At 38.5% G+C, this 72,089-nt stretch overlaps 2 protein-coding genes, 1 non-coding gene and 1 pseudogene across 3 annotated transcripts; 2 read left to right on the top strand and 2 right to left on the bottom strand.

Moving 5' to 3' along the window:
* Positions 1 to 5,758: 5,758 nt before the first annotated feature.
* Positions 5,759 to 9,570, top strand: PPIA (peptidylprolyl isomerase A). Its single transcript, XM_074210056.1, has 5 exons — positions 5,759 to 5,920; positions 7,916 to 7,946; positions 8,036 to 8,124; positions 8,291 to 8,463; positions 9,226 to 9,570. Exons 1-5 carry the CDS (start codon positions 5,852 to 5,854, stop codon positions 9,359 to 9,361), a joined length of 498 nt encoding a protein of 165 aa, XP_074066157.1. The 5' UTR covers positions 5,759 to 5,851; the 3' UTR covers positions 9,362 to 9,570.
* Positions 9,571 to 23,526: 13,956 nt separating this feature from the next.
* Positions 23,527 to 23,623, bottom strand: LOC141510627 (U6 spliceosomal RNA; annotated as a pseudogene).
* Positions 23,624 to 39,701: 16,078 nt separating this feature from the next.
* On the bottom strand, positions 39,702 to 65,036 carry H2AZ2 (H2A.Z variant histone 2). Its single transcript, XM_074210055.1, has 5 exons — positions 64,855 to 65,036; positions 60,842 to 60,919; positions 50,790 to 50,903; positions 42,950 to 43,079; positions 39,702 to 40,030 (listed from the first exon to the last, which is right to left on the bottom strand). Exons 1-5 carry the CDS (start codon positions 64,855 to 64,857, stop codon positions 39,969 to 39,971), a joined length of 387 nt encoding a protein of 128 aa, XP_074066156.1. The 5' UTR covers positions 64,858 to 65,036; the 3' UTR covers positions 39,702 to 39,968.
* On the top strand, positions 44,919 to 45,020 carry LOC141510551 (U6 spliceosomal RNA). The gene has a single exon (XR_012475019.1). It is a non-coding gene; the product is annotated as a U6 spliceosomal RNA (small nuclear RNA).
* Positions 65,037 to 72,089: the final 7,053 nt, after the last annotated feature.

Raw genomic sequence — 72,089 nt, 5'->3', positions numbered from 1 at the left:
TCTTAAGTATTTAAATAAGCTTCTTTTTATTGTCCTTGGCCCTTTTTCTTAAAAGTCTTAGTTTACTCTGGGTTTATTTGACCTCCCGCAGTACAGGTCATTATTTTTTTTTATTAAAGATATTATTTGAGTTTTACAATTTCCCCCCATCTTACTTCCCTCCCCCCCTTTGTTTCCATGTTGTACACTGATTCAAATTGAGTGTGATGAGAGAGAAATCATATCCTTAAGGAAGAGACAAGAAGTCTAAGAGGTAACAAGATCAGACAATAAAGTATCTGGTTTTTTTTCCCCTAAATTAAAGGGAATAGTCCTTGAAATTTGTTCAAACTCCAAGACTCTTTATCTGGATACAGATGGCACTCTCCTTTGCAGACAGCCCAAAATTGTTCCCAATTGTTGCACTGATGGAATGAGCAAGTCCTTCAAGGTTGATCATCACTCCCATGTTGCTGTTAGGGTACACAGTGTTTTTCTGGTTCTGCTCATCTCACTCAGCATCAATTCATGCAAATCCCTCTAGACTTCCCTGAAATCCCATCCCTCCTGGTTTCTAATAGAACAATAGTGTTCCATGACATACACATACCACAGTTTGCTAAACCATTCCCCAACTGAAGGACATTTACTTGATTTCCAATTCTTTGCCACCACAAACAGGGCTGCTATAAATATTTTTGTACAAGTGATGTTTTTACCCTTTTTCATCATCTCTTCAGGGTATAGACCCAGTAGTGGTATTGCTGGGTGAAAGGGTATGCACATTTTTGTTGCCCTTTAGGCGTAGTTCCAAACAGGTCATTATTTTAATGACCAAATTTATTTTCTGTTGTATGTTTCCCATTCCTTCTTTTATATATGTACCTTTAAAATCTGAGTGGAGAATGCACTGTGTCTTCATGTTGGTTTTTCTTTGGACATGGTTTCTTATTGTAATCAGTCATAAATATTAAATTCTATTTATAAAAATTTGCTATCGACTTTGTTTCATATTAGAAGATATGGAAGGGACTTTAGAGGCAGCTAGCTGGCACAGTGGCACAGATAGTATGGTAACCACCTTTCCTATTCCAATACATTTTACAGAGGAGGAAACTAAGGCAAACAGGATCAAGTGTCCAGGGTCACCCAGCTAAGAAGTGTCAAAAGATGGAATTTGAGCTTGGGTCTTCCTGACTGCAGGCCCTGGGCTCTAACCATTATGCCACCTACTTGCCCCAAGGAGATAGAACTATGTGACCTTTAAAGTCCCTTCCAGCTTTCCTATGAGACAAAATGTTCTCTCAGTACCTACTGCTTTTTTTCACAGTGTGTTCTCCCTGACTCATTCATTCTAAGCTAATTTTCTCTGCTTTGGACTTTTTATTATACACTTCTTTCCCTCCTTGGATTTGGTTACTCCATAACCCCTGGCTCAACCCCATATCCTGTTTACTCTCTAAGATAATAATAGTTGACATGTATATAGCACTTTGAAGTTTACAAAACTTTTGTTGTCTTTTTTTTTAGGTTTTTTTGCGAGGCAAATGGGGTTAAGTGGCTTGCTTGGGCCACACAGCTAGGTAATTATTAAGTGTCTGAGACCAGATTTGAACCCAGGTACTCCTGACTCCAGGGCCGGTGCTTTATCCACTGCGCCACCTAGCCGTCCCCAAAACTTTTAATAGATGTTTCATTTGATCTTTTCAACAGTTCTAGGAGACAGGGACTATAGGCATTATCATTTTACAGATATGAAAGAGGAACAGACTCATTAAGCTACTTGCTCAGGTGATGTCACAGAGCTATAAACAAGCATCATTAAGCACTTATTGTTACAAATATGAATTCTTTTGATATAATATGTCTGGGAGGTAGGTGCTGTTATTAATTTTCATTTTATAGCTAAGGAAATTGAAGCAGATAGAGGTTAAGGGACTTACAGAGCTAAGTTGAGTTTTACTGCTCTATCTACTGTACCATTTTGCTGTTTCCTGAATCTGTCTCTGATTTCCACTTCTAGTATTCTTTCCACCAGATAACAGCCTCTGGTGTCACACCCTCTTTCCTTAATCTCTCTAATTACCCTTTAGCAAATCACCGATTTCATTGGGCACTTATTCCATAAGATTGTGGATCTAGCAAAAGGTTCATGGATGATTATTCCCAGGATCTTTCAAGATCAGTTTCTCTTAAGGTTCCTTATCATTCTCACTTCATCCAATGGCATTGTTGTGGTCAAAATTAAGTTCAAAGTAATTATTCCTATTCTGTTGTTTCCTCTGACTTTTGGAAGATGAAATTGCCAACAAGTGAGGAATTAGTGTAATGAGACTTCCAGCATAAAATCCAAGGGCCCTATCCCTACAATGAACACTATTCACAGGATCGCAGATACACAATTGGAACAAACTAGGCTGGGAAGTGGATAAAGCATCACCTTGGAGTCAAGAGAACTGAGTAATAATCCAGCTTCAGACAGTTGACATGTAATAGTTGTGTGACCTTGGGCCAGTCACTTAACTCTGCTTCAAATACAGGGCCATTTCCAGTCATCCTAGTTCATAGCTGGCCAATGGACCCAAATGGCTTGTGACATAGTACAGCACCTCCTCATTCAAATCCAATTGATGTGCTTGTCATGGCATCACCTCTTCTTCAAGAACAAAGGAAGGACAAATAAACAAACAAAAACCAAAGAGATACACAGCACTGGAAGGAGTATTAGAGGTCATCTAATCCATTAAAAAAGAAAAAATTCAGACCTGTAATTTCCTTGGAACCAGGTGAAGGAACTCTAGTTGATCAATGCTGATCAGTACATGTTCTATAACTTATAGCCTTACCCTGGGTACTAAGAGATTAAGTGTCTTCCAGTGGAATCACACAATCAGTGTATGCCAGAGGCATCCTAAGTCTGATATCAGGCTCCTCTGGACCATTATGACAGAGTTTTTTTGTGTGTGTCTACTTTAGAAGTTCAAATCCAGCCTCATAAACTTACTAGTCAAAATCACTTGTCTGCTTCAGCTTCCTCAACAATAAAATGGGGATACTAATGTCACCTATCCTTCAGAGTTCTGAGAACTAAAGAGGATAATATTTGGAAAGCATAGTATAGGGCATGCCACACAATATGTACTTAATGGATGATTGTTTCTCTTCTTCCAAGGTGATTCAAAATATATTATTCTTTTTTTTCCGCAAGGCAAATGGGGTTAAGTGGCTTGCCCAATGCCACACAGCTAGGTAATCATTAAGTATCTGAGACCGGATTTGAACCCAGGTATTCCTGACTCCAGGGCCAGTGCTTTATCCACTGCACCACCTAGCTGCCCCAAAAATATATTATTCTAATACTTTTAAAATGATCTGATGACTGGGTTTAAAAAAAAAAAATTTCATTCCTCACCCAAATGGTCAAAATGGATATATGTGTGGATATATGTGTGTCCATGTGTGGAAGAGTAGGGTATGGGGGGATATTTATTTTTAAGGTTTGTTATGATGAATTAATGATCAAGTACTTTGAACATTTATTTTCTTATGGAGTTCAAATATTTATTCTAATTTTTTTACAAGAAGGGTTTGGCCTCAGACACTGTGTGACCTTGGACAAGTCACTTAACCCCATTGCCCCACCAAAAAAAAAGGGAGGGAAGGGTTTAACTAAATTCTTTAGATTAGGCACTTAACAGATGATTGTAGAATGCTTGTGATAATCTTTCTGAAGTTTGGAGGTTAAATTAAATATTTTCATTTGTCACTTAATCCCTGAGAAATCAATGGTACTATCCTCATTTGAAGTAGAAATTACAGAGGTCAAGTAATTTTCTCAAAGTCAGAAAGAGCCCATATTAAACACCTATTGTGATTTGGCCCCATTCCCATCCAGGTTTTTTTTGTTTTGTTTTGTTTGTTTTGTTTTTTAGGTTTTTGCAAGGCAATGGGGTTAAGTGACTTGCCCAAGGTCACAAGGCTAGGTAGTTTTTAAGTGTCTGAGACCCGATTTGAACCCAGGTACTCCTGACTCCAGGGCTGGTGCTTTATCCATTTTATCCCCCATCCAGATTTGATTTTACTTTACTAACAGTGAAGATAAAAACAAAGGGTTAATATTTTAAAAATGTAACACTATTAGCTGCAGCCTAAGAGGTATTATTGGTCAATTTGTCCATTCACCTTACTTTTCACCCAGAATCTCAGAGAAAACTGTTCTGCAGAATGGTGAGCTGAGATGGCTAATAAGAAGTACAAAATATCATTACAGGTTAAGAGTTTGATTCAGGAACTACTGTCATACTCCATGGTAAAAGCTTGCAAACTGTGCATGTAGGATATTTTCAGAAAATAGGTCATTTAACAAAGGTTCTGTCATCTCATAGGCCAGAGACTGCTTATGGAAGATATCCAGATTTGAGAAAACTGTATTGATGAGAGAAATCCTTGATGTCCAAAAAAAGATTAATTAGTAAGAGTTTAGAAGGTAGCATTGTTTTGTCCCATGTGGAATTTCACTGAATTCTTCACTGAATTTCCTATTCTCCAGACCAGACTATTGTAAAGAAGGTTCAGTCCTCATTCCATTCTTCTGCTCCCACTATTCATACTTTCATTCCAAACTAATTTCCCATTAGTAACCTTTTATTCCTATCTATGCTTAAAAAATAAACAAACCCACAAAGCTCTTTCTGCCTTCCTTTCTGGGGGGGATTTTAAATACTTTGCAGAGTTGGGAGGGTTAGATAGCATCTAGCCCAAATCCTTTATAGGCAGATGGGAAAACTGAGGCCTAGAGAGATGAAGAGACACCCAAAATAGCAGAGGCAAGATTTGGATACAGGATCTCTGTCTTCATATCCAGTTTTCTTACTTCCTAAGCCAGAGATTTTTTTTGGAAAGGACTTTTTAATTTGGAGTCAAAATGACTAGTTCATTTTCCACATGAGTTTGGGTTCCTTCTCTTCCCTTTTTCAAAATATTTGATGCAGCAGAAAAAAACTGTACATAAAAGTAACCAGGGATCCTTAGGAAAGGGAAAAAAATCCCAAATCAGTCTCCTCAACATTCCTCTCAAATTGTAGTCATTTGGAGTTGTGTATTTTCAAAGAATTTGATGTAGCAGAGAAAAATCATACATAAAAGCAACCAGGGTCCTTAAAGACTCGCCAAAACCAGTCTCCTTAGTCCTTAGTCTCCATTGCAGTCATTTGCATTTGCGTCCCCATATTTTTTAGTTCCTTAACTGGGTAACCCTGGAGAACCCACTCTCACAGGCCGAGGCTGGATGGGCAGGCTGACTTTTAGGGTGATCCTTCCCTTTCTCATCTGTCTGCTTCGACCTTGACAAACTGACCTTGGGCCTACTGCCTCAGTTACCGGCTCTGCGAAATGGGGAGACGAATCGCCATGGCTTCCCCGCTGAATTTTAGCAATCCCTCCATCCGCAACCCTCGCGGCCTGTCCTTCCTGCCTTTCTCCACCACCTCAATCCATCCTCCATCTCCCCAGCTCCCGGCCCGCCCAGTGCAGCAGCCGCCGCAGCAGGGCAGCGCGAGGGCCCGCGGGCGGGAACATTCTTTCCGTCCATCAGCGACTATTCGCCCCGCCCCCGAGGGAACGCCCTCCCTCCGTAGACTTCGCGCCCATTGGTGCAGGGCGCTGTCGCTCAAGCCCAACAGCAGCCTTTATTGGTGAAGGCGGCCGTGGCGCGTCAGGCGGGGAGGGGCGGGGCCGAGCCCCCCTATAAAAAGGGCGGGGCGGCGGGGCTCGCGCCGCTTTGCAGACGCCGCTGCCGGGAGTCCTCGTGCCTGCTCCGCCCGCCGGACGCCGACCCCCGCCGCCGCCGCCCGCAGCCCAGGCATCCGTGGCCATGGCCAACCCCAGCGTGTACTTCGACATCGCCGTCGACAACGAGCCCCTGGGCCGGATTACCTTCGAGGTGAAGGGCGGTGGGGCTGCTGGATGCGCCGGGCTGCAGACCCCGGCCGGCTGATGGAGGGAGGGCCCCGGCCGGCCCGCGGGCCCCGAGCGGGCGCGGAGGAACGGGGCCGCCGGGGGGCGGGGGGCGGGGGAGGCGGCCGCCGCAGCGGCGCCATTTCCTTTGCACCCTGCGAAGGGGCCATTTTGGAAGGCGGGCGGGCTCCGAGGGGGAGGACGGAGAAGGGGGGCCGGGGGCGGCGGGGCAGACAAAGGCGGGGAGTGGGGGCGGGGGCGCGAGGCGCCGCAGTGCGCGCGCCGCCCAACCCCCTCCCGCACGTGGCGCGGCCCAACGGGGCTGGGGGAGGGGCGCGGGCGGCCCGGGCCGCGCCTTCCGGAGCAGGAGCGCCCACCTGGCCCGCCGGCCGCGCCCGGCCCGCGCCCCTCCACGTGGCGGGCCGCAACCGCCCCGCGGGCCGGGCCCAGCGCACGTGCTCCGCCGGCCGCGCCCCGCCGCAGAGCCTGGCCTTTAAATGCGTGCCCCCGGCGGTGGGCACAGGCAGGCCGGCGCCGGGCGGCTCCGCAGCCTCCGCTTTTCCCGTGGGGTTCGCCCCACCAATGGCTTCGGCAGGGTGGGAGATGACCCCAGACTGGCGCGTGGCCAAGAGCTTTACAGTAAATGCGAGAGGCCTGAATGGAGAAATTGCAAGCCCCGCTGGTCCGCGGCAGCGGCCTCCAAAGCAGAAGTCCTTTAGAAACAAAGAGATTTTATGTGGGAAACCTTGTTTCAGCAAACAATGTTTGCTTATTCACATCGAGTGCTTTTCCTCTGCAGAAAAAAAGCAGCGGTGACTGTTAATTTGTGGGAGGAGCTCTTGCCCAAGCACTGCCTTCCCGCAGTGGGCTGGTTCTGGGCAGGTTTAGCCCGAGGTTACCAATGAAAATGAAACATGGTAGAATGTAGCTGTGGAGTATCAGCCATTTCAGGAAGCTTAAAAAGCAAAGGTTTTGTTTGAGCAAATGTTTTGGAACTTGATATTTTGTAATTGGGTTTTTTTTCTATGAGCTATTAGAAATTTTAAGGTTTTGATTTTTCATTCCATTAAAATTAGTAGACATTTAATTTTTATAGTTTTAAATCATTTTCTTAAATTGCTGTTTTTAAGAACCTATAGAGAAATACTAATCGGAATTTTAAACCAGTTCATTCTCTACATCAATAAGACTCTTTAAAGTTGAAAATAGATTATATTTTTGATGCACCGGAGATTTGGATCTTAAAAGATTTAGTGAAGTGGAGGCAAAGAAACAATATACATGTCTAAAATAGGATAAAATGGGTTGTTCAATAGCTTCAGTCTGGCTAAAAATGAATTTTATGTTCTTTTTTTTCTGTATCTTCATTTTTCTTAATCAGGCATTTAGCACTTAACTAGATAGGAACTGATACCTTTTATAATCCTAGACTACTTAAGGCCGCTAATCTTAGTTAAACCATGAAAGAAGATCTTTTTTAAGAGACAACTGAGGTAGTAACAATTTTATTAGCAGTGAATGAGAGCCATGACCCTGGGCATGGAACTCTAGGCATACACCACTGCACATGCCATTCTTGAGGATTAGTGTTCTGGTATTTAGCTTGAAGTTGAAGAAGATGGCAGCATAAAAGGAAGTTGTATTTGATACATGATACCATGGGTGTGGTATTACTTTACCAAAAAAAAACTGCTCTAAAAGAATTTCCAGAAAGCATCCTGTTTCTATTTCAAATATACTGATTTTGGATTCTTTGCAAATTATTTGGATCTGATATTGCTGAAGTCTAATATCAGAAGAATCTTAAAGCTCTCTTTAAATAGGGAACAAATCTGTTTTAGAATCCTGCTTATTAGGGTGCTTGGTAATAAAAATTGTTAATATAAAAATATTTCAGTGGTTCCTTACTATAACCTGACACAATTGAACTTGGGATATTAATGTCTATAGAACTAATCAGGTGTTATTTTTTTTCTTGCAGCTCTTTGCAGACAAGGTTCCAAAGACAGCAGGTTGGTAATTTTCTTTAAGTTTAGGCTAATTGTGTGCTTAATTTAGCTTTTATTTTTTTAATAAATTTCCCCATTTTGTTCCTTTGTAGAAAATTTCCGTGCACTGAGCACTGGAGAGAAGGGATTTGGTTACAAGGGATCCTGCTTCCACAGAATCATTCCTGGGTTCATGTGCCAGGTATGGAGCATAGTGATTTCTACCAGGATATATCTTTCAACCTTGTGCCCACACTTAGGGAAGGACTCAGCCAGAATGTCAGTGACCAGTGAATGAACCACTGCTGTCTAGGTTACCAGTAAATATGCCAGCCTCATTGTGTATTTGATGGGATTCTTACTTTTAGGGTGGTGACTTCACACGCCATAATGGCACTGGTGGCAAGTCCATCTATGGGGAGAAATTTGCTGATGAGAACTTCATCCTGAAGCATACTGGTCCTGGTATCTTGTCCATGGCAAATGCTGGACCCAACACAAATGGCTCCCAGTTTTTCATCTGTACTGCTAAGACTGATTGGTAAGTACTGAACAAATAAAGTTGAAGTTAGGAAGTGGAAGAGATAAGCCCTAGCAGTTTAAGGCATCAGAGGTACAGTTTCCATGGCCATGATACGATGTACAAAAAGACAACGGAGACTTTATATTTGCTAACTGTTAGAAGTCATTTTAGTTTGAATGAAAAGAAAAAACACTGGACTTGAGTCAGAAGAACTTGGTTTCTACTCTTGGCTCTGGACATGGCTACCTTTTTAGGGCAAGTCTCAATACAAATCTTCTTAGGGGCCTTAGTTTCCTAATTTTAACCAGAGGGTTAGATTAGTTAATTTGGATACCTTCCAGCACTTAACTTTATAAAATCCTGTTAGCTCAGCCTGGTAAATTTTAGTACTTGGCTCCAAATCATAGTGACCTTTCTGATCTAATTGGCATTTGATTTGTTGGTCCTTTTTAGGTTTCCATTTAAAATTTATGACTCCTGAACTAACAGCAGTTGGAGAAATCTTTACAATTGCAGTATGCAACCTTTTGACTGGCTCATAGTAAACTTTATGGTGTTTCCATTGCTTTTAGATAGAAGGTACGTTGTCCAGTGTTTGCAGTAGTCAGTTGGTTAGCATCAAAAGTTGGTGGCTTCTCTACAGTACCCAATTTGTAAGTCCTGTTCAGCCACCTATTGGGCACTGTAGCTTGGCTTATAGTGGTACAGCTGTTCTGATCCTAGGCAACAAAAGCAAAACCAGTCATTGTCTTATCTTCATGATGAATCCTACTTCCCTAGGTTGGATGGCAAGCATGTTGTCTTCGGCCAAGTGAAAGAAGGCATGAACATTGTGGAAGCCATGGAGCGTTTCGGTTCTCGGGATGGCAAGACCAGCAAGAAGATCACCATTGCTGACTGTGGACAACTCTCATAAGTTTTTTTGTTTTGTTTTCTGTCTTAACCACCAAACCATTCCTCTGTAGCTGGAGAGAGCACCGCAATTCAATCTGCTCTTATACCCTGTAATCCTTGTGCTCTCACTTGCTGCAATTCTCTTGGGATTTCATTTCCTTTTTCCTTCCACAAGTCTGGCTAGAAACAACAGAGTTAAGTTTATGATTATGAAATAAAAGCTAAACTACACTTTGGAGTCTCCATTTTCTGAGTTTGGGGGACAGGTGGGCAATAAATAAGCTTTATAGATTGTCTACCAAGTTTTTCCTCTGGTGGGGGAAGGTGAGCTGAGAATTCAATTTGGCATGTCATTAAGATTCTAATGAAGCAGCCACTAGGTGTCAACGGTGGATAAAGCACTGGCCCTGGAGTCAGGAGTACCTGGGTTCAAATCCGGTCTCAGACACTTAATAGTTACCTAGCTGTGTGGCCCTGGGCAAGCCACTTAACCCCATTTTCCTTGCAAAAACCTAAAATAAAAAAATTCTAATGAAAAAGGTAACTGACCAACAAATGTGAAGAAATCTGAAGAAAATCCAATTGTTTTTGAAAGTCACTAGCTCCCTAATAGTTTAAAAGGTACTTTTCCATAAAAAACTGTTGAGGCAGAGGGGTATTAAATTTTTAAGGGAAAGTAAATGTATTTCATTAAACATCTTGAGTGATCTTATCTCTGAAAATATAGTCATGCAGGGGTTCCTAGGTGGTGCAGTTATTGAGTGTCTGAGACAGAATTTGAACTCTGGCACTCTTGACTCCAGGGCCGGTGTTATCCACCATGCCACCTAGCCATCCTAGAATGTCTTTATCTGATCTTAAACTTGTGTGATCTCATCCCATTCTACCTCTTCCCCATGGCTGGTCAGTCCCCTTGTAGTCCAGTAGTGGTCAGTTCTAGTGTTGGGTGTGGTTTCCCCTTTAAGAAGTCAAATCCCAGGTATGCCCCTGCTCCTTCCTCAACCTGTTTCAGTCATGAACATTCCCAATTACTGGGGATTGTAGTTGGAGCTGAATTGGACTGAAGTGATGGAAGTAGTCCGGGAAGCTACAATATTCCCAGATTCCCATGTCCTTCAATTTCTACAGATTTTCAGATGGTGCAGTGTCTTCCCAAAAATAGAAAAGGGTTTTTAATCACTTGATAGATAATACTGATGAATCATCAGTGTGAAGTTTCAATTCATGCATAACCTTGACTTAAAAACTAGGGCTCCTGGTTGTGTTCTCAAGGTATATAATGATTGTTTTCACTTAACAATCCTGACATATCTTGCTTCCTACCTTAAAACCTCAGCATGAAAAGAACATAAATATATTTCTCTTATACAATCCTAACCTGTCCAAAATCTCAGCATCTAGTTCCTGTTATCTTCAGTACCCAAGATGCTGGGGCATTGGGGGAGACTTCAAGGAACTACTGAACCACTTAACTGGGAAAGCTATATATAGGAGCAGCATAGGAAACCTTACTCTGGATGGAAAAGAGGCAAAAATACTTGCATGTCCTAATTTGTTTGGCCATGTCCAACTTCAAGAAGCCATTTGGAGTTTTCTTTGCAGATATCCTGGAGTGGTTTGTCATTTCCTTTTCCAGCTCATTTGATGGATGAGGAAATTGAAATAGGTTTAAGTGATTTGTGCAATGTCACACAACTAGTGTCAGAGGCTGAATTTGAACTCCAATCTGAATCCAGGCTGTGTAGTCTATCCTATACCACCTAGCTGCTCATGTATTATATTAACAGTCATAGATTATTAGAACCTGAGTATACCCTAGAAAGGATCCTCAGTGGCCTTAAATTCAAATTTTATCATTTAAATTTATTTCTGACTATTAGCTCAGTCTTTGATTCTCTGTAAAAGGTTATCTGATTACATAGCTTCTGAATAAAAGGCTGCATTATATGACTTCAAGAGAGGGTAGTATTCAGCAAGTGAGAGCAATTAAGATCTCTGATCAAGTATAACTCCTTTATGCTTAGATGGATAGAATGAATGAAAGAGTTTGTCTTTAAATTCAGATTTGAATTCTCTTCACTCTTCCCCTCCACCTCCCACATACTAAGAAGCCGAGAAAAATAAATCCCCTTACAAATATGTATAGTCATAAAACAAAATTTTTACATTAGTTGTATCTGAAGAAGGAAAGTTTCAATCTGCTCTGAGCAATTTTCTAACGAGATGATTTGCATGTTTTCTGAGACTTTTGGAATTGTGGTTGAACTGTTGTGTTGATCAGTTATTTTTTTTCTTATGGTTTTTTTTAAAGATTTTGAGGGGCAGCTAGGTGGTGCAGTGAATAGAGCACTGGCCCTGGAGTCAGGAGTACCTGAGTTCAAATCCAGCCTCAGACATCTAATAATTGCCTAGCTGTGTGGCCTTGGGCAAGTCAACCCATTGCCTAAAATAAAAAAAAGATTTCATTTGTTTCACAATTTTTCCCCTGATCTTACCTCCCTCCTCCCACCCCCCACAGAAGTCAGTCTCTACACCATTTCTACAAGTATACATTGATCCAAATTGAATGTGATGAGAGAGAAATCCCATCCCCAAGGAAGAATCATAAAGCATAAGAGGTAGCAAGTTGATCCGTTTCTAAGTGAAAAAGCATTAATTAAGAGCCTACTGTATCCCAAGCACTGTTCTTTTTACTTATGAGGAAGCTAAAAGCCCAAAGATTTATTATCCAAGTAACTCTTGTCTTAAACTAGACATCACAGCTAGTGAGAGCTGAATGATAACTAGGATAGTATCACCTAGCTCCCTTTCTCACACTAGAATACTATATAACATAAATATCACTGAGTGCAGAACATAGCTACCTGGTGGGTTATAATAAAATAGAATGTGTTACAAGTAAGTTACATTCACTTAGTGTTTCAATGTTTGCAAAGTGCTTTAGTCACTAGTCAATTAGCACTTCAAGTGTCTCAGCTACTTCTGTGCACTAGAAAGGCAAAACAGTCCTTGCTCACAATCTAATGGAGCAAAACTAAATTATAAACAATAAGTTTGTTATAAGCAATATATCACAAATATGTAGTTATATGCTGTGATATAATTATATAATACTTAACTCATTTGAACCTCAGAACAGCTTTGTGAGATAGTTCCATTTTGCAGATGAGCCTGAGACCTACTGAGATTTCCACTCCCCCCAACTGATTTTTTCCAATCCAAAAAATAGTTTACAACAATCATTTTTTTGGTAAGGTTTTGTGTTCCACATTTTTCCCCTTTCTCTTCCCTTCTCCTTCCCCTTGACAGAGTAATCTAGTAGAGATTATATATGTATAACTACGTTAAACATTTCCATTTTAATCTTGTGAATCAGAACAAAAAATAAAGGGGAAATAAAACATAAAATGAATTTCAAATTGAAAACAGTATGCTTTGGTCTGCATTCAAGCTCCATAGTTCCTTCCCTGGATATGGATGGTATATTCCACCACAATCCTTTAGAATTGTCTTTGATTATTGTAATGTTGAGAGAAACTGTGTCTATCTTAGTTGATCAGCACACAATATTGGCTGTGAATGTGTACAACGTTCTTCTGGTTCTTCTTACTTCCTTAGTGAGATTATTTGCCCATCCAGGTACATGTAGCTAGTAAATGTCGGTGGGATCTGAATCCAAGTTCTGATTCAAGGTGCAACATAGCATCTACAAAACCAAAGTACTTATCTCCAGAAATCAATTCAATCAACAAGTGTAGCTAGGTGGTGCAATGGAGAGAGTGCTGGCCTTGGAGTCAGGACCGGAGTTTAAATCATCTCATAACAGTGACCTGGAGCAAATCACTTAATTCTGATTCCTCACCTCCAGGGCCAACTCCAGTCATCCTGATTCATCTCTGGTCACTGGATTCAGATGAGTGGACTTAACACATTCCCACTTCATTCAAATCCAATTCATATGCTTGCCATGGTATCACCTTCCTAATGTCATGGTCTTTTTTTTGCAAGGCAATGGAGTTAAGTGACTTGCCCATGGTCACACAGCTAAGTAAATATGTCTGAGGCTGGATTTGAACTCAGATCTTCCTGACTCCAGGGCCCTTTTCTCTATCCACTGCACCACCTAGCTGCCCCTTGTCATGATCTTTGAGAATGAAGAACAAACATCAATCAACAAGAATTTATATTAAACACTTTGTAAAGTGCTTACTAAGGCAAACTGCTGAGTACATAGTCGGTCCTTGAACAATGGTTGTTCCCTTACCTTAGAGGGGCTGACTCAAGCAGTTGCCAGGTAGTTTAGGTCCAAGAAAGGAACAAAATGAGGCACTTTTGGTCCATTTCAGAGCAGGGAAAGGCTGTTCAGTCCTGAGGCAGCTGAATAAAGCTCTCAGGTGTCACTGTTCATTATCTTGCCAGTCTTCTGTCAGGAGCCTATGGAAGAAGCTCTAGAATTAGACCCTCATCTTGTTTATTTTTGTATTCAAATCATCAGGAGCTATATATATATATATATATATATATATATATATATATATATATATATATATATATTTTGATTTTATTTTTTTCACAATGACATATAAAAATAGTTTTCAGTATTCATTTTTTGTAAGATTTTGAGTGCTACATTTTTCTTATTCCCTTCCTTCTCTCTACCCTCCCCATGACAGTGAGTAATCTAATACAGCCCATACATGTTCAGTCATGTTGCGAAAGAAGAGTCAAACTAAAGGGAAAAAACATGAGAAAAAAATCAATTTTTTTTTAGGTTTTTGCAAGGCAATGGGGGTTAAGTGGCTTGCCCAAGGCCACATAGCTAGGTAATTATTAAGTGTCTGAGGCCGGATTTGAACTCAGATACTCCTGACTCCAGGGCTGGTGCTCTATCCACTGGGCCACATAGCTGCCCTCAATAATTTTTTTTAAGGAAAAACTAGCTCAAATTTGCTTGGGAAGGGAAAAGACTTGAGCTAATATTCCCACCACATTAGGTAGAAGGTACTCTTAATGAGTACCCTAGCTACTGGTCTTTTCCCTCCTGCAGAAAAACATTGAAATCTTAAAAAAACAAACAAACCAAAAAACCAACTTTGCATTTGCAAAGTGCTTTAGTCACTAGTCAATATTAAGCACTTCAAGTGTGTCAGATGCTCTATGTACTAGACAGAACACAGTAGGTCCTTTTTGCTTCCACCATCCTCTCAAACCATAATCCTGTCTTTCCTGTTTCACAATCTTGTAAAACATCTTGTTTTCTCTTGTAACTTCCATTTCTTCCCCTCTCATTCACTTTTTTTTAATCTTTATTTATTTATTTATTTTTTGCAAGGCAAATGGAGTTAAGTGGCTTGCCCAAGGCCACACAGCTAGGTAATTATTAAGTGTCTGAGCGGATTTGAACCCAGGTACTCCTGACTCCAAGGCTGGTGCTTTATCCACTATGCCACCTAGCTGCCCTCTCATTCACTTTTTAACCCTTTGCAGTCTGATTTCTGATCTCATCAACCAACTGAAACCACTGTCTCCAAAGTAACCAATGATCTGTAATTGTCAAATCCAGCAATCTGTTCATCTTTCACCTCTCTGATCTGTCTACAAAAACCTGAGCTCTTTCTTCTCTGGAATACTTTCCCCTGTTTTTATGACACTGCATCTGACAATGATCAAGGCACTTATCAGTCAGTTACTGAGTATTAAGCAGTTCTATGTTTCAGGCACTCTGTTAGGATACAAATACAAAGAATTAAGTAATCTTTTCTCTCTAGGATCTTGCATTTTTTAAAAGTTTTTTTTTAAATTACATGCAAAGGTAATTTTTAACATGCATCCTTTTGCAAGCTTTTGAGTGCCACTTTTTTTAACTCCTTCCCTTCCCTTCCCATGACAACAAGTAATTTGATATAGATTATACATGTACCATCATGCTTAACATAATTCCGTATTAGTCATGTTGTGAAAGAAGAATCAGAACTAAAGGGGAAAAATGTATAATTTAAAGAAAAAAACAAAACTTTTAAATAATGAAAATATGCTTTGGTCTGCATTTAGACTCCATTACTTTTTCTTTGGGTATAGATGGCATTTTCCATCACCTTTTAGAATTGTCCTTGATCACTGAACTGCTGAGAGGAGCTCAAAGATCCTAAATGCTGTTTGTTTGTTTTTGTTTTTAGGTTTTTGCAAGGCAGTGGGGTTAAGTGGCTTTCCCAAGGCCACACAGCTAGGTAATTATTAAATGTCTGAGGCTGGATTTGAACTCAGGTACTCCTGACTCCAGGGCCAGTGCTCTATCCATGGCACCACCTAGCCGCCCCCATCCTAAATTCTAATGGAAAAGACAATAAACACATTTAGAAGTATAGTTTTCCTTTGGGCAGTGCTCTAAAAGAGCCCTGTGGAGCATCCTGAGTATGGGAAGGGAGATCTGACTCCTAACTGATAGAGAGAAATCAAATCATCACCTTTGTGATGTTATTGGTTCTTGTGAACAAACGACAGCAGTAGAATGAGCTTGATGCTGCACAACTATGTAAAAGTTATGTAAGCGTCTTTATGAGTTGATTCTAGACATACTTTATTTTTAAGTGATTTTTATTTATGATGTTAAATATTTCCCAATAATATGTAAATTTTTAACACTCATTTTAAAAAATTTTGAGTTCTAAATTCTTTACAAACATTATCTCATTTGATACTCACAATGACATAGGAATGTAGGTGTTATATCATTATCTCCATTTATGGATGAGGAAATTGAGTCTTATAGCAGATGAGTGACTTTCCAAGGGTCACTAAGTTAGATACAAAGTTTCTAGGGCCTTATTTGAACTTGTCTTCCAGTTGTACCGCCTAGATGCCTGTATATATATATATATAATATATATATATATATATATATATATACATATATATACAGAGAACAAAAATAAAGAATAAATACAAAGTATTAAATACAAGGTAGTTTGGGAGGGAGATCATGATTAGTTTGGGGAAATAGGAAATAGAAACAGAAAAAGGAAAGACTTCATGTGCAAGCTGATACTTAGGTTACATATTTAAGGAAGAGTAGGATTTTTATGACAGAGGTCAGGCAGCAGTGAATTTTATGTATGGAGGACAACTGTAGCCAAGATATGAAGATAGGAGATAGAGGGTCCCATCCCGTATCCACTGAGCCACCTAACTGCCTCCTTTGGGCAAGTCACTTAATTCTCTGAAGAAGAAAATAGCAAACCATTCCAGTGTCTTTGCCAAGAAAACACCATGGACGGTATTGGCATGGCACATTCCATGGGACATTCACAAAGAGTTGGACACAACTGAATAAGAAAGGAGTCTTTTGAGTTAGTGAGAGAAGTAGTCAGATCTGTGCTTAAGGGAAATTACTTTGGCAACAATGTAGAGAATGAATTGGAGAGAGATTTAAGGCAAGGAAACCAGTTAAAAGGTGTTACAATAATCTAGGGGATGAGAGGTTATGAGGGCTTCAACTGAAGTGGTACCTGTGTGAATAGAGAAAAAAGATCAGATGAAAAAAACCGGCAGGTAGGAACAGTAAGACAGAGAAAGTTATTAGAATAGGTATCCTATGGCTTCCTTTCTCAAATGAGAGGGGGCTGGATGGAGGGAAAGAAATTTGAACTTTCAATTTAAAAAAATCTTTAAAAACATAAAGTAATTAAATGTGTGGGATGAGGAAGAGTGAGGAGTTCACAATACTACCAAAGTTACAAACTTGGGGAAGAAGAATGGTGATACCCTTAACAGAAATATGAACATATGGAAGAGGGAGGGGTAGATAGGGTTGGTAGGAAAAAGAATGAAATCTGTTTTAGACATGTTGAATTTGAAATGTCACTAGGCATACAGTCAGGAAATTGTGATCCAATTCTGACACTCAGGGAAGAGACCAGGGATAGCTTTACAGATCTATTAGTCATGGGCATAGAAATTATAATTAAACCTATGGGAATTGATGAAGTCACCAAAATGAAGTGAAGAGAAAATAAGACATAACCTAAGGAAACACCTACATCTAAGGGGTATGATAGAGACAATGACAAAGGAGACTAAGACATGACCATACAGATTGAAGACTACATAGAGAGAGACTAGGGTCAAAGTCAGAGGCGAAGAGGTCAAGTAGGAAATGGTGGTCAACAGTGTCAAATGTGATAGATAAGTCAAGAAAGATTAGGACTGAGAAAAGATGTTTGGCAACTAAGAGAACACTAGTAACTCTGGAGAAAGCATTTTTACTTGAATGATGAAGTTAGTTCATATTACAAAGTGTTGAGAAGTAAAAGAAGAGATGGGGTGGCTAGGTAGTGCAGTGGATAAAGCACTGGTCCTGGAGTCAGGAGTACCTGGGTTCAAATCTGATCTCAGACATTTAATAATTACCTAGATATGTGGCCTTTGGGCAAGCCACTTAACTCCATTTGCCTTGCAAAAACCTAAAAAAAAAAAATTAAAAGAAGAGGAAGTCAAGGCAGAGAGGGTAGACAACTTTTTTCAATTTGTTGGAGAAAGACATAAGTAGAAGACATAAAATGATATCTTTTTTTTAGGTTTTTGCAAGACAAATGGGGTTAAAGTGGCTTGCCCAAGGTCACACAGCTAGGTAATTATTAAATGTCTGAGGCTGGATTTGAACCCAGGTACTCCTGACTCCAGGGCCAGTGCTTTATCCACTGCACCACCTAGCCGCCCCTATAAAATGATATCTTGAGGAGATTGTATGATTCAGTGAAGGATTTTTAAAAATTTATTTATTTTTGAATTCTACAATTTTCCCCCTAATCTCACTTCCCTCCCCCTACCCTCCACAGAAGGCAGTCTGATAGTCTTTCCATTGTTTCCATGCTATACAATGATCCAAAATGAATGTGTTGAGACAGAAATCATATCCTTAAGGAAAAAATAAAGTATAAGATAAAAAAATTACACAATAAGATCACATTTTTTTTTTAACTCCACAGTACTTTCTCTGTCCTTCTGGTTCTGCTCATCTTGCTCAGCATCAGTTCATGTAAGTCCTATCAGCCTCCGGTGAAGGATTTTTAAAGGTAGGGAGACTTGGTTATGTTTGAAGGGAAGAAAACAGAGAGGGAGATGAAGATCAAAGAAAAAAGATGGGATGATTGAAGTTACACTCTATTGGAAAAGTTGGAACAAGTTGGGATCAGGGGCATATCTTTCACTATTCTGAGCTCTGAGAAATTTGGAGAAATAAGGAGTAGGAATTAGTTACATATACATGGGAAAGATCATACATGATTATAGATATATCCCATGACCCAGGAAGCCCCAGTAAGGCATTCTGAGCTCAAAAAATCTAGTTCAATTCTGAGGGAGATTGACACCAAAGACATGATCAATTTTCTGTTTCTTGCTTTATTCCCATTAGTGAGTAAATCTCCAAGGAAATTTCTCTCTTCTTTTAATTTTTTTTTATTTTTGCTAGATAATGGGGTTAAGTGTCTTGCCCAAGGCCACACAGCTAGGTAATTATTAAGTGTCTGAGATCACACTTGAACTCAGGTCCTCCTGACTCCAGGGCTGGTGCTCTATTTATTCCCTGCTCCACCTAGTTGCCCCTGGAAGTATCTTTTTTTAATTAAAGATTTTATTTATTTTGAGTTTTACAATTTTCCCCCAATCTCACCTCCCCCCCCCCAGAAAGCAATTTGGCAGTCTACATTGTTTCCAATGTTATATATACATTGATCCAAATTGAGTGTGATGAGAGAGAAATCATATCCTTAAGGAAGAAATATAAAGTATAAGAGATAACAAGATCAGACAATAAGATATCAAGTTTTCCCCCCTAAATTAAAGGGAATAGTCCTTGAACTTTGTTCTTTATCTGAGAGAACCCAAAATTGTCCCGGATTGTTGCACTGATGGAATGAACAAGTCCATCAAGGTTGATCATCACCCCCTTGTTGCTGTTAGGGTGAACAGTGTTTTCCTGGTTCTGCTCATCTCACTCAACATCAGTTCATGCAAATCCTTCCAGGCGGAAGTATCTTTTTTTTTTAAGGTTTTTGCAAGGCAAATGGAGTTAAGTGGCTTGCCCAAGGCCACACAGCTAGGTAATTATTAAGTGTCTGAGACCACATTTGAACCCAGGTACTCCTGACTCCAAGGCCGGTGCTTTATCCACTACGCCACCTAGCTGCCCCGGAAGTATCTTTTAAAGAAAAGTCTTTTACCTCTTATCAACTGATATTTGAATGCGTAACTCAGGAAACTCTTGATCTACAAGGTTCAGAGGTTTCCTCTAAGGTTAGATATTCATTTCTTAGAAACACTAGTAATTATTGAGTTGTGCTCAGGAAAGGAAAACGGAAACGCACAAGAAGACCCCAGATACTCAAGGTCCAGTCTCAAGCCCACAGAGAAAAGAATGTTTTCTGATGTCAGTTACTTATTCTGCAAATTGCCATTTTATCCCTAGGGGAGAGAAGAGGAAAATTTTTTCCACATTCCTTCCTGAATGGACAAGAAGAAAAAAGGTGCACAATGGGAGAGGGAACCAAAAGAATGATGCAGAAATATATTCATAGCTTTTATAGAACTTAGAGTGTGTATGTTTGTGGGGGGGTGTTCCTCCGCAAGATGTTCTTTGGTTGCCAATTATCTTTGATAACTCCTGCTCACTAGGGACCAATCAGAAGTTCTGTCATCTCATTAGAATGTACATCTTACAGCAAAAGTCAGAGAATATAACCAGCTCTAATCCATTAAATCAGGGAGATATATATGTATATATGTATCCATGCACACATATATACAGCTATACATATTCATAGTATTACACAGTATATATGTGTGTATATATATAATATACATATATGTCAATCACATTGCTTCCTTACTTACAGGCACTGTCCCTAATGCTGGGGATACAAAGAAAAGTAAAAAGCAATACCTTACTTCCAGTAGCTGTCTAAGAGGTGAGACAAAATTAAAAAAAAATATGTATAAATTATATATATATATATATATATATATATATATATATATATATATGAAATTGAGGATAATGAATAGAAAACTAGCATTATGGGAGATTGGGAAACACTTCACATTTATGTTTGTGTTTATATAGCTTGTTCATAATACATTCATACACACAAAATAGAGATATAGAGATGAAAATGAGAGGCAGTATGGTGCACTGGTGCACTGTATAGAAGGCTAGCCTTAGAGAGCAGACGACCTGGTTACAAGTGTTCTATACTACCTACCAACTATATGACAATGGACAAATCACCTAATTTTTCAGTGCAGCCAGGCAAACTCTCTAAGACTAATAAATCACAGACAAATTGATGATCAGGATTAGCATTAGTGGAGGGGAGTTTTCACACAGGGAATTCCACTCAAGAATGAAAAGCATAGACCTAGATCAAATTTTAAAAAGCACTTTATATGTCAACTCTTTATGTATATATGAATATGTGATAAAGCTTAAGCTCAAGGAAAAAACCATTACTGTTGGATAATTGACAGAAAAGAGAAAAAAACTTGAAATTCAGTTTAGTTGTATGAAAGTCATACTAATTACAGTCATTTTTGTCAGCTGCCTTCCATTTATACCTAATTACCATGTGGCAAATGCATACTCATGCATTTCATCAAAACGATCCGATTAACTTACATATACTTTATTTGGTGACAAGATTTAACTCTGTTTATGTATGCTCTGTATTCGTAATTGCTCATGTAACATTATCATCTGCACACTATTCTAAAAAAAGTTTGAATAAAGATTGCTCACCATCCTTACAAATGATAGACTGTAAATTGGGCTTTATGTGCAAGCAAAGTAGATAAGTGGCAAGATTTAAAGGGTACTTGTGAAGGTCCCTTAAGGGCAGCTAGAAAGTGTGGTAAATAAGGTTCTGGAGTCAGGAAGTCCTGAGTTCAAATTCTGCCTCAGATATTTAGTAGCTAGGTGACCCTGGGCAAGTCACTTAAACATGGTTGCCTCAGCTTCCTCATCTGAGAAAGAAATGGCAAATCACTCCAGTATTTTTGTCCAAAAAAACCAAAAACAAATGGGGTCACAAAGAATTGGACCTTGACTGAACAACAAAATCTCTCCCTGCCATGCTACCTGAGTTAATTGGAGAGTTTACAACAGGAAACCTCCAACTAACTTGTGAAAATCCCCAAAACTTTTGATACCAAAGTGATCTGAAATCTCAGAATCATGAGGGATATGAACACAAGACTTAGTGCATATTTATGAAGAGATGACTTTTTTTTTTTAGATTTCTGCAAGGCAATGGGGTTAAGTAACTTGCCCAAGGCCACACACAGCTAGGTAATTATTAAGTATCTGAGGTCGGATTTGAACCCAGGTACTCCTGATTCCAGGGCTGGTGCTCTCTATCCACTGCGCCACCTAGCTACCCCAAGAGATGACATTTTTGACAAGTCTAAGGGCACTCATGAAATTTACTGTTCAAAAGGTTTTATTTTGTTTTGTATTTTCAGTTTTGAAAGGAAATCTAGTGTTGTGGATAGTAAGCTGGTTTCAGAATTAAGGAGATCTGAGCTCCTGTCCTGCTTCTGAAATATACTGGCAATATGTCCCTGAGTAAGTCATTTAACTCCTGTTTGCTTTAGTTTCCTCATCTGTAAAATTAGTATCATAATAGCATCTACATGTGCAAGGCTACTGTGAGGCTCAAATGTTATATAATTTCTAAAGCCTAGTGCCTAATACATAGTAGGTATTTTAGAAATGTTAGCTATTATCTTGATGATGTGTCCCTGGACAACTTAACCACAGTAGTGAAGAATAGGCATGAGTAGAGAGAATTTCTGACCCAGATTTTCCTATATCAATGAAATCACAGATTTGGTCTAAATTTGTTTTTTTTTAAATGTTTATTTCATTCAAATATCCAAATCCAGAGTTAAAGCCCTATCATTCAGACCATGCAAGCAAAGTATCTACTGCCACTTGGTGGTGTACTCTTAATTTCACAGTTTTTGAGGACCAAGAAAATTTTAAAAGCTGAATCTGCATATTGGAATATATATAGTGAGGTCTTTAAGGTTCCAGTCATCAATAAGTTTACAAGATATTAGTAAACCTGGCCCCCAGCAAGAACTGAAGGGATGAGTCAAGAAAAATGAGACAGTTTTTGCTCAAGCCAAGTGGAGCAAACTTCTGAATAATGGATCTGGGGCACTAGAGACTGGGAAGCTGCTGTTGAGGGCCCTATGGTCAGATCATTGCATACACCATTGAATAGAAATCCATGACAAGGGATTGTTTAGGTTAAAGAGAAGTGGGGAAAGGAGGATATTGAGTCCAGAGTGGAAGCAGAGACATAAAGGGTAAGATGGACATTTGGTCTAAATTTCTAGGAAAAAGGGATATATATGTGACAGTGAAGTGGTTCAGTTGGACCTGGAGTTAGGAAGACCTGAATTAACCATATGATCCTGGACAAGTCACTTAACTTGTGGTTGTTTCAGTTGTCTCATCTATAAAATAGGACTAATAGCAATCCATTCCAGGGTTATTATGAGGATAATATGAAATAATATTTGTATAGTTCTTTATAAACCTTATGACACTATATAAATAATAGCTATTATTATTGCAGCTAGGTGGTACAATGGATAGAATGTGGGGCCTGGAGTTCATCTTCCTAGGATCAAATCTCAGTCACTCACTATCTATGTATAACTGGTCAAGTCCCTTAACCCTGTTTGCTCATTTGTAAAAATGAGCTGAAAAAGGAAATGGCAAACCATTTCAGCATTGTTGCTAAGAAAATCTCAAATGGGGTCATGAAGAATCAGACATGACTGAACAGCAACAACAAATTATTAGCTATTATTTTGTGGCTATGTGGAGGGAATGATTTTTTAAACAGGATTGTAAAACTAAACTCTAAATTAGCTTTTCCCTGTGACTTTCACCCACTTCTGTGGGTTCTGTCCTTTGGGGTTAAAACAGAATAAGTTTTTCAAATATAGCTATCATAACACTCAAAGAGACTGCCCTTGAGGTCTCCCTCCCTAGACTACCCAAAACCCTTGTAGCACTTGGGGCCCCAAGATAGGGCTGTCACAGAGCAACCTGAATTCCTCCATTTGGGCCATGCAGACCCTACCCAAAATTACTTTACAATTCCCTCTTTCCCCTTTCCCTTATTGACTAAATGAGTCATGAATTTGCATGTTATCCTTGCACAGAAGCCATGCTAATCTTCTCTGTATCTTTCCAGTAGGTGCAGCTCAATAGTGCAATGGATAAAGGACATGAAGGTGCCTGAGTCAGAAGGGTCTGAGTTCAAATTTGACCTCAGGCACTTGTGACTTACTGTGTGATTTTGGACAAGTCACTTTGCCCCTTATCTAGGGTCACTCTTGATTCCTCTCTGCCACTGGACCCAGATGGCTCTAGAGGAGAAAGTGAGTCTGGTGATTTAGCACAGCACCCCCTCACTCAAATACAATTCACCTGCTTTTCTAGGCATTACCTCCTTGATGTCACAGTTATCTTTGAGAATGAAGGACAAACATCACCGGCCAAATAATGACACCCCCATTCTCACCCTTCCTGAGGGAACTCCAAATCCCTGTTTTCTTTTAAACATAAAGTCTACTCCCTCATTTCCCCTATTATCAGACCTGTTCCATCTAGCCTCCTGTCCTGTAGGGCAGATGCTTTGATGTGCCCTAAGAATTCCTACTTTTTGCCATCTGCCCAGTAATTAAACTCTCCTGTACATATTGTCTCCCTGGATTAGAGTGAACTCCTCAAGAGCAAGGATGATCCTTTTCAAAATTTTTTTTTAGGTTTTTGCAAGGCAAACAGGGTCAAGTGGCTTGTCCAAGGCCACACAGCTAGGTAATTATTAAGTGTCTGAGATTGGATTTGAACCCAGGTACTCCTGACTCCAGGGCCGGTGCTTTATCCACTATGCCACCTAGCCGCCCCTCAAAATTTTTTATTCCCACTGCTTATATAGCAAATGTTTGATAAACACTTTTTCATTCATTCTTTCTTTGATTCATTCATGTCTTCTCTAAGTCTTCTTTGGACAAAGCATCCCCAGTTGTTTCAATCAATCCTCATTTGGCAAGGACTCAGGGTCCTTCACTAGCCAATTCTCCTCTGAACTCCTTCCAGTACATTGTCAGATACATTTCCCCTCCCCTTCTATGAACCATGCATCCTTCTCCAATAATGGTTCTGCTTACCTAATTACTGAAGGATTCTACCTTCTTTTACTGATTCCAACAGTACAAAAATGAGACTCATTGGTCTATAGTTCCCAGGGGATTATTTGAAATTTTCCATATGAATGAGTCACAAGGACAATTCACCTGTCCTTTAGCATAGAGGCTATTTGGAATGACAGGTTTTGGCTTGCTCTTTCCCAATTTCACTCTTGAGTTCCTTTGGGACTCTCTGGTAGTTGCCATCTGCTCCTGGTGATTTAATTTACATCTTGTTTGCAAATGAAGTTTAGGTCTTCCTGTTCATTTGTTATAATTTCATAGGGTCATGAATTTAGATCAAGAAAGGACCTTTAGAAACCAATCTATCTAGTCCCCTCATTTTGTAGTGCAAGAAATGGAAGCCCCCCAAAATTGAATGACTTCCCCAAGATTGTACTGGTAGGAAGTGGTAAAGCCAGGATCTGGTACTTCTGACCTGAATGCTCCCAAAAAACAAATGTCTCCCTAATATCTTTCTTATTCAAGGTGGAAGCAAACCAGTCTTTTCATTTTTCTGCTTTCTTTTCCATAGTATTCAACACACTTTTGCCTCTGTGATTGTTCCAAGAAATTTTCCAGCTAGCTATATGAAAAACCAAGAGTTTTTGTTTCTTTCTTTTAGATTTTTCAAGGCAATGGGGTTAAGTGACTTGCCCAAGGCCACACAGATAGGTAATTATTAAGTATCTGAGGTCAGATTTGAACCCAGGTACTCCTGACTCCAAGGCCAGTACACTATCCACTGTGCTACCTATCCACCCTTGAGTTTTTGTTTCTTAAACACCTAATATGTAACAGGTTCTAGCATTTGTTGATTAGTTCTTTCAGTCCTGTCTGACTCTTTGTGACCTCACTTAAGGTTTCTTTTTTTTTTAAGGTTTTTGCAAGGCAAACAAGTGACTTGCCCAAGGCCACACAGCTAGGTAATTATTAAGTGTCTGAGACCAGATTTGAGCCCAGGTACCCCTGACTCCAGGGCCGGTGCTCTATCCATTACACCAACTAGCCGTCCCTCACTTGAGGTTTTCTTGGCAAAGATATTAGAGTGGTTTGTCATTTCCTTTTCCAGATCATTTTTCCAGATGAGGAAACTGAGGCAAACAGGATTAAATGACTTTCCTGGAGTCATAGCTAGTAAATATCTAAGACCAGATTTGAACTGAGGAATATAAAAAGTCTTTCTGACTCCAGGTGCAATACTCTATCCACTGCATCATCTAGCTGCCCAGGTCTCAGCAATGCAAAAACAAAAGTGAAACACTTTCAACCTTCAAGGAATACTTTCATTGTGAGGATACAAATTGTACACTGGTAAGTAAATATAGGATATATTGAAAGTATATTGGTGGGGAGGCTAGGTGGTGCAGTGGATAGAGCACCGGTCCTGGAGTCAGGAGTACCTGAGTTCAAATCTGGCCTCAGACACTTAATAATTACCTAGCTGTGTGGCCTTGGGCAAGCCACTTAACCCCCATTGCCTTACAAAAAACCTAAAAAAAAAAAAAAGAATGGTGAAAGCTACTATTGCATGTAGTTGGAAAAATAAATTTGAAAAATGAATGTTAAAATGTTTTTACATGTAACTGGGAAAAAATAAAATATTAAAAAAAGATATCCTAGATAACAAAAAATGAATGTTGAAAGTTATCTTTACATGTAATTGGGAAAAATAAAATATTATTTACAAAAAAAGGAAAATATATTGGTCTTTTTTTTTCTTTTTTTAGTATTCTTTTATTTCTGTGGGGAACTGAGAGTCCTAGAAGTTCCCATGGTGGAATTAATAGCAATGAGAGTAATTTATGTATCACATTAAGGTTTGCAAAGTATTTACATATATCATCTTGCTTATTCTCACAACAATCCTGAAAGGTAAATGCCATTATCTTTATTTTATAAATCAGGAAACGGAGGCAGAGATTAAGTGACTTGCCTAAGGTGAGACACAGTTAGTATGTGTCTCAGTCAGGATTTGGCCTTGCTGATTCTACTTCTAGCATGCTTCTCTATAGAACTGTAGCTTGGGAGACTAGTAGTAGCTTGGGAAGAAAAATTGTCTATTCTTTTTCACCAGAATGAGGAAAAGGACTTCTATGGAACTTCTTTCCTCTCTAGTTCCTGTTTGCCATTTGGGGCATAGGGAATAGGCAGGCTTAGCTACTGGGGTTGAGCCCTTAAGAGTTGAGACATTCTACTTGCCATGAGGGTAATTGGGCAACTGCCAGGATAGTTGAGGTTGCTGACTAACTCATGAATAGGGGGCTCTTGGGTAAGGACTATTGGACCTCAAGGTTCTGTTTCATATGATGAGGACCTGAGAAGGAGGAACTAATGACCAGGAAGATAGAGACTAGTGCAGTAAATACAGGTCTGAGCTGGTAGGAATTTTCAACTCCTAAAAATCTCATCAATTAATGAAATAAGCCCTAGTTTCCCTTTAGTTTAGTCCTTGATCCCAAAAGGAATCTGAGATCCACAATTCCTCCTTTCCTATATCCTTTTCATGACTTATGGGAATAGGTGGTCTGCTACTGTGCTACTGGCACTCCAAAGATGAGGGAGGAGAAGAATTTGGACTTTGATGAGAGGATTAGAGGCAGTGGGTTCAATGTAAGAACCATCATTTTTCCTAATTATTTTTCTACTTTTGGTGGATAAGCAATCAGGGTCTTGCCTAGGGCGACACAACTGTCTGAGGTCAGATTTGAACTCAAGTCTTCCCTACTCTAGAGCTGGTTTTGTCCTTCATTTCAAAAGACCATGACATCAGAGAGGTAATGCCATGACAAGCATGTGAATTGTATTTGAGTGAGGGTGTGTTGTGCTAAGTCACCAGCCTCACTTTCTCCTCCACAGTCTCTTAAGTACAATGGCTAGATGTGAATCAAGACAACTGAAGATAGTCCTGGATGTGAGGCAATCAGGGTTAAGTGCCTTGCCCAGGGTCACACAGCTAGTTAGAGTCATGTGTCCGAGGTCAGATTTGAATTCCCATCCTACTGACTCTAAAGCAGTGGTCTATCATCTGCACCACCTAGCTATCCCTCTAGAGCTGGTATTTATCTATTGTACCATTTAGCTGCCCTGTTTCCTTTCATTTTTGCTATGCTCCATAAAGTATGTAACTATAGCATTTTTTTTAGGGTTTTTTTTTTTGCGAGGCAAACAGGGTTAAGTGGCTTGCCCAAGGCCACACAGCTAGGTAATTATTAAGTGTCTGAGGCCATATTTGAATCCAGATACTCCTGACTCCAGGGCCGGTGCTCTATTCACTGTGCCACCTAGCTGCCCCTGACTGTGAATATGTGCATATGACTCTTGGTCTCCAGATGAGAGAGGAAATTCTAGAAGTGGGGTATGGGCTTGAGCCTATTTGCAATATGTTGGATCAGTATTTAATATCATCACTAAGATTATATTTCAAGTCAGCCAGTTCCACAGTTCAAAGGCTTCACGATTGTGGTAGTGGTAGGAATATTGTACCTTTGCAGGATAAATGTCCTCTGGTGGCCAGTGGAAATACTGCAATCATTTTGGAGGCAGTACCATGAATGTGCCACTATTAAATTAGTGGTTTAAAGAGATAGCTGTCCCATGGACAACTCAGATACTCTTCCCTTACAATGATTAATATACAGGCATACCTAATTTTATTGTGCTTGCTTTATTGCACTTCATGGATATTGTGGGGTTTTTTTTTTGAAAAACCATATGAAGATTTGTGGCAACCCTGAATTAAGCACAAAGATCAGAGCCATTTTTTTTCTGTCAACATGAGCTCACATCATGACTCTCTGTCATATTTTATTAATTTTCAAAAAATTTCAAGCTTTTTCGTTATCCTATCTGGTATTAGGATATATGATCAGTGATCTTTGATGTTACTATTATAGTTGTTTCATAAGACAGTCAACTTAATCGATAAATGTTGTGTGTCCAGACTGCGCCATTCTCCCATCTGTCTCCCTCTCCTTGGGCCTTCCTGTTCTCTGAGACACAACAATATTGAAGAATATTACATTAATCTTAGTTAATAAAGCAGCAGGAGTGTTTGAGAAGATTGAGTCCAATTTTGAGAGAAGTTCTACTGTGAGTAAGTTGCTATCAAATAGCATTGCATGCTACAGAGAAATCCCTGGGGAACAGAAGAGTGGATCAATGTAGCAATTAAGTTGTGTACATTGTTTTTTAGACATAATACTATTGCACACTTAATGGACTACAGTCATAATGTAAACATAAACTTTTATATGCCCTGGGAAATCCAAAGATTCATGTGATTTGCTTTATTGTGGTGGTCTTGAACTAAACCTGCAGTATCTTGGAGGTATATCTCTAGTGACAAGTCAACCACGTTTCTGTAGGCTTAAGGAAGGCAATCTAGGAGTCAATTTGGACTGCTTGCACCACAGTGCCACAGTGGCATCCCTCCCTCCAACCTCCACCTCCCAAGTGCTTCAATATGTATATATATACACAAAATTCACTGGTGTGATCAAAGTAAAAACGAAGCAATTACAGAGTAGGTTGGAGAGCATTAGCTTTTAGGTGTTTTTCTTTGCAAGGCAAATGCGGTTAAGTGACTTGCCCAAGACCACACAGCTAGGTAATTATTAAGTGTCTGAGGCTGGATTTGAACTCAAGTACTCCTGACTCCAGGGCCAGTGCTCTATCCATTGTGTCACCTAGCCACCCCAAAGGTAAGGACTTTTAAAGGGGAGCAGAGTATAGTCTTTATCCTACAAGGGGTTTGTACAAGGGTGGTACTAGGGAGGCAATAAGGAATGGTCAGTTTTTAAGTATATGACACAAGTCCTGAGGGGTTACCTAGTGTTCTGTTATCTCAGTGAATTTATGGGCTTCAGTCTCACCTTTTGTGGGGGATTACTATGAGGGGTCAGTACTGGATGTCTCTTGTCTGCATAAAAAGACATACAGGATGGGAGTAAGTATAAAATATATAAGACATGGTTCCTTGTTAATAATACAAGGCCATCCCAGAAAGGAACAAATTAACTATTTGCTGGTATAATAGTTTTCTCTGCCTAGTATTTCCTCTGCTATACAGATATGGGGGAGAGTATAGAAAGGTACAGAGGAAAGAGATGGAATGTATTCTATGTAGAACAACAAGGAGACTTGTATGATTGGATCAAAAAGTACCAGGGTGGCAATGGCATAGGCCTGGAAAAGAAGATAGGATTCATATTATCTAAGTTTGTAGAAACTCTGGTTCATTCATGATTTTGGAATCTCCTGTCAGGTATTCTTTGAGTTATTCCTTCCTGATTGGCTACTGATCTGACCACTTGACAAGTTTCTCTGTTTTGTTTCATTTTTCTCTTGTGCCATCCCTGTAGCTGGTCCTTCCTCCTACAAGGGCCTGATCTTACCTATTAGCAATTCTGTATCTGCCTCCAACTACCTGGGCTTTCTACAATTCATCACACATTTGGGCCTTTCAATCAGTGACTTTGAAATGATCATCACATTCCCTGTGTGTTGTTTACTTTGGAAACACTTTATTTTTCTATTTTCTATTTCTATTTTAGTATTCTTTTTTTCCTATATTTTCTATTGTTTTCCTCACCTAATGGCTTTATCTAATAAAAAAGCCTTCTGATAGTAGAGCAGCTGTCATTTCTGTTTTTAAAAAATTTATTTTTTCAATTAATCTATTTTCTTACAAAAAATTTAAATTAAAATTTAATTTCTTTCTTTCTCATGTTTTTTCTCCCTTAGTTCTGATTCTTCTTAGTTTTTTTTTTCTTGCAAGGCAAATGGGGTTAAGTGGCTTGCCCAAGGCCACGCAGCTAGGTAATTATTAAGTGTCTGAGGCCAGGTTTGAACCCAGGTACTCCTGACTTCAAGGCTGGTGCTCTAACCACTACATCACCTAGCCGCCCCTAAAATTTAATTTAAAACAAGTTTGTTTTGATAGCTTTTGTTTCTTATATTATCATAGTCATCAGGAGTCCCTTTCCCCTTCTTTCCCAGAGATCATCTCCTATATTAAATGGATTTTTTTAAAGAGGATAAAAAAATCAGCACAACTGATGGATATATTGAAAAAAGTCTAAAAACATGTACAATTTGCAAAACCTGTGGACCTCCCACCCCATGGAGGGATAAGTACAGTGTGTCTTTTCATATCTCTTCATTTGTGGCCTGCTTGATCTTTATAATTTTGCTACATTTGTACTCCCAATCCCAAAGCCTCTTGGTAGAGGACTCTCTCTTCATTGGTAGAGATGATTGTTCTACATTGTGTGAGGTGAGGGGTTAGGCAGAATTGGTGAGAGAAGAGAGCAGGAGAACTCCAGCCTTCTTTAGTCTTCTTGTCTCATTTTTCTGTGGATGCTTCTGACTTCTAGATTTCAGAAGGAAGTTTCTTTTCCTTTAATTTGGGGGAATTTCTCCTTGGGAGAGATCAAGGGCCCCTTCTTGGGTAAACTGAGTCATCTCACTCTTACTGAGAGAGAGCCTTTACTCTCTATATGGTATTCTACATATTCACCTATTCACCTCTGTTTTCTGCTTTACTACTGATATGTATTATAGGTTTATTTTTTTACTATGAGTATTCATTGAGGAACTCGTTATTTGGTGGAGAAAGGGTCATACTTGAAGTCTTCCTTCCCTCCCATTTAATGAAATAGTGATCAGAAGTTAGGTAGAAAGAAAAAGTTAGATTGAATCTGATCACATTACCTAGATTAATAATATTTAAGGGAATAGATAAATATATTTCTAGCCTGGTAACCCCTCTTTGAAGAGAGGGAAATGTCCTCTGGCCTCAACTTTCTATTCCTCTTCCTGACAGGAATTAAAGTATCCCTTGGAGAAGGGTCCTGGGAGAAGAAGATAAAGAAGATAAGGAAGTCTATTCTAACTTCAATTTACACAACTCCATCTGTATACTATAGGTGAGGGCACAATCTTTCTCAAAAGAGAACATCTCTTGACATATTTACCATATAAGTCTTCTGCTGTAAATTCAGTATTATTTTTTCAGTTCTTTCAGTTACTTTTAGATTAATCTTTTTAAAGGTGGGCCTATTCCCCCTGGCTTGCTAGTCCTTATCTCCTACCCATTCTCTTCTTTGTTACTCTTTTCTCTTTGGGAAAACTCCTTTTTCTTTCTTGCTTTTATTTTGTTATATAATTCTTTTCCCCTCCCATACCTGTCTCTTTTTTTAAATTCTTGATCAAGTAGATTCCCTCTTTCTCCCCCACTTCAACTAATCTTGTTCATTAGTTTTTTTTTTTTTTAGGTTTTTGCAAGGCAAATGGGGTTAAGTGGCTTGCCCAAGGCCACACAGCTAAGTAATTATTAAGTGTCTGAGACCAGATTTGAACCCAGGTACTCCTGACTCCAGGGCCAGTGCTTTATCCACTGCGCCACCTAGCCGCCCCTGTTCATTAGTTTTTAAAATTTCATTTTTTGATGCCTCTTTCCAGAGAAGTTTTCTCTTACTCCTTTCATTTTCCATCCTGTCTACTCCATTCTCTCATTTTCTGGTTCATGATCCCTATAATTATCTAGTCTCTTTCTGTCTTCCTCTTTCAATCAAAACTTCTAAGTTCTACATTCTGGGCTCCCCCTCTAGGCAGTTTCTGCCACTGCCTTATGGAACTAGCCCTTCATTCTATTTTTTTACTCACTCCCAGAATAATACTCTTTTCCCTCAGTCCCTCCACTGTTCTGCAAATATCTTTTGTAGTGAAGAATACTGCCCACAAAAGCACTGACTGGTCACTGCAGCTTCTGTCCCTGGAACTGCATAGTACTGTCTGTTTTGACCAGAGAAAACTTCCATATCCTGAAGCCTGGGACTCCATGGCACTAGAAAGAGGGAAAGAGGACTGAGGCATGGGGTTGAGTTTTGTTGAAAACTCATGTGTTTTTTCTTTGGGTCAACTAATGCAGCCTTCCCTGATGATAGCCTTGTGGATTTTGGGAGAGGGAGGTGCTAGGTGAGTTCACAGTAAGTCTTAGTTCATGATTTTTTTTAAAATCTCCTTTTGGATTACCAGTATTCTAGATCAGGGAGTTACCTGAAATTGCTTAATCTTTGGTGCATAATTTTGGTTTTGGAGAGATTTAAGAAGTCCTGGAGATCAGAAAAATTGTCTAGCCCTATATCATATTGATCATATGACTTAGAACATTCCTAATGTTCAAAAAAAAGAAAGAAAATGAAAGAAAGAAAAGAAAATATGCTCATTAGTCTATCAGTTCTCTCTCTCTGGAGGTGGTAGATAGTGTATTTCATCAAGAACCCTTTGGAATTATAGTTGATTATTGTGTTGATCGGAATTACTAAGTCTTTCAAAGTTGGTTATCTTAACTATGAATGATTGGACTCTAGAGAAGCATGAAATGAATTACAGTCTCTGATGCTGAGCAAAGGGAACAGAACCAAGAGAACATTTGTACACATTAACAACAACACTGTAATCAACTGATCAACCTTGATGGATGCAGCTTCTCCCAGCAGTTCAGAGAGCTAGGACAACCCTAGGAGACTGGCTATGGATAATACTATCCCCATCCAAAGGAAAACAAAACAAAAGAAAACCAAAAAACCATACAGAATCTGAATGAACACTACATTCACTTTAAAAACTTTTTATGTATCTCTTTCACATTTCATGGTTTTCTTTCTTTTCCCCATAATCCTAATTCTTCATACTGAAAATGACTAATCTGTAAACATGCTGAATACAAATGTGTATGTACAGTTTTTACCAGACTATTTGCCACTGATGGGAGGGATGTGGGGAGGGTGGAGGGAACTTATGTAACTTAAAAATAAACATCTACATGTGGATGAATGTTGAAAAACTTTCATAAAATGTAATTGGAAAAATAAAATGTCAATTGAAAAAAAAAGTTGATTATCTTAACATTATTGCTCTAGCTTAAGAATTGTTCTCCTGGTTCTGCTCACTTCACTTTCCATTAGTTTATACAAATCTTCTTACATTTTTTCTTAAACTGTTCTCTTCATCAGAACTGCATGGGATTAGCCTAGAAAAAAAGAAACTCAAGTAGTAATTCTTAACACAGGTATACAATAATACCCAGGTATAACAATGGTAACCTGGGTAGATTTCAGGAATTTTATGTTGAATGTGTGTGGAAAAAATTCCATCATGATTTTAACTAATCTCAAACTGAAATTTGCATTTCCTTCAATCATTTAAAAACATTATTCTGCAAAGAGATCTATAGATTTCACTATATTGTCCAAGGGATCCATGACACCATAAAGGTTAAGAGGAAATCTATTTCTCTGCTCCAGTACTTGAAAGGTTTTCATTTGAGATGACTGGAAGACTTGTTTCGCTGTGTCTCAGAGCATAGAACTGAGACCAGTAGATAAAATTACAGAGAGGTAGATTTCAATTCATTTTCTGGAAAACTTCCTAACAAATCATATGACTATAGGATTTAGATCTAGAAAGGACATTGGCAATCAGCTAATCCCTTTATTTTGCAGATGAAGAAACTGAGGTTCAGAGAGGGGGTAAAGTTCTTAAAATCATAAAGGTACTAAATGGTCAATATTGGACCCAGGTCACATATAATATATAGTATATATATTATAGTATATTGTATACAGTATATACCTCATTACTAGAGGTCTTCAAAACAAGGCAGAATAATCCTTTGTTTGGGTATGTGGATCCACTAGAACATTAACTTTTTTTTTTTTTTTAAGTTTTTGCAAGGCAAACAGGGTTAAGTGGCTTGCCCAAGGCCACACAGCTAGGTATCTGAGACCAGATTTGAACCCAGGTACTCCTGACTTCAAGGCTGGTGCTTTATCCACTATACCACCTAGCTGCCCCAAGAACATTAACTTCTTGAGGGTAGGAGTTCATTTCATTTTCGTTTGTGCCTATCAGAGTGCCTGGCACATAATAGTAATTTATAAATGATAGATATCATTGCTGTTATCATACATATTTAATATAGGATAATTATATATAGGGTATATTACATATACTATATTGAATATATGTTGCATTTGTATATTCATATGTATGTATATGTACACTTTCTATTTGTATATATGTTTATATTCAAAGCTTCAGTAACATTGTGGTGCCATCCAAATACCGTGAACAGAAAAGGTTTAACATTTAACAGAGGATATGAGATCAGAGGAAATCCACAGAGAACAAAAGAAATTGGAGGACTATGAGCAAAGCCATTTAGGAGGTTGAGAAAGGTAAACTAGCTTGTTCCTTTCTATGATATCCCAGTAAAGTAGAAATAGAGCCAGTACTGAAAGACTTCTGGTTATTTCATTTTTAAACCTGGGCTCCAATCTTGATTCAGCCATTTACTCCCTATGTGACCTTAGGTAGGCAAAATGGTTAAACCACAACTCCACAAGTAGAGCATCAGTGTCCACATCACCTCTATTTGTTTTCCTTTTCTGCCAATCTGAGAATTATGAGGTGGGATCTCAAAGTTGTTTTGATTTGCATTTCTCTAATCCGTAATGATTTGGGGCATTTTTAGGGCTTTAATTTCTTCTGAAAAGTGCCTGTTCAGATTCTCTGATTTATCAGCTGAGAAATGGCTTATTTTTGTAAATTTGACTCAGTCCCTATATGGTTGAAAAATAAGGTCTTGAGAAACTTGTTATAAAATTTCCCATTTTCTAATTTTGGCCACAAAATTGGTTTTGTTTATGCAAAAGCTTTTCATGTAATCAAGATTATTCATTATATTTCCTGTGATCTTTTGTTTTGTTTGGTAATAAACTCTTTATCCATAGATCTGACAGGTCAATTTTCCTATGCTTCCCTCATCCATTTTGACCTTATCTTGGTAGTATCATTGATCTTTTTTTTAAACTTTTTTTTTTATCATTGATCTTCTTTCGAGGACTTTGGTCTATGTCTGGTTTCTACCAGTTTTCCCAGCAATTTTTTTTTAGGTTTTTTTTTGGAGGGCAAACAGGGTTAAGTGGCTTGACGAGATTTAACCAAGGTACTCCTGACTCCAGGGCTGGTGCTTTTGTCCACTACGCCACCTAGCTGCCCCTTCCCAGCAATTTTTGTGAAATGTTCTTACATAAACTATTCCACTGATTCACCATTTCTTAGATTGTTTTGATAATTACAACTTTGAAACCTGTAAAAGCTAGGTCTCCTTTCTTTTTTTTTTTTACAGATTCCCTTGATATTCTTGACTTTCTTTCAAATGAATTTTTTCCCCTAGTTCTATAACTCTTTGTTACCATGAGCAATTAATATTTCTCCAATTGTTTACCTATGTCTTTCTGAGAAAAGTGGTTTGTAATTGTGTTCATATAATTCCTGGGGTTGTTTTCATGGGTAGACTTCAAGTATTGTTTGCAATTATTTTATTTTTATAAATTTATTTACTTTTCCAACTATTCAATTTTTTAAGATTTTGAGTTCCACATTTTTCTCCCTCCTTTCCCTCCTCCATTAATAGCAAGTATTCTGATTTAGGTTATACATGTATAACTATGTTAAACAAATTTCCATATTAGTCATGTTGTTTAAGAATAATCAGAACAAAAGGGAAAGAAAAAACAAAAAAACAAATTTTAAAAATAGAAAATAGTATGTTTGATCTACAGTTATTTTAAATGAAATCTTTTTTCTCTTCTGGGTTTTGTTGGTAAGTATATAGGAATGCTAATGATTTATGTGGATGTATTTTATATCCTGAAACTTTGCTGAAGATGTTTCTATTAGCCTTTTTATCGATTCTGTAGGATTATCTAAGGATAGGTTTTATTTCCTCATTGCTTATTTTTTTTTAAGGATTTTGCAAGGCAAATGGGGTTAAAGTGGCTTGCCCAAGGCCACGTAGCTAGGTAATTATCTGAGGCAAGATTTTAACTCAGATACTCCCGACTCCTGGGCAGGTGCTCTATCCACTGGGCCACTTAGCCACCCCTCATTGCCTATTTTTATTCCTTCAATTTCTTTTTCTTCTCATTGTTACAGCTAGTATTTCTGGTATAATATTAATAGTGGTGATACTGGATATAATTGCTTCACTCCTGATGTTACTGGGAAGGCTTCAACTCTATATCCATTATAGACAATGTTTGCTTTTGGTTTTGGATAGTGATTACTTATTACTGTTGTATTTTATCAAAGGTTTTTTTTGCATCTATTGATATAATCATTTGATTTTTTTGTTATTGATAGTCAAAAATGCTGATAGTTTCCCTGAAAACCCTCAGATTTTAGAGCTGGTAGGAACTTGAGAGATGGTCTCTTAATCATAGATTTCAAAACCGAATAAACTTTAGAGATCATTTATTCCAGTTCCTTCACTTTGCAGAAAAAAACCAAAACAAAACTGAGGCCTATAGAGGACAAGTTTGTAAGGGAGAGGATTTGAAAAGCAGGTTTTCTGACTTCAAAGCCAATTTTTTCCTCCTACTCCTATCTAGTCTCTAGTTTCATGGACGAGGAAAATGAGAGGTAGGAAACAAAATTTTTTATCCTCAGCAAATGTACAGGTAATGCTAATTACATATACAGTTGCTTTGGGGCAACAACTGAGTTCATATTGAGGAGAAATAGATGATTTGATATAAAATTTCCTATTCAAATATTTTTTTAAGTGCTTACTTGGTGACAGGCACTGGAGATAAACCATCCCTATCTACATGGAGCTTATATAGCCAAGAATTAGTGCTATCCAAAAGTTAGCTCAGGAGGCATTTTGTTATTGGGACTGCTGGGATTAAGTGATTTGTTCAGGGTCACACAGGCTGAAGCTCTATCTACTGTGCTGCACCTAGCTGCCCTTCTGTCCAGCTCACCCCCCCCCCCACTAGCAGTCTTTAAGCAGTCACAGTCTAGATGACCACTTGTGGTCATCTACTATACAAGAAAGGGATTCTGGCTTGAGTCCTAGGTGGATTAGATGACCTCCCTCACAAATCCAAGGAAGCTGGGTCCCACTTGTCAGGGCTGATCACAAGGGACACTCCACTGTGATTAACAAACGAAGAAATAAAAGTATGTGCTTTTCCAACTTTCTCTAAGGAGTTCACACATGCACACGAGTTATTACCTTATTTGGTCTCAAGTCTGACAAGTCTATATAATCTGAATCATTTCTTAAAATCATAATTAAGATTACTTCTATAGGATTAGCTTGATTCTATTCCATATGCATAAACAAAATTACAGAGGAAGGCCATGGTAGAGTGGGCCCCACTTTCTGGGACCTATCATAGTTCTAGGACCAACCACTCTAATGTCTTTGCCAACTGAACAAATTATAAATTACAAATAATAGCAGACTGGTGTAGTGGTGATGGCACTAGGCTTTAAGTCAGCAAATCCCAGCTCTTATTATTCCTAGTTATGTAATTCTGGGTAAATCATATAGGCCTCAGTTTGCTCATCTGTAAAATAAGGGCACTGGTCTCTGAAGTCCCTTCCAGATTTCTGATCTTAAGGCTTCTAAGAAAAGGCAGACTCATATAATGGGCTATTCATTAGCATTTATCTTGAATCTCTTTACAACATATGGCACCAGCTACCTTTACACAGGTTAGATTAATTTCCTTGGGCAGCACATTTTGCTGTTCTTCAATCCATACTCAGAATGCACTTAGCTTTCTATCCCTAGCTTCTTTCAAGGCTCAAGTCAGGTATCTTCTTGTCTATGAAGTCTTTGATTCTTCCTAGTTGTTTACTTCCTGGGTACACATAGCATCTTTCAGTAGCATATAAACTCAACAGTTTTAAGATAGTTTAATGTATATTATCATGCCTCCCACACCCCTCAGGAAGTAAATATTTACTCCTTTGAACTATCTGCTTAATTCAACTATTTTAAGTTATTAAAGAAATTAAATTGAAATGAAAAGAGAAATTTAATTTCCTTTTAGAAATTATTAGACAATAATTACATGATGGTTAATGTAAATGACTGCTTATTATACTAAGAAAATTGCTTCCCATTAAAGAGGTACTTGGGACACTCACCATTAACAACTGCTTCATGGCAATTAATATGTTCCATAACTGACAAAGCAGATAAAAGAGACAAACTTGAAAGTTACGTATAGTTTAAGAATTCTTATTTTGGGCGGCTAGGTGGCATAGTGGATAGAGCACTAGTCCTGGAGTCAGGAGTACCCTCTCAGACACTTAATAATTACCTAGCTGTGTGGCCTTGGGCAAGCCACTTAACCCCATTGCCTTGCAAAAAAAAAAAAATCTTATTTCCTGGTGCAATGGATAGAACACCAGCCCTGGAGTCAGGAGGACCTGAGTTCAAATCTTAATAATTACTTAGCTGTGTGTCCTAGGGCAAGTCACTTAACCCCACTGCCTTGAAAAAATAAAAAAAAATTCTCATTTTCTAGTCCCTGACATACAAACAGGATGACTATATAATCCATCTCTGTATATATAGAATGCTGTAGGAATATGATAGAATTTGTGAGTTATGAAATGACAAATGACAACAAAAAAGATTGTCCCTTCAATAGGATTTACAGAAGTTTACAATGATTTTGAGCTTCAAAATAACCCTAGAAGTTAGGCACTGTCATTATTATGATCATCATTTCAAGTTGATATTCATGCTCAGAGAAGCTTATGCGTTAGTTTCACATCTGAAGTGGGATCTGAACCTAGCTCACTAGAAAAACCAAACCAAGAAGCCAAGGCCTGCCTAAATAGTCCCCATTCTGCCAGTAATCAACTGAGTGACCTCATGTAATGTCTAGGAGCCTCCATGTTCTCCTCTGTAAAATGAAGAGAACAGATCAGCTATCTAAAAATATTTCAAAATCTTTCAGTTCTATGATTTTATGACTGCTATTATTGCCTAATTATGTCTAAATCCATATCCAAAATATATGGAATAAGAGCATTTGACAAACTAGGCTTCAAAGAGTTTTACTTTAAGCTAGAGGATAGCTCCCTATCTGTTACCCTGATGTTCATTAAATAATTTCCATTTAAGGCTGAGGAGTCATTTGAGATTCTGTTAAAAATAAACTAAAATATTCCTTACTAAATAAACAACCAAAACCAGTATACTATGAACAGAACAGCTGAGACAATTTTGTAAAAAATGGTTTTATCAGTCCATTTTTGTATAAAACACATGGGAAGAAACCTAGCCAATCAACACACAAATTGCTGTCACATGACAAGATACGTTGTCAAACTTGGAATCTAAAGAACATACAAATGTTATCATGTCTACAGTCAATTGTCTATGCTTTTCCTTTTAAACTATTTTAAAAAATTCCACATATCCCCATTATTTCTTCTGTCCCAGTTACAGTACAATGACAGGGAGGAAGAGGGTTGGTTAAAACAACACTCTATGCAGTTTTCTGCTGTCCCTTCTTTCCAATCAGAGACTTGTGGATGTGAGGAATCACACCTAAATTGAAAGAAAAACAAGATTATTAGTAAAACTTCTCCAGTAAGTTATTTTATAAATTCAATGATAAATGGTTGCATTACAGAAACTTTTAAACTGATGATTTAATTTCTTTTTGTATTCTAGAGTTTTCATTCTATACTTTTCTCATTTAAATACTTCATAAAAGTTGAAAACTAAAATTCCTTAGCTTTAATTCTTTGTTATGCAGAATGACTCTTGAAAGAGGAGTGGGGGTAAATACAAAGAAATTTAGGCAATATACAAAAGGCATTAATCAAATTTTATTTTAAAAAATGTAGTTTATTCATATTAATATTACTGACATTTCTGAGATTAGTCTTTTTAAGTTTTTGTTGATTAGACCTGTAATTTCTTTTTTCTTCTTTCTTTTTTTTTAAAGTTTTTTTGCAAGGCAATGGAGTTAAGTGGCTTGCCCAAGGCCACACAACTAGGTAATTATAAGTATCTGAGACTGGATTTGAATCCAGGTACTCCTGACTCCAGGGCTGGTGCTTTATCCACTGCGCCACCTAGCTGCCCCAGTTACATTTATTTTTATGAAAAATTATAAAAAAGTATAAATCTAAAGAATTAAGGGGACCTTGATTACCTTTGGCAATTCTCTATGTTGACAACAGTAAACTGGTGCCATTTTCCACTCCTAAGTCCTGAAGGACAACTAAGTTCATTATTCTATAAATTAGTTGTTTAAGGAACTCAATGGAACTAGATTCATTGCTGCTGGATGTCTTATTATTCCAATGCACACTCTTAAATTTTCCTAGATGCATCAAATATGTATACATTTTCTACAATCTGAGTTTCAAATAGTTTGTTCATGAAGTGATGCTAGATCAATGATTTTGAGAATAAATTTGCCTCTAATCCACAGGGATACTGACAATTCTGTGGATGGATGCAAGTTCTAGTTCTGTAAATGGTGAATTCAATGTGTCATCAATGTGACTAGTCGTTTGCTCTAATTTTTCATATTATATTATTTGAGTAATACCATTGTACAGTAGAATTCTAACCATCACCAAGGCAAAGCAGAGCCTAACAATGACTAGAACAAGAAGTCTGGGAATTTTGGGGGTGGTATTTGTCTCCACCACACATTAATTCTTCATTCATCACTGCCCTGATGTTACCATTAAATCTTCCTCTTTTTAGACCCTAAGTTACCTCTAAAAGAAGGAATTGAAGACAGTTTTCAATGAGTGTGCTGAATATTAATTCATTGTTTGCTGGCACTGTAATGGACTAATGAGGCTTGGCTGTGTATATGTGGTTTATTCTAAAGTCTAAAAATTATGAAGTATTTATTCAAGCACCTACAATATGCTAGGTATAGAGGCTATAATCCCTGGTCACAAGCTTACATTTTAATGGGGAAAACAAGCCCTTATATATAAACATATAGTATAGATTTAAATTGTAAAAGTACATTTATGTATATATAAAGCAGTTGAACACCAAGTAGTTTGGGAGACAGGACATTAACAGTTGGAGGGTTTCAGAAATAGTTTCATGTAATAGATGTTGCTTAAGAATTGTCTTCAAGATGACGAAAAAAGCACATACAAAAATATTTATAGCAGCCCTATTTGTGGTGGCAAAGAATTGGAAATCAAGTAAATGTCCTTCAAATCTGGAATGGCTTAGCAATGTATGTCATGGAACACTAACTGTTCTATTAGAAACCAGGAGGGATAGGAATTCAGGGAAGCCTGGAAGGATTTGCATGATTGATGCTGAGTGAAATGAGCAGAACCAGAAAAACACTGTACACCCTAACAACAACATAGGGGTGATGATCAACCTTAATAGACTTGCTCAATCCATTAGTGCAACAACCAGGGACAATTTGGGGTTGTCTGCAATGGAGAATACCATCTGTATCCAGAGAAAGAACTGTGGAGTACAAAGACCAAGGACCATTACTTTTAATTTAGGAAAAAACCTGGTATCTTATTGTCTGATCTTGCTATCTCATACTTCATGTTTCTTCCTTAAGGATATGATTTCTCTCTCATAACATTCAATTTGGATCAATGCATACCATGGAAACAATGTAAAGACTGGCAAATTACATTCTGTGGGGAGTAGGTGGAAAGAAGATTACGAGAAAAAAAATTGTAAAACTCAAAATAAATAAAATCTTTAAGTACAAAAACAAAAATAAGAAACTCACAAAATTGGACTTGCAGAGACAGCTAGGTGACACAGAACATAAAGTTCAAATCCAATCTCAGACACTTGACATTTACTAGTGATTACCTCACCAAAAAAGATGAATAAATGAATGAATGAAAAAAAAATTGTCTTCAAAGAAGAGAAAGACTCTATAAAGATGAAAGTAAAGAGGAAGTGAATTCCAAGCATGTGGTATAGCCAGAACCAAGGCACAGAGATGATGGGGTTTGTGTGAGGTACAGATTCGGCTGGACAAGAGATAAGTAATGTCCAATCCATGTTGTAAAGGCTTTAAAAAAATTAAACAGAGGGAATTATATTTTATTCTAGAGCTAAGAGAAAAGAACTGGAGTAAATAAGTAGGGGATCTCATGGCCCTATCTGCCTTAAGTGCAGAAAATGACTAACTGCGACGAGTTAGTAGCCTGGTATAATGGGCTAGAAAGAGCAACATGACTTCAATTTCAAGGTTTGGTCTATAAGTCATTATATCAGCACGGGCCACCAAGAACAGATTTTAAGTTATTCATCAGTACTGGTAGAGGGCGTTTCTACTAGAAACTTTACATATAGAGAAAATCATGGGCTTAGAAGTGATAACAGGAGCAATAATAGGCTGCATAGATTAGTTTCCAAGCAGTCATTTAAATACAAATGAATTAATGGCCAGTCAAATTACAGACTCCAAAACTTCCTCTACTTAAAAAAGATATTACATACCACCACCAGCAATAGTAGCCTTGATAAGTGAGTCCAACTCTTCATCACCACGGATTGCAAGCTGTAAATGACGAGGAGTGATACGCTTTACTTTGAGATCCTTAGAGGCATTTCCTGCCAATTCCAGCACCTATAAAAAAAGTGTTCATGAAATAACTTAAGGAAAACTGAAGAAGATTCTTGGCTATAACAATGCATCATAGAAGTCAACTCACACTAAGATTAGGAAAAAAATCATGACAGCATTTGGGCACAAAATACAAAACAATAAGGGAATAAAATTTGGTTTCTCTTATTTTTGTATAGGATTTTATACTTTTAAAAGTTTTCACATATATTATTTCATTTGATTCTTTTAAAAAAACACAGGATAATAGATTTAGAGCTTGAAGGGCCCTGAGAGGCCATGAGATTGAACACTGACTTAAAGAGTAAGGATTTGTCCTGGTGAATGGAATTCCTTATATTAAAAATTCTTAGTATATAGATAATTTGCATTAAAACAGTGATGTTGACAATCAGATTTTTGTATGTCCTATTTTATTTTATTTTTTTTAGTTTTTGCAAGGCAATGGAGTTAAGTGGCTTGCCCAAGGCCACTAGGTAATTATTAAGTGTCTGAGGCTGGATTTGAACTCAAGTACTCCTGATTCCAGGGCCAGTGCTCTATGCACTGCTCTACCTAGCTGCTCCTCCTTGTCCTATTTTAAACAATTGTCTATAAACTTATATATAACTTCCTATAGACCTTTGGAATTCGTTTTTTTAGGTTTTTTCCAAGGCAAATGGGGTTAAGTGGCTTGCCCAAGGCCACACAGCTAGGTAATTATTAAGTGTCTGAGACCGGATTTGAACCCAGGTACTCCTGACTCCAGGGCTGGTACTTTATCCACTGCTAGCAGCCCCTTTGGAATTCCTTTTTTTTAAAAATTTATTTAAGACAATTGGATTAAGTGACTTGCCCAAGGTTACACAGTTAGGTAATTAATAAGTGTCTGAGTCCAGACTTGAACTCAGGTATTACTGACTCCAGGGCCAGTGCTCTAACCACTGCCCCACACACCTTGGAATTTCTAATACTGTCACAATAATTATCCCATTAACACCAACTGCTTCCAAGAAAACGGCTATAAGTGAAAAATTACTGAAAGCAATGTTTCCACAGGCAATATTATAAATGTATGGATATGCCAAGAAACATTCAAATGAAGCGTGATTTTAATAACCTTTTTCTTTAAAAAGCAAAAACAAGGACAGCTAGGTAGTGCAATGGATAGAACACTGGATAGAACACTGGCCCTGGAGTCAGGAGTACCTGGGTTCAAATCCAGCCTCAACACTTAATAATAATAATTACCTAGCTGTGTGGCCTTGGGCAAGCCACTTAACCCCATTTGCCTTGCAAAAACCTAAAAAAAATAATTAAAAAAAGCAAAAACAATAAACCCTTCCCCAAACAACAACAATAAACAATGCAATTATGCAAGTTCCTTGGTTGTACTGCATCGACAGGAAAACAGAAAGGGAAGAGAGCTACATCTGTACAATGGAACTTATGACTGACAAGAATTTAGTTAATTGAATGAAAAAAATTGCTTGGGTAGAGTCTGGGTTGGTTCCCTGAACACTAAATAGTTTCTGTCTTTCCAAAGAGAGAATTTGTGAAGCAGCCTATCTCTCTACCCACTTGACCAGATCTACTCTATTCCAAACAATGCTCTATTCACTTGAAACTCTGAATTTCCAGAGATAAGAGACTTACTTCACACTTGCAAGGAGACAATAAAGTTGATTCTTTATCTGCATAATATTAAACCAGCTCTACATCTGTCAGCATAAATCCACTGAATTGAACTAAGCAGCTCTTTGAAGCTTAATAGCATTTTCCAGAGTTACTTAGTACCAGGACAGATAAAAATAATTTAATTTAACAAAAAAATTACATATACATATTCTTGTTAAAATGTTATTTCTGGTAGCAGCACATATACTAAAACTGGAACAATAGAAAAGATTAGCATAGCTCCTGTGCAAGGCTGACATACAAATTTGTGAAGTGTTCCATATTTAAAACGGTATATATGTGGAAAGAAACTATAAAGAGTTTCAAGGTATTTTAAATAAGAAAATACAGATCATAATCCATAGTCCACAAACTCACTAATTTGCCCAATCCTATTAATACTTTATTCCCCTCAGTGATGACAGCTTGAAACAGTTAAAATCATTTGTTTCCTTAACAGCCTATGTCAAATATCTTACAAAGACCAGCTGATTGTTACTACCTCTCTTAGATTTACCTTTTTCTATCCATTTCTTATTGTTACCTCATACAGAGATTATCACAATAGTCCAGTGCCCAATCCCCAAATTCCCCTAAGGTCCCATTATGCCCATACAACCTAACATTCTACTACTATTCCCCAATATGTACTCTCTGTTACTAGAGAGTCATCCTTGAAACCTGAAAGGCCTGATTTCAAGTCCTAGCTCAAATCCATCCTGGGAGGTTGGTGCTATTATCCCATTTTACAGATGAGGAAACTGAGATAATGATTTGTACATATTTATTTGTTTTTTTAGAGGCAATGAGGTTAAGTGACTTGCCCAGGGTCACACAGCTAGTAAGGCCAGATTTGAAAACAGGACTTGTCAATATTTGTTAATATTTTGAATATCTGATCTAGGGTTAATCTTTAATAGCTGAAGAACTGAATATACAATCTTTGTGCAAGAACTTATGTGAAACTCAAAAACTCAAAGACAAATACTGAAAAGTAACTTTGCGGGGCAGCTAGGTGGTACAATGGATAGAGTACTGGCCCTAAAGTCAGAAGGACCTGAGTTCAATTCCAACCTCAGACACTTAAAACTGACCTTTGGCAAGTCACTTTAACCCCACTACCTTAAATAAATAAAAAATTTAAAAGGGAAACCCCCCCCCAACTTTGCATTAAATAAAATTATATTCATTAAAAAATAATAAAAATGGAACCATTCCACAATTTTGACATCTCCAAACTTTTAGACATTTGGAATGTTTCCAGTTTTTGATAATTATAAACAAAGTATAAATATTATCTGTACATTTAGGTTTTTTTCCTTTTCAGTTATTTCCTTGGGCCATATTTCCAATATGGACTACTGGTTCAAAGGAAATAAGAGACGTTACTTCATATTATCAGATTTTTCTTAAAAAAAAAAAACAAAAAAAACTGTCACCACAATGCAAGTGTGCCTCTTTCTCTGTAGCTTTATGAATCAACAGGCTGTCATACTTTCATTTGGAGGGTGGAATTTGGAAGACCAACCAGGACTTTGGATTTCATTCCTCAAATGAACATGGGCTCTTCAACTTAGTCTTTGAGAAGTGTCAGGGGCATTAAGAGGTTAAGATATTTTTCTAGTGTCACACATTCAGTATGTATTCAGGCAGGTCCTTTTAACTCTGGGGCTAGGCACTCTAACTTACATGAAGCTGGTTCTCAGAAATTTGCATATCCCTTTTTGAGGTCAATTCACAGGATACAACAACTGTTTTTTTTGCAAGGCAAAAAAGGCTTGCCCAAGGCCACACAGCTAGGTAATTATTAAGTGTCTGAAACCGGATCTGAACCCAGGTACTCCTGACTCCAGGGCCCGTGCTTTATCCACTGTGCCACCTAGCCACCCCAACAACTTTTTTCAAATGTTTACTTATTATTATTTGCTTTCGTGAACTGCCTGTTTATAGTTTTTGATCATTAGAGACAATTACAATTTAATGGTTTACATTACACTATAGAACTCATGCTTTTCTAAGTCATACTTATCAGTAATATATCTTGCCCATTCTGCTTTTAGACATTATTTTGCTTTTAAATTATTCAATTTTTTTGTTTCCATGTAATAAAAACTTATCCTTACTTTTTGTGCTGAGCTTCAAGAGTCAAAAACCCATGCCTTATAAACAGAATAACTGCACTTGGAATTTATTATCATAATTAATAATTTCTTCAAGATCATTTGAGGCACAAAGTTGAAAATACAACTTTTACATAAACAAGGAAGTTCTTGCCCATTGTACTACAGTTTTAAGCTTTTTTTCCCAATGCTTACTGAAAACATAAAAAGTTTGTGTTTGTCCTTTCCAGCAAGATGCTATATCCTCTCTATGCTTCTCTCCACTGTGTACTGGTGCCCCTCTGCTAATTTTTCTTTCTTTGCCACTGCCTACTGGAAAAACCTGGGACACCCAGGTTAAAACAGGGCAGAGATGGGGAAACCAATGTTTCTCAGCTTTGAGCATGAGAGCTGAAAGGTGGCCTATACTTGACAAATTTATTTGGAAAAATTCATAAGCCATTTCCAAAAGCAAAACACAATTAAAATATTTCCCTAATTTAATCAGGTTTACTATCTATTAAGATGTTCTATGTATATGAATCTATTTCTGAAATCTCTCCAATTCCTACCCACCACATTTCATGGATGATGGACTCAAAATTCAATGCTAGGTCTGTGTGTACCTGGGCAAATCACTTAATCTCTCTTCAGCTATTTTTTCTTCTGTAATATAGGTATATTTCATAATAATTGAACCTTATAGGGCTGTTGTGAGCAATAGCTTTAAAGTATAAGCAGCTTAAAACAAAGACAAGTTTTATGGAGTTTAAAGAGCTGTAAGAGTTACATGCATTTTTTGAGTTCATTTAACATGAATTACTGATTTATCATGCACCTAGCACAGCACCTGGTATCCAGTGGTGCTTAAAAAATGTGTGTTGAATGAATTTCAATGGCGTGAGGGTAATTTTTTGGATTCTCTGAACACACAGATACATTTTCTATGAAAACAATCACCAGTAATAACTGACATTTATACAGCACTTAGGAAATTGTGCTGCACTTTATCTCATTTAAATCTCACAACCATTTGAGGAGGATACTACAGATAATGGCTTTTTTTTTAAGGTTTTTGCAAGGCAATGGGGTTAAGTGGCTTGCCCAAGGCCACATAGCTAGGTAATTATTAAGTGTCTGAGGTCAGATTTGAACTCAGGTACTCCTGACTCCAGGGCCAGAGTTCTATCCACTGTGCCACCTAGCTGCCCCGATATGTTTTTTTTAATAGAAGCATCAGTGGAGTTATATTATTCATTCACCCCTCGTTACAGAGCCAGCAGGCTCCCTAGAGCTTGATTAGAGAAGAAATTTGAATTCAAGGTCTTCCTGGATCCAAGTCCAGGCCTCATATACTTTGCTAAAATGCTTTTCAAAATATCTCCAAAATAAGGCTATACTTAAAAGACAAATAAAAAAAAAAATTAGGGAGGACCTTCCCCCCCCTTTTTATAATTTCTTCCAGATATAGACCTAGAATTGGAATTGCTGGGTCAAAGGGTACAAATAGTTTTATTGCTCTTTGGGCATAGTTCCATATTGCTCTCCATAGAGGTCAGATCCATTCACAACCCCCCCCCCCCAAGCAATGAATCAATGACCCAATCCTCCCACCTCTCCAACATCAATCATTTCCCCTTTTTCTCATCTAGGTCAATCTAATAGGTGGGAGACAATAACTCATTGTTGTTTTAATTAATTTGCATTTCTCTAATCTACAATGATTTGGAACATTTTTTCATATGATTATCTATAGCTTTAATTTCTTCATCTGAATACTGTCTGTCCATATCCTTTGACCATTTATCAATTGAAGAATGACTTGTGATCTTATAAATTTGATGCAATGTTCTATATATTTTAGAAATGAGACCTATATCAGAACTCCTAGTTGTGAAGATTGTTACCCAGCTTCCTTCTTTCTTTCTAATTTTGGCAGTATTGATTTTATTAGTGCAAAACCCATTTAATTTAATATAGTCAAAATCATTCATTTTGCAGTTTATGATGTGCTCTAACTCTTGTTTGGTCAATATTTATCCCCTATATCTGATATTTATACTTTATTGATGGTATCACTCTTTATGTCTAAATCCTGTACCCATTTTGCCTTTCTTTTTATACACACACACACACATCTATATATATCTATATATGTATGGTGTGAGATGTGGATCTATGTCTAGTTCTTGCCATACTATTTTCTAGTTTTCCCAACATTTTTTGTCAAATAGTAACTTCTTATTTTAGAAGCTAACATTTTTGGGTTTGTCAAATAGTAGATTGCTGTAGTCATTTACTGCGACTTCTTTTGAGCCTATCCTAATCCACTGATCCACTGAACCAAGAGAACAATGTTCATCAACAAGAACATTGTGAGGTGAACAACCTTGATGGAAGCAGCTCCTCTCAGCAGTCCAATGAGCAACAAATATATTTGACTGGTTATGGACTATATGATCCCCAACCAGAGGAAGAAAAACAAAACAACAAACAGACACACACACGCAAACCTTTCTGAATCTGATGAACATTTATAAAAATTATCTATCTTATATATCTCTTTCCCTTAATCCTAATTCCTTATACTGAAAATTTTGTAATTTGTAAACATGTTTATCACAATATGTATGTACAATGCTAACTTGACTTTGCTGCTGAGAGGAGGAAGGGTAGGAAAGGAGGGTGGAAAGAAATTTGGTAATTTAAAAATATACATCTGCATATAGATGAAAATAAAAAATGTAGGGAAGAATCTTGAAATACCCTAAAATGTGGCTTGTGGTGCCCTATTTATGAAACTTTAAGTTTATATAAAAATAGTTGTCTTGGGGGCAGCTAAGTGGTGCAGTGGACAGAGCATTGGCCCTGGAGTCAGAAGGACCTGAAGTCAAATCTGCCCTCAGATACTTCATAATTATCTAGCTGTGTGATCTTAGGCAAATCATTTAACCCCATTGCCCTGCAAAAACTTAAAAAAAAGTTGCCTTAAAATGCTACACAACCTCTCGTTTCTCTAGAATCCAACCACCAAAAATTCTAAATAACCAGACTTGGAAACAGTATTAAGAGGAGGATGGGTTTTTTGATAGCTATTTCAGCAATGTAAGCAGCACACCCTTTTCTCTGATTGTTTCAGTGTGCACAGCTGTGTTCCAGCAGACTGAGGTGCCCAGAAATTGACTCATGGAATAATTAAATCTGCTTTTCTTCAAGAATCAGCTTGAGATAAAACAATTTTAATACATCCCCCGCATTACAAATGTAGAGTACTGCCATTAAACTCTGGTTTTAAATAGGTATTTTAGTACCAGATCTGGCACCTAGCAAGCACTACATAAAGGTTACTTCTTGTTGTTGTTAGTTATCTGTAGAATAATCTGGAATCCCACAACATTCTATATTGGAAATGAATTGAGGTCCTAACAAATAACTTACAAACTAAGACAAAGTCTGTGATTTGGAGGTATATTTATTTGTTTGTTTGTTTGTTTGTTTATTTAGGTTTTCACAAGGATGGGGTTAGGTGGCTTGCCCAAGGTCATAGCTATGTAATTATTAAGTGCCTGAGGCTGGATTTGAACTCAGGTTCAGGACTGACTCCAGGGCCAGTGTTCTATCCACTGCACCACCAAGCCACCCCTGGAGGTCTTTTTAGAGGGATATCAGGTCTCGCAAGAGGGCTCCAAGGGGTGTGTGTGTGTGTGTGTGTGTGTGTGTGCGCGCGCGTGTGCACGCGCGCATGCACACACAAGCCTATGAGTAGCTAGCATCCTACTAAAGAAGATAATGAAAAAAATCGGCTTGTATGTATGCTATATTAGGCAGACATACTCTAGGTTACTTAAACCTAATCATTAACCATTTTTGGATTCTGTGGATGTATCAGAAATGATTACATAGTACCTCAAAAATGTTTATTAACTGACTAGTAATATTTAAGAAAATCTTCACCAACCTCAGCAGTGAGATACTCCAGAATTGCAGCACTATATACTGCAGCCGTAGCACCCACCCGTCCATGGCTCGTGGTACGAGTCTTCAAGTGTCTATGAATACGGCCCACTGGGAACTGAAATAGAAACAATCTCAATTATGAAGCACTTTAAAAATTTAGGTTGCTGAATACATTTAGAACTGTCCTAACAGTAAGTGTTTAGAATAAAATGTGAAGAGAAAACTTAGTTCAGGTATAAAAAGTTATTTATTTCAGATTGCTCTCTGGCAATCAATTGTTCTTGGGATCTAACTTCTAAGGTCTGAAGTCTAAATTAAATTCCTGACAAGGAAAGAACAAGTTTGACCTTTTTCTTCCAGATAATAGGAAAAGAAATGGAAAACAGGAAAGAAGATGGATAATCTTTCCTATTTGGTTTTCCTTTTCCTATTCTCTAGCATACATACATTGTATACTAACTATAACACTGTGATGATTAACTATGATGGACTTATAGCTTCTCTCAACATTTTAGTGATCAAGGACAATTCTAAAAGACTTGTGATGGAAAATACCATCCACATTGAGAGTTTCAGGGAACTACAGACTCTAAATGCAGACCAAAGTATACTATTTTCATTCTTAAAAAAATTATTTTTATGATTTTTTTCCCCATTTAGTTCTGATTTCCGTTCACAACATGACTAATATGGAAGTAAGCTAAACATGATTGTTCTTATATAACCCATATCAAATTACTTGCTGTCCTGGGGAGGAGGGAGGAAAAGGAGAGAGAGAAAAATGTAGAACCTGAAATTTTACAAAAAGATGAATCTTGAAAACTATCTTTGTATGTAATTGGAATTTCTAACATTTAAGTGTCTGAGGCCAGATTTGAACTCAGGTACTACTGACTCCAGGGCTGGTGCTCTATCCACTGCACCACCTAGCAGGCCCAACTGAAGATTCTTTTACTTTAAATAAACAAAATTGGAGTAAGAACTCACTCAAGGAAAATTGGTAGGGGAAAGCTTAAAAGCAGTCTGGCTTGGATCAGCAACTTACCCTGGATACTACAGTAAGTTCAAAACAGATATATGATTTAGACATAAAGGGTGATATAAGTAAAGTAGGGAAGCATGGAAAAAATCTTCCTGTCAGCTCTATGGATAAGGGAAGAGTTCATGACCAAACAAGATAGAGAAGAATCACAGGAAGTAAAATAGCTATTTTGACGATGTAAAATTGAAAAATTTTCCAACAAAATCAATGCAGCCAAAATTATAAAGAAAGTAAGATTTTTTTATAGCAAGTTTTTTTTATAAAGGCCTCATTTTTCAGGTAAATAACTGAACCAAATTGAGTCATTTCCTAATTATTAGTCAAAGGATATAAACAGGCAGTTTTCAGAAGAAATCAAAGCTATTTAAAAATAGTTTAAAGCACTAACAACTAGAGAAATGCAAATTAAAAGAACTCTGAGGTACCACCCTCACACTTCTCTGGCTTAAATGACAGAAAAAAGAAATGACAACTGCTGGAGGGGATGTGACACTGGTTGGTACTTGTTCTTTGTTATTGAAGACAACCAAAACAAAATCACTAGAAAGACAAATTACAGTGTGCCTTGTCTGTAACTATCAGACTAATGAGCTTGAAATGCTTTACCACAGGTTGGGCATAAATAGTCCAGGTGAACACTTGGGGGAAGGGGAGGATATTCTAAACTTATGCATCTCTTATTGCCTTTGAGCAGCTTCAATTCTACCTTGCTCATAGAGCACAGTACTCTCTCTATGAGGGTCATGCTCAGTGGTCCTGTGCTAGTGACTCCCATGCTGCACAAGGAATTCTAAAGTTCTTAAGAGAGACCTTCAGGGTGTCCCTCTATTGCTTCTCCTGACTCCCTTGTGAGAAAACTGCCCTGTGTGAGTTCTCCATTAAAAGTCTTTTCTGGCAAGCATAAACCTGGCATTGGAACGTGGCCAGTCCATCAAAGTTGTGCTCTGTAGAAACATTAGAATGCCTGGAAGTTTAAATTTGGCCAAGTAGAGAAAAGACCCCAGTGTCTGGAATCTTCTGCTAGGTGATCTTCAGAATCTAAGACAATATAAATGGAAGTGATTCAGTTTCCTGGCCTGGTGCTGGTAGACTATATAGCAATGAGATCAGTACTGCTGGAAACCTTCAGTTTGATTGTCAGTCAAAAACCTCTTCTCTCTCTCACACTTTCTTTTGGAGCCTCCCAAATATTGGCAATGTCTGTGTCAATATCATTATAAATATGTACCTCCTGGAACATACACTGTGTCAAGATAAGTGAATTTATCCATAGTAATCAAAACTTTTCCATTTGGTATAATCAATGTTCCACATATGAAGTGGTGTTGGCACCATTATTTTTTCTGGATCTAATTGTTGGGCTAAAGTTAGCATAAGCTGCAGAGAATTGATCCAAACTTTGCTGCATCTTGTTATCATAGGTCACAAAAATCAAGAGTCAAAACAATTAGTTATGGCTCTAGATACAGTGGATAACATTGATGGCTTCAATGTCTTACCAAGCTCTAAGAATTCCATAATGCCTGCTTCGGCTGCCCTCATGGCCACTGTAACAAAATGTTTTCATCTGCCCATTCTACCAGTGGAAGACTTCACAAACTTGGGATAGATAGTCCCCCAATTCACTGATGGATTTGAGACACCTTAGTTAATGTCAACCTGATTTAACCCATCTGCAGAAACGATTTACTGGGGTGTGACTGCTGTCCATGCTATAGTTTCTTGGAGTCACAGGGAAAGAGTTAGTTGCCTCAGGTAGAAATCAAATGTGGAAAAAGCCCTGGAAATGGCTTGACAGGCCTCATACCAGAGGCACTAGCCTCCCATGAACACACCCTTCATCACCATAGGGACATTAAGGTACTGCTGGTGGAGTTGTGAACTGTTCTAACCACAGTGGAAAATAATGGACTATTCTCAATGGACCATAAAACTGTATACCCTTTGAACTGGTAAAACCAATACTAGGGCTGTACTTCAAAGAAAAAAAGAAAAAGGATTCACATGTGCAAACATTTATAGAAGCTCTTTTTGTGGTGGCAAAGAATTGGAAACTGAGGGGATACTTATGAATTGGAGAATCACTGAACAAGTCATGGTATTTGATTGTAATGGAATACTATCATGCTATGAAGTAATAAGGAAGGGGGAGGTTTCAGGAAAAACCTGGAAAGATTTTTTTTTGAACTGATGAAAAGTGAATTAGACAAAGAGATTAATGTATGTAGTAATAGCAATATAATAATAATAATAATAATGATTAACTGCATAAGACTTAACTACTCTGATTCATGGCTGTTTCAAAGGATTCGTGATAAAAAATGCTATCAACCTTCAAGGAGAGAAGTAAAAGTTCTTACAATATTAATGCTACTGTGTACAACCACAACCTTCTTCAGTTCTGCTCACTTTACTTTTACTCCAGGTTCTTGAGAGCTCATTATTTCTTATAGCACAATAGTATTCCATCAAAAATTGGTAACTCTTCTGTGCAGACTGAAGTACATTATTTTCCCTTTATTTTTCTTGCTCTTTCCCCTTCCCAGCCACAAACATGGCTGATTGGAAATGTTTTGCATGACTTCATATGTATGACTGGTATTGTATTTCTGGGCTTCTTAATGTGGATGGGAGAGAAGCTGGAGGGAAGAAATTTACAACTAAAAAAATATATATAAAAAAACAAACACCAAACCAAAAACTAACTCTACTGGACTACATGGTCAAGGTAAGGTTTAGATGGTAATCAAATATGAATGAGTCAATCTGGAAAGTTATTCAGGGTATTTATAGTTTACAGATACTTTAAAATAAGATTTCTACGCCCTATAAACTTGCCAATTGCAGTCTGTCAACTGTTCCCATTTCTTTTTAAAAACTTAATCATGAAAAAGGGGAGCCAAGATGGCCACAAGAATGGCTTGTGTCTTAGGCACTCTCTCATAAAAGTCATAAGCTAAGGACTCTAACTAAACTTTCGAGAGAGACAGAATCCACAGAGGGACCCAATGAGGCAGTTCTCCTACTCAAGGTAAACTGGAAAAGAGCAGAAAGGCTCTGTTCCCCTGGGGGTTGAAGGGGTGGCCTGACAGAGGGAAAGAACTTCAGCCTCCATGAGGCAGCCCCAGGGCATGAGCCCATTGAACCTAGGGAGGGGAGTGAAGAGAGACAGCATGCTGAGTTCTGTCCTCTGCCCCTGGAACAGGACTCTGGGGCTCTGACCACATTCAGATCCTGATCGCAGTCTAGGCCCCCCCATAGAACAGCAAGGGGCCCCTCCACCTCAGCCTGGTGGCAGAGGGGGGCGCATAGGGTCATTCACAGACCAGGAGGGAGGACAGAGCCTCACACACTGAGACCCTTGTGGGAGTGCCCCAAAAGCTCAAGAAGCACCCCCAAAACCAGGCTCAGGCTGGGAAAATGAGCAAGCAGAGAAACAAGAGGAACACCATTGAGAAATATTTTGCACACGAGCCCAAGAAGGATCAAAATACTCAGTCTGATGATGAGGAAGCACAAGCTCCTGCATCTAAGGACTCCAAGAAAAACAGAAATTGGGCTCAGGCTATGACAGAGCTCAAAAAAGACTTTGGAAATCAAATGAGGGAGTTAGAAGAAAAACTGGGAAAAGAAATGAGAGAGATGCAGAAAAAACATGAAAATGAAGCCAGCAGCCTAGTCAAGGAAATCCAAAAAAATGCTGAAGAAAACAGCATGCTAAAAACCAGCTTAGGTCAAATGGATAAAACAGTTCAAAAAGTTATGGAGGAGAAGAATGCTTTAAAAAGCAAAACTGGCCAGATGGAAAAAGAGATAAGAAAACTCTCTGAGGAGAACAAATCCTTCAGACAAAGAACAGAACTCAGGGAAATTGATAAATTTACGAGAAACCAGGATTCATTACTTCAATACTAAAAAAATGAAAAATTAGAAGAAGAAATGTGAAACATCTCATTGAAAAAACAACTGATATGGAAAACAGACTTAGGAAAGATAATTTAAAAATTATTGGAGTACCTGAAAGTCATGATCAGGAAAAGAGCCTTGACATCATTTTCAAAGAATTATTACAGGAAAATTGCCCTAATATCCTAGAAGCAGAAGGCAGGATAGAAATGGAGAGAATCCACCGATCCCCCCAAGAAAGAGATTCCAAAAAACCAACCCCTAGGAATATTATAGCTAAATTCCAGAATTCCCAAGTCAAAGAGAAAATATTACAAGTAGCCAGAAGGACACAATTCAAATACCATGGAGCTGCAATCAGGATCTCATAGGACTTAGCAGCAATTACATTAAAAGCTTGTAGGGCTTGGAATATAATATACCAGAAGGCAAAAGAGCTTAGAATGCAACCGAAAATCAACTACCCAGCAAGGCTGAATGTCCTCTTCCAGGGGAAAAAGATGGACTTTAAATGAACCAGGGCAATTTCAAATGTTCCTGTTAGAATGCCCAGAGCTGAACAGAAGGTTTGATCTTAAGATACAGGACTCAGGTGAAGCATGGAGATTGGAGAAGGGGAAAATATAAGGGACTTAATGATGATGAACTGCATGTATTCCTGTATAGAAAAATGACACCGATAATACTCATATGAACCTTCTCAGTTAATAGAGCAGGTAGAGGGAGCTTTTATAGTGGAAGCAAAGGAGAAAGCTGAATTTGAAGATATAAAATATGGCATAAAAAAGGAGAGGGGGGAATAGGCCAAGATATCTCATATAAGTTTTTTCTTTATTACAATGAGCTATTGCAATGATATGGAAGGAGGCAAGGCAAGGGGGAATGAGGGAATCTTCGCTCTCATCAGAGATGGCTAGGAGAGGAAACAGCAAATATACTCAATGGGGTATAGACATCTGCAGTAAGAAAAGGGGGGGGACAGGGGGAAGGGGGGAGATGTGAATGATGGAGGAGAGGATGGACCATGGGAGGAGAGTGGTCAGACATAACACATTTTCCTTTTTATTTCTTGCAAGGGGCTGGGATTGGATGGCCTGCCCAGGACCATAGGGCCAGGTGGATGCTGGGCCTAAGGGGTGGTAGCAGGGCTCAGGGCCTCTTGGCCCCAGGACCAGGGATTTGTCTGCTGCGCCACTCAGCTACCCTACAGCAGAGTCAGAGTGAAAGGAGAGAGAAAATATAGTATGTGGTAGTGGAGAAATACGAAGGAGGGAGTTGCGATCAGCAATGGCAATGTTGGAAAAATATGGAAGTAACTTTTGTGATGGACTTACCATAAAGAATGTGATCCACCCGCAACAGAGTTGTTGATGTTGGAACAAAGACTCAAGCACATTTTTTATTATTATTTTTTTTTTTGGGGGGGTGCAGGTCAAATGGGGCTGGGTAGCCTGCTTGGAGCCGAATAGCAGGGTGATCGTTGGGTGTCTGAGGCTGGATTTGGACCCAAGTGCTCCTGGCTCAAGGGCCAATGCTCTGTCTGCCACCTAGCCACCCCTACTATTAGTATTTTATTTTGGGTCCTTTTTTCCTTTTTTTTTTTTTGGTTTTTGCAGAGCAGTGGGGTTGGGGTGGCTTGCATGTCACACGGCTGGGTGGTTGTTGGGTGCTCCTGGCTCCAGGGCTGGGGCTCCGTCCACTGTGCCACCTGGCTATACCTACAATTATTACTATTATTTTTTTTAATTTTAATTTTTTTCCTCTCCCCTTTACTTTATCACTCAAGCGAGTCTATATATATTTTGTGGGGGGAGGGGGTATTCTGTTTACTCTTAAATAAGAATATTTTATTAATGTATAAAAAAAATTATTTGTTCAAAAAGAGAATAAATAGATATTTAAAACAACAACAACAACAACAACAACAAAAAACTTAATCATGGGGTGGCTAGGTGGCACAGTGGATAAAGCACTGGCTCTGGAGTCAGGAGTACCTGGGTTCAAATTCGGTCTCAGACACTTAATAATTACCTAGCCCCGTGGCCTGGGGCAAGCCACTTAACCCCATTGCCTTGAAAAATCTAAAACAAACAAATAACCCCCCCCAAAAACTTAATCACTAGTAATCTTTTGTGAAAAACAAAACAAAAACACAATGTTTCTGAACTAAAGTTGATGTTCAGGGTAGAACTAAAATATTGGATAGTCCTTTGCAGGGGCTGGTGACCCAGAGAGAAAACAAGGTCCAACAGAATTGGGCTGTCTAACTTTATTTAAAAATTTTTTTTATTGAAACAATAGACAATATATTTTGATTTGCCATTTCAGTGAGAACTCTGCAGTAGCTTGACTTTGTTTACTAAAGCACTGAGTGAACTCACAGGTGGATACATTTTGGATGGCCCTGCACTAGAGTATAATAAAGGGTAATTCCTTTCCTTTTTCAGGTCATTTCTTTATTAATCAATCAGGAAGCACTTTAAAAGTATCATTATATGCCAGATGATGTATTAGGTTTTGAAGATAAACAATTCCTGTGTATAAGGAGCCCCCATGATGGGATATAGCTCATTTATAATAAAATTCTCAGAGGGAATTCAGTACAAGATTAATTGGTTGAATGAATCCCATTACTGCCTTTAATTACTTGTTTTTTAATTTTTTTTCTTTAATTACTTGTTGATAGGATTCCTTCTCCTTCTCCAAAGCTAATTTCCCTACCAATGCTCCTTGTCACCATTTCTTTTCAATTTCTTTTAGATCCTTTTTTTTCTTTTAAGAAAAAGAGGTAGTATGATATAGTAGAAAAGAGTCTTGGTCTTGGAGTCAAAACAGATTTAGGTTTCAGTCCTACTAGCTGTATGATGCAGTCACTTAACCTGGTCTAAACCTCAATAATCTGTAAAATGAACAAATAATACTTATAACTATCTATACCTGTAAGTATCCTATGGAGTTACTAAAAGAAAAAAAGTCACTATAAAATTAAAAGTAAATTTTACAAGAATTTCTTCTTCCGGAATTAAAAAGGGGGGGGAAGAAGCAAAATAAAAGGGAATGACTAAACAAATTCAAGTATAGGAATGTAACAAAATATTGAGTCATAAGAAATGGGAAATGATGAAAAGAGATGACTACAGAGAATCCTTCATAGTATGAACAGAGTAAAGTGAATAGAATAAGAACATCTTATACAAGATCATTAAAAAGAAAAAACAATTTTTAGTTTTTTTTAGTTTTTTTTCCCCAAGGCAAATGGGGTTAAGTGGCTTGCCCAAGGCCACACAGCTAGGTAATTATTAAAGTGTCTGAGACTGGATTTTCTAAATAAATAAATGAATTTAAATTTAAGAACTTCAGGGGCAGCTAGGTAGCACAGCGGATAGAGCAACAGCCCTGGAATCAGGAGTACCTGAGTTCAAATCCAGCCTCAGACACTTAATAATTACCCAGCTGTGTGGCCTTGGGCAAGCCACTTAACCCCATTTGCCTTACAAAAGCCTAAAAATAAATAAATAAATCAATAAAAAATTTTTAAGAACTTCAATCTGTTCAATGACCAACCATATCTCTATGGTAAAACATGTTACCTATCCTCCTGACAGAGAAGGACTCAAGCAAGGTTTAGAAAGACATTTTCAGACATGATCACTGAATAGTTTTGTTCTGTTTGACTGTACTTATTTTGTACAAGGTTATTTATTTTTATCTCTCTTGACTGTTTAATGAGAAGAGAAAGCAGGGATTAGCAATAATAACTACCCCTCTTATTCCCTTCCTTCAAAGAGGGCAACTGAAACATTTTAAAAATTGCACAAAAGGGGCAGCTAGGTGGCACAGTGGATAGAGCACCAGCCCTAGAGTCAGGAGTACCTGAGTTCAAATCCAGCATCAGGTACTTAATTGCCTAGCTGTGTGGCCTTGGGCAAGCCACTTAACCCCAGTTGCCTTGCAAAAAAAAAAAAAAATTGCACAGAAAAATTTAGAAGGAAGCAAACACAAGCAGGATAGTTTTAAAAGTATGTTTGTCAGCTAGGTGGTTCAATGGATAAAGCACCGACCCTGGAGGCAGGAGGACTCAAGTTCAAAATCTGCCCTCAGACACTTGACAATTGCCTCACTGTGTGACCTTGGGCAAGCCACTTAATCCCGCTGCCTTAAAATATAATTATTTTTAAAAAGCGCATTTGTAATTTATTATATACTTCAAACAATTCCAAATGTTATGAAATGGAGATCCCTGGTTTCAGACAGAATCTCTTGGGGGTGGGGGGGAGACAGAGAGAGAGAGAGAGAGAGAGAGAGAGAGAGAGAGAGAGAGAGAGATTTTTACAAAGAAACAATTATCTCTGCTTTCTCTGCATATTCAACATCTTCCTTTTGAAAAACTATCTCCTAGCTTAAACAGAACCTTCATATGACTTTATTGCTCTTTCACTTTTAGTATTTTTTCCTTCACAAACTTCTTGAATAAGAGAGCACTATTTTCTTATGACCCATATTGTCCCATCATAGCTTCTGTTTTTACCACCCAGATGAGACATTACTCTGAAAGATTCCAATGACTTCCCTATCTTGACCTACAAATAGCATCTGTACTGACCACACCCTGATCCGAGAAGTTCTCTTCCCTGAGTTTCATTAACAACTCTTGATTCTCCTCTTTCCTCTTCTGATCTCTTCTACTTTTCTTCCAAGGATCTTCCTTCTACTGCCTCCTAAAAGTGAGCATCCTTATTCTCTTGCTTTTTTTATGAATATGCTTTTCATCACGTACCTCATGGCTTCAACTACTATTCCTTCATAATGGTACTAATATTAGCTAACATACAACAACCCTATAGATAAAGAAACTGAGGTTCCATAACATCCTAGGGTCACAATGCTACTTAGTATCCAAGGTATGAATAGAATTCCTAAAAAAGTTCAATGTTCTTATCCATCATACCCTAATAACTCCCCACCTCTATTATGTCCAACCATAATTTTTCAAAAAGTCTGTTGGACACTTATTAGAGATATATCTTTATCAAGTTTCATTATTATACCACTCATGAATATCAAGGAAAAATTGGTTCAAAATAAAGTAATTTTTCCACACATACCTGTAATCCAGCTCTTTGTGATCGTGACACTGCCTTAGCTTTGGCCTTCCCACTGTCTTTTCCAGCTTTGCCTCCAGCCTAAGAATAAAAATAAAGAACTTATGAATATTTAAAAGAAAACTATATAGTTTTATTCTATACCATTAAAACAAACATCCTCTTTTCAGTGACACATTAGATAATATGAAACCACAACTACCTTGCATTAAGTTACAAAGTATTTCCCTTCATTACCTTGCAGATGTGGGGATGGAACATTCCCTAGACTCATTTTACATATACATGTATATATATATATATATATATACATATATATATACATATATATATGTATGTTATATAAAAGTTGAATACTTTTGGGGACCTATTATTCCCCTACCCCATATTTTTTACTCTTTGTTAAAAGCATTATTGTGTTGAGAAGGGATACATTTGGAAATGAAAATGATAAAGTTATCAATAAAATTAAAAATTTGACTAAAAATAAGGTTAAATTTTCTTGAATGTTTTATTAAACTTCTGGATTTATAAGTAGAAACTGAATGCTTCCATTGACTTGAAGAACTAAGAAACAAATCTTTTATTAAAGTAATATTTTAGATTCAAGAACTTTAAATTCTTAGATAAAAAACTTCAGTGGCTATAAGGAAAAATTGTAATATTTCTATTTTCTTCAAAGGACAACTTAAACACATACACAATTATTTATACTTTCAAAAATACACAAATAAAACTCACCAATTATTCCCTATGTTCCTTCTATTGTTTTCTTTGTACTTATAAAAATAAGTATTACTTCATATGAGAATGACATTTCAATGTCTTTATATCAAACTTTAAGGGAAATATGTCAAAACATTATCTGGCTTATCCTATTTCCCTACATTATCAAAAACTGATGTTTATAGTCTTAACTTACACAAGGGAAGTATCTATTGGGAGTTACAAGCAGATGCAATTAAAAACCCTAATACTAATTTATATTTTCTTACCTAAGTTAAATCAATTTGTCTGGTCTTCCGGAAAATTTAAAATCGTATGACAGTTTCTTCTCTTTCTTCACTGCTCCAACCCCAAATCCTGTACCATCATTTAATTAAAATTTCAACTAGGGTACCATTAGGGAGAAATCCCATTTAATAGTGAAGTGACAAAGTATATGAAAAGGAAATTGCAACATATGTACACACTAAATTCAAAGTCTTCATTAAGTTTTATGTTTAATACCTTAAAGTCCCAATAAGACTAAGATACATTCCTATGTATCTGAGGTCATCTTATGGACTATACACTATCATGGACATGATATACTACCATTGAAAAAATTCTGTTTTATCTTTCCTTACAAATGTAATCTTAATCAAAAGGAGTTATAATATAAATTTAAAATTGTATAATAAGGTACCTGGATAGTTGGGCGGACACCTGTGTTTTCAGAGGCTCTGCAACTATTATTGCCATCTATTTTATTATGTTTGCAATAAACTGGCAAGGCATATAAAAAGGTCCGCTAATTTTTTTTCTGGTGCCAGTGTGGAATCAAGTTTTTGTACTGATTCATTCCAACAAAAGTATCAAACTCTGGAGAGCCAAAGATATAGTAAATTCTCATACTGATTTTTATTTTATTTTATTTAAGGTTTTTGCAAGGCAAATGAGGTTCAGTGGCTTGCCCAAGGCCACACAGCTAAGTATTTATCAAGTGCCTGAGACTGGATTTGAACCCAGGTACTACTGACTCCAGGGCCAGTGCTTTATCCACTGTGCCACCTAGCCGCCCCTGATTTTTATTTTACTACCCAAAACATAAAAGTTCTTCAATACTAAATTTGTTTAAAGTTAGTTAATTTTTTATTTAAAATGGTTATCATTAACATATTGTTGCACAAACTTAGATTAAAAGTTGCATAAGTTATATAAAAATTGTTCCTTATAAAACTTATTTCAAAACAGCTACAAAAATTTCAACATAATCTTATTTTTTAATGTAGGTTGATTACTAGATGGTTGCAAAAATAGTATAGTGAACTTTTTATCTTAAGAAATTACATTAGGGGCAGCTAAGTGGTGCAGTGGATAGAATACCAGTCCTGAAGTCAGGATGATCTGAGTTCAAATCCATCCTCAGATACTTAATTATCTAGTTGTATGTCCTTGGGGAAATCACTCAACCTCACTGCCTTGCAAAAACAAAAACAAAATTTTATTTTTATTTATTTAAGCCTGTCTGAAATCAGGGAAATATGTATACACAAAACCTGTACTTAGTACAACTCATTTTAGTTAAAAAAAAATTGTATGTATAACACATCTTCCAAGTGCTAATTTTGAGAAAAACTAAATCAAGTTAAATAATTCTAACCTTAAAATCTGGAAAGGCAAATAAAAGCTTTATATCATCAAGATCATATAAAATCATGACTTTAGCTATTAGTTCAGAATATCAGTTCTGCAACAACTATAATTTTTCCATTCCATCATTAAGGTAGATAAAAGGTTCTTTTCACAAAACAGTTCAAATGTTAAACTGAATAGAACATGATCTTTTAAGTATGAAAACAAGATCTAAGATGTTTTAATTTGTTACAATTATGTCTCAAACAGCAACAGATAATAAACTGATGTAAATTTTCCTTTAGTTTCAGTCTCTAAAATGGCAGTTTGGAACAAAATGCCTCAAATCAAAAATGCCGATAACTCAATACAGTCCTCATTATCTGGCAATACTAATGCATTTGCAATTCATAAATTATTATCATATACCTCATATCTCTAGAGATACGCTAAAAAGACCTTATATCATGATCAGATACCCACTTTAAGTATTTGGTTAATCTAAATTGAGCCTGGGTTTCTACCAACAGAAGCTCTTTGCCAACTAAATGCTATCTCCATCAATATATATAAATATCTAACACGAGAGTTGGATTAAAGTGCTTTCTGGGTTTGAAAGTATATGATTTGGGGCGGCTAGGTGGCGCAGTGGATAGAGCACTGGCCCTGGAGTCAGGAGTACCTGGGTTCAAATCTGGCCTCAAGACACTTAATAATTACCTAGCTGTGTGGCCTTGGGCAAGCCACTTAAACCCATTGCCTTGCAAAAACTAAAAAAAAAACACAAAAAAAACCCCCAAAGGAAAAAATCTTCTAATCGCACTGAATAAGCTCCAACCATACACGTGTGTGTGTGTGTGTGTGTGTACACATAAGCATCTTTCTGCTGACAGACAACGTATGTTGCTTCTGCTCAAGGAGTCTGTATTGAAAGGAAGTTATTTGCCGGCTCCAGAACAAAGGTTCGGTTTCAGGCAAATACTGAAGAAATGCATTTACGTCCTCTCCTTATGCAAACTCATAGAGTTGCCTTTAAAATAATCATAAGCACGAATCCTGCCCTCGCCTCACTTTCCATTCAAGACCGAACTATTCGCACAGGGATGTCAACAGAGTGACCCGGTTTGGTCGGGAAAAGTCGGCGTGCTGCTACGAGGAGGAACCCGAAATGACCGGGATGCTGCTCTCCCTTCAAGCGCTTGGCAGGAGGCCGCTGGGGCCCAGGGAACCAGGTGCGCCGGCTCCCGGCGCCGGGGGCGGCCGCAGACCCCCGATCCCACGGCGGGCCACACGGCGCCCGCACTCCGGCTCGGCTCGGCCTCCCCCGGGGGCGTGGCCTGCGCCAAGTTCGGGGCTCGGGCGGCCGAGGGCGCTGGGGCTCCGGGCTCAGCCCCGAAGGCGGCCGAGACTCTCGGCAAACTCCAGGCTCAACAGGTAACGCGCGCGTCCCCCGGCCGCCGGGCGCGGCGAGTGGCGAGGCCGCAGCCTCGGCTGCCCCCGTCCGGCCTCCAGGGGCTCCGTCGGCAGCCGGCAAGACCCGTCCGAGCCGCCACCGGCACCTGCGACCCGGCGCGCCCGGGCCCTCGGCCGGGGGAGGGGAAGCCGCAACTCGTCCTCGCCCCGCCCCGATCGGCTTCGCTCCCCGCCTCCGGCCCGGCTCGGCCCGGCCCGGCCCTCACCATGGTCTCGGCGCTGCTCCTGCCGCCGCGTAGTTGTCGCTCCCCCCGCTAGGATGCGGCGCCCGATCTGCCTCACCCCAGCCCGAGCGCTCGGCACCGACCCCGACAGCAGTCCCGACCCGCCGCCGCCGCCACTATCCCCGGCTCCAGCCGCTAGAACTACCGCCGCCACCGCCGGAGCCCCAGACAATAAGCCGCCTCCCCCCGCGCGCTTACCCCTGCCAATACCCGCGCGCCTTGCTGGTTTGAACCCTCAAGGCGACCCAATCGCGCGTCCCCTTGTAACGCGGCTCCGCCTCGCTTCGCCTCCTCGCTAACGGCTGTTTGTTTTTGCACACGGCGCGTGAGGGCGGGGCCTGCTGGCCCAACACCCAACAGATTTGTGCGCGGGACAGGAGGCGGGGCGGACGGCAGTCAACTCTCCACCTGCCTCTGAGCGCCAGAGCGGAACGGACAAGGGGACTGGCCAATGGGTGGTAGCTCTGGGGGCGGGGGGGGGAGGCCGCCAATGAAGACAGCGCCCGCGAGCGAGGAGGCGGGCTGTCCAGAAGGACCGGGGCCCTATCCAATCGTTCGGGCTCATGGAAGGGTTTGTGGGTTTCCCGCTCATTCCTGGGGGTCGCTCCTCTTTTCTTCCTACGCTCGTTCGCGAGGGACGTGGCGGTTGGACTCCACTTTGCATTCAGGCCCCTCGCCTCTTCCTGTCGCGGCTGCATCCGGGAGGTCCGGCTGCCGGCGAGGCTCCGCGCCAACGCGGACGTTGCCTCCGGGCCCCTTCCCGGGCTCCCCCCGGCGCCAGCATCCTCTCCCGCTCGCGCTCATCCGTCTCCTCCCCCTCTTCCCCGGGGCCCGCGGTCCGGCCCGGCTTGGCCTCTCCCCTGGCTGGGCCGGGGTGTCCGGAGCGCCAGTTGGGGTGACCCCGAGCTCGCCCTTTTGACCCCTCCGCCCTCACGGAAACCCCCAGCCGCGGGCCTGTGAGCGCCCCCCGGGCTCCGCCGCCGCCTTCCCACCTGTTGCGGACCTCCTCTTGAGCGTTTCTTTGCAGTCGGTGAGGGAGAAGGGGTGCGAGGAATCTGCAGCGGCTCCGACAGCGAGAGCGCGCCCGAGGACCCGTCGTGTCCGTTCGTGGGGGCCGGTCCCTGCGCTGTGGCTTCAGGAGGCGGGAGCGGGGTGGAGCGGGAGGGCAGGGCGCGCTGCCCCGGCCAGCCAAGGCGCAGAGGTGAGAGGCGCCGCACCCCCGAGGACGGCACCAAGGCGGAGCGGAAAGGTAGGTTAGAGCCTTCATTGTCGAGGAAGAGCACGGCCGTGCATGTGAGGGAAGGGATGCCGTGCCAAGGCACCAGACGACTGGAGATTACCGGGATGCCAGGTTGAGTGACTCAATCACACTGCTAGTATGTGGCAAGTGCCTGAAGGCGGCATTCGAACTCCCCTCCTCCTGATTCCACTATCCGCAGCGCCACTTAGCTGCCTCAGGGAAGGCCATTAAACACTATTAAAAGGAACTTGTGTTTGATCCAAGAGGTAACTCCTAAATCGTATAAGAACCCATTTTTATAGCATTTTTAAGTTCACTCTGCGGTTGGTTGAACTAGCATTTATTAGGTGCTTACCATGAAAAAATTAAACTTCTTTTACAGATTTGAAAATTGCTTCAAGACGTGAAGTGAGCAGCTCCGAATCATAGCTTACCAAATAAAAGAACTATAATCGGAAACCTGATAACTTCTGAATCTAGATAAAATTCTTTCTAATATACAATATTGTTTCACTAGTCAGCTGTTAGTAGCCACAGAACAAACTGGCTGCTGGCTTTTTCCATCCATGACTCGGCAGCTTTCCAAATTCAACAAGTTCAGAGTAAAACCAAATAACCTTTCCTACAAATTATCTGTTTTGAATAATAGTATCGCCATTTTTTCAGATGTTGAATGACATCTTGCTTTTTTTCCTCCCTTACCCTAAGTCCTGTTGGTTTTAACTCTGAAATGATAGTTTCTTCTTTTTAACCCTTCATCTCTACTCACACCTGCACATTTTTAGAAATATCTATAGTTTGTTTTAATGCAAAGTCCCTCCTCCCAAAAGTCACACCCAACAATATAATTCCCTCAAAATAATCAAGTAAGACATTAAAATAGAAGTTGCCATCTCCAGCTTTTTCCTATTGGTTTTTGATCTGGTTTTTTATTTAAAATTGAATTGACATCGTTTTTCTATGTGTTCTTTCCCACATTTTTGCCTGGACAGTCATTATGAGCTCCTAATTGGCCTCCTTGCCTTCAGTTTCTTCCTTCTTCCATCTATCTTTCACATAGCTGCTAAATTTTTTGAATTTAAAATTCTAACCATGTCACACCCCATAAATATGATTTCTTACATATGATTATAGAATAAAATAAAAACTTCTTGCCTTGGTGTTTAACCCCATCAGTTTTTATTTTGGGCTTATTTCAGTATTACCCTTCACATAGTGTTTATCTACTAATTTTGCCTTATTTCTTGCTTCTTTATCATTTTTATCCATGTGCAGATGGAAAAGTGCTAGGTCTAGAGTCAGAATGACCTGAGCTGAAATCCAGCCTCAGAAATTCATTAGCCATGTGACCTTGAACAAGTTACTTAACCTCCATCTGCCTCAGTTTTTCTCATCTGTAAAATGTAATATATTGCACCTCCCTCCCAAGGTGGTTGTGAGGTTAAAAAAGGTAATAATACCTTTTGAACCATAGTGCTATATAACTACTAGCTATGGTTATTAATCCATATTTCAAATAGACACTTTCCATTTCGGCCTATAGAAACTATTATTTTCAAGGCATAGCTGCCTTCTATACAATCTTAGAAGAAAGACAGGTACTAGACTTATGATTTCACTGACATAGGGAACTCTACCCTAATGTAACTTGGTACTTGTCAGTAGTTTATAAACTTGTCTAGAACACCAAAGAGCCTGAGTGATTTTTCACAGTCACAAAGCCCTTGAGGAGGCAGGACCTGAAAGTCAGCTTTTTCTTTACTAAGCCATGCTTCCTTTCTTGGAAGAAATACTTGGATATATTTGGGTAAAAGGCATATTTATTTCACTGCTTCCAATTCCTGATACTTTAATCTAGTCAGAAACCTTTTTTTGACTTAGAACCAATCAGTCATTCAGATGTATAAATGAAGTATGAACAATTACTCGACATGAATCATTACATCAAACATGTAAACCAGAATTTGATCTGTTGAATGAAATGTATTGGGATTGGTTGAAAGAATTAGACACAGGGGGTGGCTAGATGGCATAGTGGATAAAGCACTGGCCTTGGAGCTGGGAGTACCTGGGTTCAAATCTGGTCTCAGACACTTAATTACCTAGCTGTGTGGCCTTGGGCAAGCCGCTTAACCCCATTTGCCTTGCAAAAACCTTAAAAAAAAAAGAATTAGACACATACCTGGGTTTATACACATATATACATATCAGTGAAAGTGATTCCAGCAAGGACATGCTAACAACTGCTTCAAGAGTCAGTCTTCTAAAGTTTGGGAGTACTTTGAAGTGAAAGAGCTAGAAAAGGAGAAAAGGATTTCCACAAATGGAAGATCTTTGAGTTACTCCTTTCCTACAAGCTCAAGAGTTTTTCCCCTGATACTTGGTATGCATTTGTAGGATATGTAATTGTCTCGTGTTGAGGGAGGGGACCAGTTATGCTTCAAGTTTTTACCACCCTAGTTAATATCTTTAAAAGCTAATCAGCTCTGGCTGCCAAATTAATCTCAATTGGATAATCAATGGGGGGAAGCACATTGTAGTGACTCATGAGTAGCAATACTATAAACCTTCCAATCTTTTAGGGTTCCCCTTAGAATCTTGAAAAGAGATGTCAGTCTCTTCCAGGGATCACTGCCTGCCAAAATGAGTGGAAAATAGTCACAGAGGTGCAACACTTAAAAAATCTTTTTTCCTGAACTTAAACAATAAATTAAATATTTCCATATATATATATATATATATATATATATATACACATATATATAAAATAGATCATAGTGTTAGTATATATATATATTTCCATATATATAATAAATCATAGCGTTAGTATTATACATGAAACTTACTTTGAGCTTTTTAAAAAAAGTACATAATTTCAGCATGAAATTTAACAGCCTGCTTGTTTCTAATTCCTTCTGTCCTTTTTCATTTAGAGGGGAGGAGGGAAAGGGGAAATCATATCTTAGCTCCTGTCTCACCTTCCAATGGGGGAAAAAACCCAGAAAAACAATTGCTTGAAATAAATATGCCAAAGCACTGGCTCTGGAGTCAGGAGTACCTGGGTTCAAATCCAGCTTTACCTAGCTGTGTGGCCTTGGGCAAGCCACTTAACCCCATTGCCTAGCAAAAACCTAAAAAAAAAAATTGAAATAAATACACCAAATGATATTTTCATCTTCCCATGTTTAAAAATGTGTATTTCATTCTGCAGCTTGAGTTCACTTCTCTGTCAGTAATAATGCTTTTTCTTTGGTATTCTGGTATCTGATTTGGCATTTAAAAAAATTGCTGGATTTCTTTTTGTCCATTTTCTCCTCCTCTCTCTTGCAGAAATTCATTCCATATATCAAAAGGTTTTTTTTTAAGGAGAGTGAAAAGTTGAGCAAAATGGATCAATACATCAAACAAATCTGATATATGCAACATTTCATATATTTGAACTACGCTTTCCTGCTCACTTAATTTTTAAAAGGATTAGAAGGAATTATTTTCTCTGTCTCTGGTGGGGTTGAATCTTGATTTTTTTAATTTAACAAATTTAATTCAAAGTTTTTTTTTTAAATAGTTCTAATTGGATGTTTAGATGTCTTCCTCAATAGAATGAAAATTCTTTGAGGTCAAGTTGTTTTTGTCTTATAGTCATAATACTTAGCACAATGCCTACTTTTGGTAGGCATTTATAAGACTTTGTTATACTACCTTAGGTACTGGATCTGTTTCATTCTTGTATACCTATCTAGTACAGTTCCTTCCAAGCAAATGCTTGTTTAATTGGTTTCTGTCTAAATCTTGATTTATCCTTTCCTAAATTGAGACATTCTCAGGGCCAATAAGAAAAAAATGTCTAAATTATTATGTGAATTTTTCACAAATGCTTGATGTTGAAAAACCTTTGACTACATACTTCCATTTAAAAACTAATGTCCAGCCACAGTAATTTACTACTTGACAAACCCAAAGATATTAACTTGGGATAAGAATTACTTGACAAAAATTGTTGGGAAAACTGGAAAATCCATGGCAAAAACTAGGCATAGACTCACATCTCATATTACTGTATATCAATAAAGATCAAAATGGGTAAAGGATTTAGACATAAAGGGCAATTCCATAGACTAATTAATAGATTTATGACCAACTAAAAAATAGAGTACTTATAAATTACAAAAATAGATGATTTTTAACTATATTTAATTAAAAAGTTTGTACACTAATAAAACTGCCAAAATTAGAAGGGAAACAGAAGCTAGGGGTTCTGATAAAGGTATCATTTCTAAAACATACAGAGAATTGCATTACATTTATAAAGTTACAAATCATTTCCCATTTGATAGATGGTCGGGGCAGCTAGGTGGCACAGTGGATAGAGCACTGGCCCTGGAGTCAAGAGGACCTGAGTTCAAATTTGGCCTCAGATACTTAATTAGCTAGCTGTGTGACCTTGGACAAGTCACTAAACTCCACTCCTTGGGGGAAAAAAAGGGATACCCAATTGATAAATGGTCAAAGGATATGAGCAGTTTTCAAATGAACGAATCAAAGCTATATAATCATGAAAAAATGTTCCAAATCATTACTGATTAGAGAAACGCAAATTAAAACAACTCTGAAGGGCAGCCAGGTGGTGTAGTGGATAAAGCACTGGCCCTGGAGTCAGGAGTATCTGGGTTCAAATCTGACCTCAGACACTTAATAATTACCTAGCTGTGCGGCCTTGGGCAAGCCACTTAACCCCATTTGCCTTGCAAAAACCTAAATTAAAAACAACTCTGAGGTATCACTCCTAGCAGATTGGCTAAGATGACAAGAAGGGAAAAAAAAACGAACAATAATGCATTGTTGGTGGAGTTGTGAACTGATCCAACAATTCTGGAGAGCAATATGGAACTATGCCCAAAGAACAATAAAACTAATCATACCCTTTGACCCAGCAATACCAATACTAGGCCTATATCCAGAAGAAATCATAAAAAATGGAAAGTCTCACATATTCCAAAATGTCCGTAACAGCTCTTTTTTGTAGAGGCAAAAAATTGGAAATTGAGGGGATAAATATTATGGAGTACTTTAAGAAACCATTGTATACATTTTCAACATTATGAATTGATCAAACTTGATGGATGCAGCTTCTCTCAACAGTTCAGAGAGCTATTACAACCCTAGGAGACCCATCTATGGACAATGTTTTCCCTATCCAGAGCAAGAAAAACCAAACCAAACCATATCAAAAAAACCTACAGAAACTGAATGAACATTACATTTAATTTTTTTTTTTTTTAGGTTTTTGCAAGGCAAATTGGGTTAAGTGGCTTGCCCAAGGCCGCACAGCTAGGTAATTATTAAGTGTCTGAGGTCGGATTTGAACCCAGGTACTCCTGACTCCAGGGCTGGTGCTTTGTCCACTGCGCCACCTAGCCGCCCCACATTTACTTTTTAAAATGTTTTCTTATGTATTTCTTTTCTAACTCCTGGTTTGCTTTCTTTTCCCTTAATCCTAATTCTTCATATAGAAAATATCTAACCTATAAACATGTTAAACATAAAAGTGTATGTACAATATTCACCAGGCTGTTCACTGCTGAGGGGAGGGGGTTGGGAAGGGAAAGTGGAAGGAAATTATTGTAACTTAAAATATGTATATGTATCTGGATATCATGTAATTGGAAAAATAAAATATCAATTGTAAAAGTGAAAAAAAACATTTAATGAGCAAGAAGAGGGTAACAACATTTTTCCCTCTTAAGTGTAAGGAAATGTCCAAAATATGCTAAAAATAGTTTTTGTTTTAAAGATTTAGATTTGTGATTTCATTCATTTGGAGAACTCTAGGTATGGAAACTCCGAACTTGTTGCAGATGGGAAATTTATCTTAAAGTTGACTGAGAGATTGAGAGGTTTGCTCATCTTTCACATTTAATATGTAGCAAAATCATAAGTTGGATTCAGGTCTTTCAGATTCCAAGATTGGCCCTCTATC

The sequence above is a fragment of the Macrotis lagotis genome, chromosome 1 (genome assembly GCF_037893015.1).
Source record: "Macrotis lagotis isolate mMagLag1 chromosome 1, bilby.v1.9.chrom.fasta, whole genome shotgun sequence".
Taxonomy (NCBI): domain Eukaryota; kingdom Metazoa; phylum Chordata; class Mammalia; order Peramelemorphia; family Peramelidae; genus Macrotis; species Macrotis lagotis.
This window is presented reverse-complemented; position numbering and strand designations above follow the sequence as displayed.

What these genes read in the sequence shown, in the direction of transcription:
- PPIA (XM_074210056.1), top strand. Translation starts at nt 5,852, where the DNA reads ATGGCCAACCCCAGCGTGTACTTCGACATCGCCGTCGACAACGAGCCC. An exon ending in CAAGGTTCCAAAGACAGCAG is followed by an intron (nt 7,947 to 8,035) that starts GTTGGTAATTTT and finishes GTTCCTTTGTAG; the next exon opens with AAAATTTCCGTGCACTGAGC. An exon ending in TTCCTGGGTTCATGTGCCAG is followed by an intron (nt 8,125 to 8,290) that starts GTATGGAGCATA and finishes TCTTACTTTTAG; the next exon opens with GGTGGTGACTTCACACGCCA.
- H2AZ2 (XM_074210055.1), bottom strand. An exon ending in CACAAAGAGCTGGATTACAG is followed by an intron (nt 50,904 to 60,841) that starts GTATGTGTGGAA and finishes TTTCTATTTCAG; the next exon opens with TTCCCAGTGGGCCGTATTCA. An exon ending in TGGAGTATCTCACTGCTGAG is followed by an intron (nt 43,080 to 50,789) that starts GTTGGTGAAGAT and finishes CTTTTTTTATAG; the next exon opens with GTGCTGGAATTGGCAGGAAA.